The sequence below is a fragment of the Tyto alba genome, unplaced genomic scaffold (genome assembly GCF_018691265.1).
Source record: "Tyto alba isolate M040663 unplaced genomic scaffold, T.alba_DEE_v4.0 Super-Scaffold_2, whole genome shotgun sequence".
Lineage (NCBI taxonomy): Eukaryota > Metazoa > Chordata > Aves > Strigiformes > Tytonidae > Tyto > Tyto alba.
In genome coordinates, this window is record NW_024881282.1 from 66009733 (window position 1) to 66081210 (window position 71478).

Here is a 71478-nt window from a genome sequence, read left to right on the forward strand (position 1 = left end):
ACTAAAACAGTTCGTAAATATGACCAACACTGCCAAGACTTCCCTGTCAGAATAAACCCTCAACAAGCTGATCTGAAAGTATGGAAATCAAGACCAACAAATATATAGTGTTGTATAAATATGTGTTGTAACCTGACAGGAACCTCACCACAAGAGCAAATGATTCATTAATAAATATCTGACAATTCTATACTTTTTAAATGGGCGACCAGTGCTCAACTCTATTATTACAGAGGATTTTCATAAGGCTAAATAATTTACACTGTTTAAATGTGCATTTACAGTGCTGGCTTGTGTAACTTCTTTAAGAAGTTCATACTCAAACACTGACACTCTGGATGAGAAGCATAAGTCATGTAAGAGATGTCTCACCTCTGCTTAGTAAAATCATGGACTGGATCATCCTGGAAACTACGCTAGGGCACGTGGAAAGTAAGGAGCTGACTGGTGACAGCCAACATGGCTTCACTAAGGGCAAATCGTTCTTGTCAAATCCGGTGGCCTTCTACAATGGGGTTGCAGTGCTGCTGGATAAGGTAAGAGCAACTGACATTATCTACCTGAACATGTGCAAAACATTTGACACTCTCCCGCATTACATCCTTGTCTCTCAATTGGAGAGACATGGATCTGATAGATGGACCACTCAGTGGATAAGGAATTGGCTGGATGGTTGCAGTCAAAGAATTGCAATCAACAGCTTGATGTCCAAGTGGAGAGCAGTCACAAGTGGAGTTCCTCAGGGGTCAGTGTTGGGAATGGCGCTGTTTAACATTTGTGTTGGTGACACGGACAGTGGGATTGAGTGTACCCCCAGCAAGTTTGCCAATAGCACCAAGCTGTGTGGTGGGGTCAACACACTGGAGGGAAGGGATGTCATTCAGAGGGACCTTGACAGACTTGAGATGTGGGCCTGTGCAAACCTTATGAAGTTCAACAAGATCAAGTGCAAGGTCCTGTGCATGAGTCGAGGCAATCCCAAGTACAAACACAGGCTGGGCCATGAGTGGATTCAGAGCAGCCCTGAGGAGAAGGACCTGGGTGTATTGGTGGATGTAAAACTGACTATGAGCCAAAAATGTGCACCTGCAGCCCAGAAAGCCAACTGTATTCTGTGTGTGGCCAGCAGGTCGAGGGAGGTGATTCTCCCCCTCCACTCTGTTCTTGTGAGACCCCACCTGCAGTGCTGTGTCCAGCTCTGGGGCCCTCAACATAAGGACATGGACCTGCTCAAGTGGGACCAAAGGACCACAAAGATGGGGCATACCCACAAAGATGTCCCCTGTGAGGACAGGCTGAGGGACTTGGGGGTATTCAGCTTGGGGAAGATAAGGCTCTAGGAAGACCTTATAGCAGCCTTTCAGTACTTAAAGGGGGCCTACAGGAAAGATGGGGAGGGACCCTTTATTTGGGAGTGTAGCGATAAGAAATATGGTAACAGCTTTAAACTGAAAGAGGGTAGATTTAGATTAGATATAAGGAAGAAATTCTTCCCTGTGCGGGTGGTGAGGCACTGGCACAGGTTGCCCAGAGCAGCTGTGGCTGCCCCCTCCCTGGAAGGGTTCAAGGCCAGGTTGGACGGGGCTGGGAGCAACCTGGTCTGGTGGAAGGTGTCCCTGCCCATGGCAGGGGGGTTGGAACAAGGTGATCTTTAAGGTCTAACATAAAGCAAACTATTCTATGGTATGATCCTATGATTCCTGTCTTGTTGCATGGGAAATGGCTGACTTAAATAGGTTAATGAAAACAAGAGAAGATAATAGAAGGGAGAAAATTGTGAAAGAAAGGTATATTGTCCCTGACTCTTTCCAGCTGGTAATATCTCAAAAACTGGATTATCCCTTGGTTTGAGCTAGATCTTTTGCAGGGTATTTGCACACACTAACCAAATCACACAAGTGAGATGGAGCACAGTTGGTGGGTATACCCTCCATATTTTGCCTTATAGAAACAGTCTTAGAACTTCTGAAACAAAACCAGATTGTTTTCTCTCAGATTGCCGTATAACTTATGAACAAATTTTTAACTGAAAACAAACTGAATTTTCTTTTTTAATATTTCTCCACAATTCATGGTTTGAGAACAACTGAAGTGAAGAAAGCTTTGAGAAAAAGGAATGAGAAGAACCTATTCAGTGGAATTTTAGTTTGCTTCCCTCAGTAAATTTGGTCTGTAAATGCATCTGCATATATTTTCTCCTTTTTCTCTTTTTTTTCTTCTCTCCTAAAAATAAAGATTTTTGCCAAACGATAAGAAAAAAAATATACCAATTGCAAAGAGAATTTTCAGAAAGATTCTTTCCTTTAATTTAATTAAAATGAGATGAGATCACAGTGGTTCTTTTACCTTTGAGCAGGAACCTAAAAACACTTTTGATTGATGTCTGTTGGTATACACAAAAGCATGCGGTTTACTCTTGCATTTTTCCATAGGCCTTTTTCCTTAAAAACCCTTGGGGATCTTAAGTCCAGGTTTAGAATTGTGTACACATAAGGATTTTTCAAAATCCAATACAAATTCAAAATTCTGAAACTCAGACTACTGTGAAATCATTAAGAAACTTCAATGAAGAAAAAAATACCTCCATTACCATGTTATCTCCACTTAACTAAAATAATTTTACTAAGAGAAGCTATAATATTGACATACCATGTATTAACATTCAACTCCTACCCATTTCTCCAGACTGACACATGCTTTCTTTTACAACTGCATGCCTATCACATATCCTGTGTATTTCTTATCCTGTCAAAGTTGAAATATAGGACTCATAAAAAATAATTGAAAAGACCAAGATAATGGACACTTAATTATTTTTTCTAATGAATCCTTCTCTTTAAAAAAAAAAAAAACAAAAAACAAACACAAATCATAAAACAAACCTTCTCAACTTCAGAATTCTACATTCCTGATATAAAGGTTTTTGAATAAAAAGAAGTGTGAATGCCAGATTTGTGTAAGATGAAGGTAAATTTAGGACTGTAAGTCAGGCTAAAATGAATGTCTGTTGTAAAAAGGACAATTTACAGAGTGCGATAAGCTAGAAAAACTATATATACATAGGTGACAAAAAAATGCACTGTCCATTTTGCATGAAAATCTGATCTTTGAATGATAGGTCTGGGCACTAACATGGTACTACAGCCACATATTAAAGAACCTCTTCCCTCCAGCTCAGATAATAGATATATTCAAATATAGGCACTTAAAAAAAAATAATAATGAAAAGAATTTAATATTTGGATTTTTTGTTTTTAAATCTCAGTTACTATTAGAATCATTTCATATTAAAAAAATATTTACAATGACCAGAAAATACTTGTCAGCAGCTACTTTGATACCCTCACAAATGTAATTTATAAACCTGTTTTATCACTTTGGCATCAGCAACCTCTCTGGGCTACCTGTTCTAGCGCCTCAGCACCCTCACAGTGAAGAACTTCTTTCTTGCATCTAATCTAAATCTACCCCCTTTCAGTTTTAAGCCATTACCCCTATGATTCCAAAAATCTCCAACACTTCATGGCATTGAAATCAATGGACTAGTGGCTTTTCACATTTGTTTGAACTATTTCCTTACTGTTTATTTAAATCATCCTTCTGGGGTTGTAAAGTACATTTTTTAAAAGCTGTTCAAAAAGAAAGGTGATGGATTTATGGAGGTTACTATCTATACAATTCATGTTTTCCTTCTTGGCATTTAATCCATTGTTTTCTTCAAAAATCCTTTTATCACTCTGGAAGAAACCCAATCTTAGCAACAATTCGTATCTTAAGGGTCAGATCCTGGAAAGCACGTAAGTCAACTGGAATGCTCATGTGCTGCAATTCTACAGTCAGCTCAGTACTGAACTAAAATCCAAAATCTGTGTGTAATGGTAAAATCAATGGAAAGACTCCACTGATGTTAGAATGCACTGGTCAGTCAGGTACTGAGTCTACAGTTCATGGTCTGTTGAGGGAGTCAATCCATTTTTTACAGCTATTTGCTGCCAAATATATGCTTATTTCTGTCTGCAAATGCTACTGCTTTTTCCCAGAGAGTTTTATTTGCCAGAGCAAAAAGCTTTGTCCTGGGTTAAAAACGCGTCCAGAATAGATGTTTCAAGCAGAACATTGCAACTTTCAGGAGGACTTTATTGAATGTACACCATATCATATTTTTCTCTGTAACTATAATCAAACATAAACATAACAAAATAACTTACAGAGAGAATTGACTTCTACTTTAAATAACACAAGCTCCTCAGAAAATAAACAGGTTCCAAACAGTCTGCTTTGTGTATTTCAAATTGTAAGTCTGATTTACAATGTTTTCAAGATATTGGATACAGTAATTATATGCTGGCAGTTCCACTATGACCATCAAGATGAGCTATAAAAAGTAAAGTTATTCTTTTGCACAAATGTTTGCAAAGCAAAGTAGCTATATTTGGAAGGACATATCAATTCTGTTGTTCTGTAGGAATCTAGGGTTTGAGGTGGATTCTGCCATATAAGCTTAAGATGAAGGAAATAAATTTAATAGAGTTTATAGTATTATTTTTCTAATTAAAAGGTGACAAATAATTAGCTAAATTCCCCCAACAGGAATATTACACTACAGAGAGAATGTTCCAAGCAACACAGGCATGCACAGAAAAACAGTCATTGCTCTAAAAATGTCGAATGTACAAAGCTCATCAACAACATTTTATTCTTTAAATAATGAGGTTCCAAAACATGAAATGCAGTTATATTGACTAGTCAAAATCAAATTATTTTATTCTCAGAAGTTTATTTTAATCTGTGTAATACAATTAAAGTATTTATTAAAAATTATATTTCTTTGATACCAAGGAAATTGAATGAATCAATAATTCAGTTAACTTCTTTAACTTCAGTTAACTCTGCCTAAGAGTTATGGTTTTGTACCAGTAGGAATAGATGTACCTATTAAAAATTCATTTGTATTAGCCTGATTGTCACTCCTGTGTAAAAATGATGTCATCGCTGGAATCTGAGCAAAGTAGGTTTTTGCTTGGATATGCTTATGTTTTATTCTGTGAATAAATGCTGCTTCATAAGCCTGAAAGGAAAAAAAATGTAAATCCAATTAAATATGATTAAAATATCTAGCAATCTACATGTTGCTTCATATTTTAGACAGTACAAATTGTAACCCTTTCATAAATTAAGCCAGATAATTTATTTGTATATGATACATAATGAAATATTTTGTAGTTCTATACTGCTACCTTATGGCCCAGTAGTGAAAATTACTAACCACTCCTTATGAAATATTAGTCACCTTTTAAAAACATGAAAACTTCTGACATTTCTTTATCTGTTCAAGATAAAACTTATTCATTTCTTTTCAGGTAAGAAAATTTGTACTTACCTTTGAAAATTTATAAAGGCAAGGCTTAAATATTAACATTTGCAAGGTGATGACTATAGGAAATTTCCTTGATAAGAATCAGAGTGTTTATTTAGAAATAATCACGGCAGCAAGCATCCTGCTGCAGTTCAGTCAGCCTATGCATTCAATGGAGACATTTACATAAGTTTCCAGTGTTTAGTAGTAGTTCAGATGATGTCATAAATTGATATAGTCATCCTTATGAATAACTGCTTTAAAGAAAGTGCTTAAGAGTCCTTTTTTTTTTTTTTGTTTCAGTAAATGAGAAACAATGATTCAACTTACACCATTCTAACTTTGCCTCATTTTCCTTATTTCACAATTTTTTTTTTTTTTTAGATGAAGCTTCAGCCATTACCAGTGAAGAAAGGTGACTTCTCACTGATAGCTGGTCCATTTCTATTTTTGTAGCAAGATCTAAGTGGAGATACCTTATGATTTTTAAGTAGGCTTACATACCTCCCCTGCTGCTCTTCTGGCCTAACTCCCACCTCCAATGAAGCTCTGTACCTTATCAAGTTATTGGCATCTCTTTGACTATGACATCCAGAATTACAACGTTAAATCAGATAAGTTCATAATCAGAATCTTCTCCTGCCATAATGTTAGTGACATAAATTTATGGATGCAGAGAAGCATCACTAGATTCAGACTGCTTGAACAGCCTTGTTGGCTGAAAGTCAGAGTCATCAATAAAGGAATTTCCAGCTTGAAACTGATCTTACCTTTTAAAGGTAATGCTCACATAAACATGTATCTGCTTGAAGACACAAGTTGGGCACACATGCAAAAAATACCATGGATGGCAGAATTCCCTGATTGATATATTTCATCCCCAAAGAAAACCATTCATTAAGAGAGCAACTGATTTGCTCTGTCAGTTTAGCTATCACATACTGTTAAGGTTTCCAAAAAGGACAATGCATAACAGCTGAATTTCATTTGTGATGCACACATATTGTGTTAGAAATTGAATAAAGAACACCCTGAACAAAAGGACACTATACAACATTGACCTCAGATCACTACTTACATAAATCTATAACCAAGAGGTGAAAGGGTTAATAATCCATTACTAATTGCAGGACAAACACAGCTCACAGGATTCTCCTGTGTCTTAGAAAACTAGATATCCTACCATATGTTGTCTAATGGAGTGAGATTTTTACCAGACTACCACGTTTAGATATGAAATTTGGGGGGAGTGGTGTAAAAATACAAACAGTTTCAATGACTTCTTTAAGAAATTGTGAAATTTTTTAACTCAGAACAGCAATTATGTTTTTATTGCAAGCTATACAGTTACATTGTCAAGGGTATTTAAATGACATCTATGTAAGAAAATAAGACAAATTTTATTACAACAAACGGTTAAATTCTAGACAAAGAGCCTTTCTGTTATTTGATGAGAAATTTAGAAGACCAGAAACTAATGAAGCCAGAGCATGTGCAAGAGCACAGACACACAACTGTCATAGTATTTGTGGTTAGTCTTTAGAATGTTTTTCATCCAGGCCAGCTCTTGTCTGATCTCAGCTGAGGGAATAGCATAGGCATGGCACTGTTCTCAGTAGGCAGTGTGGATGAGGCCACTTACCTTCTTGCATTTTAGGAGGAATAATCAGGGCAAGACAGAGTTCAGGTAGATGGATGTGAGTTGTATATGCCAGCTGCCCTCTGGACTAGTGTCTGGTTTATTTAATAGTACAGATGTAATCATTTAAATTGTAGCAACAAGCCAATTTAAACATGGATGAGTGTAAGGACTAAATTTGGCCAAACCTGATTAGTCACAGTATTGTATTAAAACCTAAGATAAATATTGTAAAAGACTAAGCCCATCAAATTTTACCTTCTGAAGGTTACACAGCTTAAGATGCGCTTCTGCCTCATTTTTAGTGAGGAGAATAGTGTTCCACGGAGACCACTCATTCTGCTTATCCCATCTGACCATAACCAAATCATAGAGGTCACTGCAAGCACTGAGAGCTGACCGACAGCCCCATATGTTCTCAATCATGTACTGCAGATCTTGATGCTGAAAAGGAAAACAGGGTTAAGAAGGAAGAGGCAGATTTCATGCTACACCAAAAGCATTGTAACTATAAAAGAATCCAAATAAAGTTTTGAGTAAAAAATTTTTCTATGCATATGTCATATAAACACTTGGTCAAAGAATATCTAGACATATACATCTTCCCTCAGCATGGTGTGGCAATTGTTAACTGCTTTTTTCTTGTATCATCTCTAAAATTTTACATCCTTACTTTGAGTGTCTCTGCCAATGGCAATACATATCTTGTGCTGACATCCTGATTGCTTAACTGCTCTTATAAAGCTTCTTAAATCTCATGCTTTTTTCTCATATAGCATGTTTAAGCCTTTTCAGACCTTTCTGGTTAATAACAGTAATCCATCTCTGTTATTATCGAGACGACTTCTCCAGTTCATTCTGGGATTCAGAATTAATGTTATTTGATAGATGAGTTATTACACTACTAAACTAAAGTTTACATATAATCAGAATAATCTGGCCTGGAAAATAGGGGAAATTAGGATAAGAAAAACTCCTACATGTGAAAGACCCCAAATCACTGCCTGCTTTGCTTTCTTCCCCTCACTCTGTTCTTAACATATGGAGAGTTTATCGTTCTCATTATACTGTTGCTCATTTTACCAAATGAGATTTTAACATCAGGTAGCTATGTTACAATACTAACAAAAAATAACAGAAAGTCCATTTGTAAAGGTCCTCTAGTACAGAAAGGCCTTTAAATGTACTTTTAACCTATGTCTAAGGTTAATTGATGCAATATTAATTTGTTTAATTTCATAATAACCATATGAAATCACTATTAAATCTTGATAAATACAACCTCTTGAATGAAAGAAAAAAAAACTTGGAACAGCAGTTACCCACTGAACTTTGGCAAGTTTTTCTGTCACTCTCCATTAGTTTTCCGTATTAGTCATGGAAAATTATCAGAAGATTTTTACATACAGGAGTCTGTAAAGTACAGACTTTTAAATAGGTTTTCTTCCAAGCTAGACATTTGAAGAAGACTCTTTCCTCTAAAAAAGAAATCTTGACTTAATTAATTAATTAAATAATGGTGTTTACATGTTACTTATTAAATTCCTGACAAAGGATGAGTGAAACTGTACCAACACAGTGTTTTAGTGAAATGTAACTTCATGTATTCTCATTCATCTTGCTTCTAAAATCCAGGAGCCCATTTAAATTCTTCCCAGGGAAAACATAAAATAAAAGCTGGGTTTAGATCCTCCACTGGTAATAAATCTGTGCCTACTGATTCCAAGAACATAGGACTGGTCCTACATCTGGTCTCAAATCTGGTCCTACAGGGCTTCCATTATTAGGTTTCACTAATTGCCTTCTGTTTTCAATACTTCCTCCTTTTCACAAAATTTCAAATAACTTCTGTATCTTCTTCTTAGAAGGCAGAAATTTGCAAGCAGACATATTAGCAAATATTACTATTTTTGTGCTAAGCTACACATCTCAGAAGTTACCAAAACTTGCAAAACTTTTTACTGAAGCATATAATGGTCCATGCAGAACAGATCCATAATTTGACCCTTCCTTTTTCCTGGATTACATTATTTTTTCTGCCTGAAAAACAGACAGAAGCTTGACCTGTGTTACAACCTCTCAGGTTATGGAGAAGAGTTTGATTTAAGACACTTCTGAACTTTCTAATGGTAGGCATGCATTTTGCTGTGAAATTTTACAGTTAATCCATTTCAAATTATGCTTCACCCCCCATTTGTTCTGAGATCACAAGAAACATAGATGCTCTTCAAGTACTGTCATCTGACAGCTTGGGAGCAAGTATCATTATATCATTGAATGCTCAATAGGCGAGCCTGGGAAAGAAGGGTAGGCAGCAAACTGATAAAGGAGTTTAATGTATTTGTAACTTCAAATGAATAAGACATTGCCATTGGGAAGTTGTTCATTGATTCTACAGAGCATGGCATAGTTAAACCCTCTGAAAGAATAAATTGCAGTTTCAGGACTTGACATATTTGCTGAATTAGTTCATTTTGATATGAAAAAGGTCTTTAGCTACAGCAAGTGGAACTTACTGGAGCTACCTTAACTCTCACCAACTGCTTTTTGCCTTTTAAACCTTAGCAGCACTCACATAGGTGGTCAATCCAAACACAGAATCGGTACGAAAGAGATCTGAAGAAAAAACCTTTTATCTTATCACAAAAGTCTTGCATCTATCCACAGACAATGCAATCAGACATAGTGATGGTACTGCACTGGATAACGAATGAAGCTGTCATAGCTGCTTCAAAAGACTTTTAGTTGTGCCCAAGTAATTTCTAGATGCCTCAGAGCTGTTTTCTGGATATAAGTGCAGAAGGAGACAGACAGTTGTTGGGAGGGGAAGGGAAAAAAAAGCAAGTAGCTCAGAAAAAAAATTAATAATTTAAGGAAATGTTAGGAAAAAAACCAAGGAAATTAGTGATTTAAGGTACAAACCTCTGTTGTTTAGATATTTACAACTCTAAAGAAAATAAGTTACTTTGGATGAAAATGACACTGTATGTAGAGATGTTGCAGTGGTACAACCACAAGCAGAAATGCAAGTGAGGACTTTTGGTGTCAGCAGCTAAGAAGCTGCCATGTTTCAGCGCATCAGTGGCCACCAGCCATCACAAGTGATGTGATGTGATGTGAGAGAGGTCCAAAATATTTTGGAGGATGTTTACATATTAAGATAACTAAGTTAGACACAGACAAAAAACTTTTCATATGAAGTGAAAACCAATATGGATGAACAACATCTACAAAATCCAGGTTCTTTGATAATATTTCTTAACACAGGCATAATAATTAAAGAATCCCAAACTGCCTTTTGGCAGCTGCCATTGGCAAAGTGCTAAACCACAGAATGGCTTGTTTTGATAGCAGTGGGATATTGATGGCTGGTTGTGGTTTCAGACATACTGAAAATACAGTTCAAAACCTGTTCTAAGAATGTTGATGCTGTGAAGATTTTTATTACTAGATGTCAGAAAGTTCAAATAAATCTCAGCTGTTCAATATTTTAAATAAATAACACTTAGCAATTACCTCAGATTTAAAACTTTCCTAGTGGAGAGTGGATGTCAAATTCTTTTGTTGACAAAATAAGTAATAACAACTAAAAGAGAGAATTTGCTGAAGATAGAAGGAAGAAGTTCTTTGAACTGACTTGTTCCAGTAATGATTATTAAAAAACATTAGCTACATAGTAATATTACAGAAGGTTACAGATGATGGTAAAAAAATTAGAAAAATAAAATATTTAGTGAATCCCTCTCCTAATAAGTGAAAAATAGTTAAACTTCCAGCTATACAGATATTCTACTGACATAGAACAGGAATATCAAAACCTCAGCTCCTTTATTTTTTTTCTTCTGAGAGCCCGAGACAATTTAGTTGTATTACTAAAACAGTCCAAATAACGGGGCTCAAAATGTTTTACTAGCATTAAGTATTGAACAATATTATACTCACAAAAACATTATTGTTGCTTTACAGATGATGCTAGCATCTTTAAGCAACGGGACAGCATAGTAGAACCAGAATAATAATTTGGATCATCTGATTCTTTGACCTGTCAGCTACACTTCTACCTTCTATTAATGTATAGCTTGTAACCACTTTTGAAAGTACAGCTATACTTCAAGAGCTTAAGTGCTCCCTCTCTATGGTATGGAACATCCCATTTCACGGGAAGAAGTTTTTGTAGCTTTTAGCCTATTTCTCAATCTGCCAACAACATACACAAAATAAAGGAAAAATTAATAGTCAAAACCATTGGTTTACACTATTAGCGATGCTCTTTCAGACAGTACCTGTACCAAGTAAACGATTTTAGCATCATCCTGATAATCAGCTTCAGACCTTCTGAGATTTTCGAGTATAAGTTTGTACGTCAAATATGCTTCTCGTTGTCGAGCCTCATTATCAAGTTTGTAACAGAAGCGACACCTGCCAATGGTGCGGCAATTAGCAGGAACAGGAAACTCAGTAGATGATAAGTAATTTTCACAACTATGACAGAAGTTAACATTTTTATAAAGCTTTAAGGGATCTGGTGGAACCTAAACAATTAAAAAAAAAAAAAAAGTTAATTTATCACAAAGTATCTTTGTATTACTTGTGTATCACCCTAGCTCTGTTGGAATATATTTAACGTATATTCATGCAAGTATTCTAATGTGTAAAAGCTTTTATGTATGCAGATTGGCAGCCATCCTGAAAAGATGACCACACAGAGAAAACAGAAACTAAGTCTTCTGCACTGAATTTTTCATACAGAATCTGCGCTTTATGTCAAAGATAAAACCCTGAGATTATGCACATATTAATATCTTGGCATAAGAACAGAAAATCATCAGAGCCACATGTCCAAAAACAATATAGGGAAAGATAATCAACTAAAATTGCTAATGACCTCCTCATCCTCATACTGCTTAATGAGTTCTGGAAAGAATATAATGTAGTCTGTAATTGGGTAGTCTGAGTAGTTTGATAATCCAGCTACCTATTGTGGTCATCTGCCTTTTTTTGAAAGTACCCTGAGGATTTGGTCACTTTGGCTGTCTCTTGATGAACTTCCATTTTCTTTTATGGTCTACAGAAGGTTACAAGATTCAAATACAAATATAGGTGTAATTCAGCCTTCAGCTCAAGATACAGTTAACCAAAAGCTACAGAATACAAAGTTGTCCCATCTCTAGTCTCTGCTATGACACATCTAGGTAACTCTGTTCATAAGCCTATTGTAAAATAACTGTCAGTAGGTTCTAAATCTGACTAACATTTATTGACAAATTCTCTACTCCTGAGATGCCATCAACCACTGTAAGAGGAATCCTCTGACAGATGCAGAATACATGTTGCTGCCTAAAGCTGCAACATACAATAGTGAATCATATTTTTAATTGTAATCTGTAGTCATAAAAGGAAAACAAAAATATTGAAAGGTGTCTATTACTTTCTCCACTTCCTAGCTAGATCTTCTTCTCAGGAATTAGCAACTGGTTGTACAACAGAAGCTCACAACAGCTCTTGCTTAGGTGCAAGCTCATTATACATCACTTTGACAATGCCAGCATTCTTCCGTTCTGGATGCATGGGAAGATGCCCCTTGTTCAGCGGAAAAAAAAAAATAATTGCCCTCTTTATTGGTTCCCATTTGCTATTACATTTTACTGTTACCATCCTGTAAGATCTACCATTTAAAATTCTCAGATTTTTTTAATTTCATACATAGAGTTCCTGGGCTCTCTTTGTGCTACCAGCCACTTGCCAGGTTCTTATACCCATGTCTATGCCCTATGCTTCCTATATGACTACATAAGATTATTTGTGTAAAGCCTGTGTACTTGCTACATTTTACTTCTTGAGGAAATCCTCCAGCAATCCTACAGCAAAATTTAAAATAAAAAAGCTTTCATTGTTTTCCATTCCTGTTCTACACCACCCTTAGTTCAATGGCCACTATGTCAGTCTGCAAAACAAGAATAATACCTTAAGTATCCTAGCAACTTCAGGGTTGAACTTTGGGATTTTAATATACTGAAGAAATAATGTACAAATTCTTTTCCTCAGTCCTTCTAAGTTGCATTCTTTCACCTCTCTTGACAGAAGATCAACTTCCCTGTCAATTAATTCCACTATTTCCTGTGTTAATTTACACTCATGTTCCTGAAAGAAAACATGAAGAAAAAAGAAAACAAACTCCACAACGATAAGGAAACAAACAAGCAAACAAAATAATTCTAACGCATATATGAAAGCAAATTGTAGGTTCTATGACAATTATCATTCATACCTCTGTATGTTCATGTAGCATGTTCATAGAAGAACCCCTTAATGTCTTAGGAAAACAATCTCCAAGAGAACTACAAAACTGAGAACACTTATAGATTCTGCTTTAAGGGGCCTGTATATATATCAAAGCTGTGAGGAACTGTAAACCTGGAAGTATTAAAAAATGCTAAGCAGAGGAACACAACACATGCAAAATTTTCAGTCTCCTAAAGCCCCAAGAAATATCTCCCTAAGAAGCTTCATTTGGCTATGTGATAGGAGATGTAATGCATGTACATTGTAGATGGTTAAAAAAATAAAAAAAAACACACAAACAAGTCCAAACAGAAAAACCCACCACACAAAAGGCATGGGGGACTTTATGGGTATGCTTGGAAATCAGTCATTTCAGTATACCAAACGCTTAGGAGGAGATTCTCCATAGAGAGATAAGAGGTAAATGACTTCAAAATATTCTCACATAAGCTAGTGTGCTAATTTACAGAAATTCTAGAATTTGTTCACTGCAGCAATATTGACTTGTATTAAGAAAGGCAGGAGTTCATGAACCAGCAGTGATCTCAATGCCATGTTGGCTTTAGATCAAATTCTGGTACTACTAAAGCAAACAGCAAGATGTTTATTTGTTTTAATAAGATTAGGAAGCAGCATCTATTCTAGTTTGACACCAACACTATCATCCTGAAAGCACCTTGAAACTCATTATTCTTTTTGTACATTAATAAATAAATAAATCAATCAAATATGAAAGACTGAAAAAAAATGCAACCAGCTTCTAATTCACTGGGAACACTGGCAGCAGCAGTGAGTGTGGGGAGTGAGGGGCAAAGTCAAAAAAAAAAAAAAAAAAAAAAACAAAAAAACCAAACAAAACCAAAACACAATTAAAATCAGTATTTGCTACCCATAAAACTGGCAACCCAAGACAAGAGAGAGGCAAAGTTCTAAACAGACAAGAACTGAGAAAATGAAATACTGATATCCACTTGAATCTCTGCAGTGGTTTTCATCAAGGTGTTTATTAAGCTAAACTTTGTACTAAAATTGTATTCTGTATTAATATACAAAAAGTCTAAAGCCATTGGTTTAAAATACCAACACAACTTTAAAATAACAACAACAAGGAAAATGTGATGTCAAAGTGAAATATTAATTTAGAGTGTATCTATCTAGAATGTAAATAACACTTTCATGCCAGGTGGTGCACTAGGCTTTCTCTTGCTGCCAGCTGATCTCCCTGGCACCCATCTGCCAGAAGCATTGCTTATGTGTCAACATAATTAAGTGACTGTATCTTTGGGAAATACAGCTTCAAGCTAAACATAAATAGAAAAATACAACATACCTTCACTGTACGTCTGAGTGTTAACAGCACATCTATTCTCTCATCTTTTGGGATGTCATTCATGCTAATGCTGCGGTAGATTTCAAGTAGTTCTCTGGCACAGAGCGTGTACTGTGTATCCATTTCAGTGATTCTTCCATCATATGCTTTCCATCTCTTAGGCTGTGCACACTTCAGAAACAATTTGTATAACTCTGAGCTATTATAATCTGATCACCAGCTGAACAAGTGCATTATGTTACATCAAGTTTCACCAGAGCAAACAGAGATTTAACATTAATGCTTGACTAATAGAAAAGGCTAAGTCTATTGTCGATATTTATATAGTACCTTTTCCACCAGAGCAAGTATTCAATATCACCCTTTGTTTAAAGCTGCAGGTCATGAAAATTTTGACTTACAGTATATTAAAAGTAAACAATATTCTCCTACAGGGATATGCTCTACTTCTTTAAAGCTAATTTACTGACAGTAGTGTTAGAATAAATTTGCTCTGTATTTCATCTTGTAGTCATAAATCCCTCTAAACTATCAGTAAAAATCAATGGGACTGTTGACTGTGTAAAGACTGCAAATTTAAGGCCTCAGAGTCTACTGCAGTATCAAATATCTGCAGGGAACTGTTCTATTTATGCTAGCTATACAGACAGATAGAAGGCATAGACTTTGTTAAAGCTGACTGAGGCAAAATATGAATTTACATCTTATCGGATAATTCACCTAGCTTCTTGTTTGCTAACTTAACCACATACCGTATGCCTACTACTTCAGCTGTCTCTCTTCACATCTTTAACTTCTATAGAGAATGAGAAGTTACATGGTGTCAGCTGCCCCACTCAGTTTGAAAAGTCCAACCATTCTCCTCTTTCAAGAGAACTGGTTTTGGTTGCAAACACAGTTACATAGGGACGTAGGTATCCAAATGCAATAGAAAGATAGTATTCAAAACCCTCTCCCAATCATTACCTAACTCCACTCCCTTTCCTTAATTGGGACAGCTATTTGGAACCTCATTCTGTGTATTAATTGTTCTCTCTCACTGTATTTGGAACTTGAGTGTTCACAAGCACTTGGGAACTTCACTTTGCATTCTCAGTGCAAGATAACTACAGCAACACTTCATGTTGCATTCACATGCCCAGTAGTTTTCTGGATATAACCTCTGCATTGATATAATCATTATTTTGACCAAATATACAGGCTTGCTATGGTGATAAATCATAAAAATACCAAGAATATTAGATAATTAAAACAGATATGAGTGGTCACCACCATAATCAAAATAGAGGTTTCCTCACTTTTAAATAAATAAATTTAGGTAAGCAAAAGAAAGACAAAATAACTGAAGAAAATGATTTAACACTTAAAAACTGGCATTTCATTACCTTATCAGTGGAGGTGGAACTCCAGTTAAAGGAGTTATTGTTAATCAGATGTCACAATTTAGAGCCAAAAGTGATTAAGAAATGCAATAGCAAAACTAAACATTAGTAAAAAATAAAACTTTTAATTCCTTGAGTGAAATCTTTGAGGTTCCACAAAACTAGAAAGAGGAAATTTTGTCATGAAAAAGGAACATTCTACTGTAACTTCATTGCTTTGTTTCACTATCTTTGTACAGTACTAGAAATTCTAAAAAAAAAAAAAAAGCCACAAAACACACACAAAAAAACCCTAAACAAACAAAAACAACAAACCAAAAAGCCCCAAGAAAAGAGCAAAAAAACTCCCACCAACTGAGAAGCTATATCATGCTGTAACTCCTTTGTATGGTAGACTGTACCTACATTTGAACCTCTTAAAATAAATCACTAATACATAAATACAGAAAGATCATTTGCTTATGTAAGAGAGAATCAATGGGTAGAATTTACCCTAGGAAATGGTTATTAAAACTAGGTCCTTCTGATAAATTTGCAACAACATATATATGAGCTAGCAGTCTTGGATTTCCACCCTGCAAATGACCCTTAACATAGACTATATTATGACAAAGTCTAAATTATTCAAAGCAAGATATTGTATCTGTAGCTTCTGTATTTTTTCTTACTACTTCATTATAACTGGGTATTATATAAAAAAAAAAAAAAAGTTACAAAAAAAGAAATTATGCAGCTTTTTACTGAAAAAAAAGAAAAATTCAGAGGTCTCATCAATGTAAGTATTTCCAGTATTTCAGAAAGAATCACAGGCTGATTTCAGGACTAATTTCATGTATTCAAGATCGATGTGAGAAAAATAAAACTTCAAGATTTTTTGCCAGCTTTTTCTTGCCTTTTAGTCTGCTGGCAGTGCTGTGGAATTTACAATCATCCTGTTATCTGTATTACTTCAGAGAGCAAGACTACTATAACTGCACTCTGATGCCAATGCATGAAAGCAGAAAAAAGGACATGAGGAAACACACCACCCCAGACACAGAGAGAAAAAGGTAAGAAAAGTTTAAAAAATCCATATGTTGGTTGCAGAAATAGCACAAAGCATGAAAGGTATGAACTGAGGGATAGCTAATAATTACACAAAATCCTTTAAGAAAATACGATTGCTGTATACAAGCTTAAACAAATACTTTTCTCTTCAAAATACAAATGCTGAAGAAGAATAATCTTAGCACGACAAAGAATCCCCGAGAATGTAGTGCACACACAACCAGTAGCAACCATTGTAAAAACATACATACAGAGGTATGTGCTTAAAATAACAAAGGAGGGAACGAAGGTTTCCATGGAGAAGCAAGTTTCATATCACATTGGCTATCGAAGCAAAGTGAAATGACTGCAGTCTTCAGATGTGAAAGGTGTTATTTCAACTTTAATTGACAAGTGTCCAGATTAACTTTGTCAGCTCAAAGTTCAAGAAATAACTGAATAACCTATAATCTAGCACTCCAACAATAAATTTCATACTACAGTTTAAAGTATTTAAATTGCACTGTTACAGTCACAGCAAAACATCCATTAAATTTTGAGATTTCCAAAAATACTTTTATTTATTTTCTTTTTAAAGAAATGCAGAAATGGTTACTTTCTTTACCTCTGAGTTGGACTGCTATCCATATCACCACTTTAGAACAACACCCAAAACTCTATAGCTGACATGATAAAAAAAAAAAAACATGAAACGTTGCAGTAGTTTAGAAGCTCACTAGATTTTCAAATTAAAAAGAAACCAGTCTCTTTAATTAAAAACATAATTTATACATTTAAAATATGAATATATAAATTAGTAGTAAGTGTTTCAGAAACATGTCCACTGTTTGGAAAGAGAGAGCATCTCTTGTCTCTCGTGTGTCTCCTGAATCTCCAGACATCAACTAAGAATTCTGGTACTGAAGAACGTTTTGCTTCTGATTCCTAGATGTAAAAAACCTGTACAGCTTGTGAGAATATACACTGAAAGTAATCCATATAGGGTAGGACATGGGAAAACAGTCCTTAGGGGAAAAATAAAGACTGAGACTCAGCTAAGAGAGAAATGTATATGCTTTGACTGTTCCAGGTTTCTTTTTCTGACAAGATAACAGAATAGATTACAAATACCAGAAGCAAACATTTAACATAGAAATGATTTGAGGTTTTTATATAATTCCGAAATATTTAGTTTTCTGGTCTTTTGCACTCTTGAAAGCACTAACATCACACCAATAAACTTGGTAATAATTCTACTAACATTTCACGTAAGTAATTTGTTCATAATGAAGAAAGGTAATAGATTTTATCAAATCACTTTTTACAGTCCAGTTCCCATACATCAGTAATAAAAAGAATGAAAAAAAGAAGTCTCTTCCGGCTAAAACTGCCATTTCTATCTATGAGCACTAAATAGTCAACATAAAAAAAAAAAAAGATAGTAAGAAACCCTATTTCTGTTGCAGTATTTCTTTTCATAATTATGTCACATACTATGAAAACAGCCAGAAAATAAAGTATTTCTTTTTTCTGAGGAGATGGATTGCTAGAACATCTACCTAAAATGGGTGGGTTTGGTTTTTTTTTTTTGTTTTTTACATTAAGGTGCCATTGAATCTAATGCTATTCCAAATAATTTTTGTGTGTGAATGAATTCTCATATTTGTTTTATAGATGAAAGCCAGAAGAACACTTGCATTAAATTTCATCCCCGAGATTATTCAAGAAGAAAATCTCAAATTTAAGTTCTAACACAACTGAAACTAGTGAATTAATGACTAGTTCAATATGATATAATGACTATGATATGAATTAATGACTATTCAATATGATATAAGATTCAGTCAAAATTCTTCTGGGTTTCTATCTTGTACATGAAAACAGAATAAAAGTTTTCTTTAAAGACAGACATATGATGATCAGAGGCCTGTGCTCAATGGGAAAGTAAATGGTAAATATAGTTCCTGAAAGATAACAGTTCTGAGGGAAAGAAAATAAAAAAAAATAATCAATTAATCCATTCTGCAGTGTTAAAGTTTAATTTTGCAAATACTTGCTTAAACATTTTCATTTAAGTTTGAATGCAACAGCAAACTTTTCACTATAGAGAACAATGAACAGAACATACTAGAGAGAAAATCACTCGGTCATTAGTTTTGATTAGCAAAACTGAGTATTTTTGAAAGAGAAGCTAATAGGCAGATTTTTTTAAGTTTCAAAAACACATTAGGAAAGAGCATGGTTTCATGCATGAATTCCTACATCACTCTAATGTACACAATAAAAAATATAGAATGGTATGCAACATTCTGATGCTTTATAACCTCATATTAACCACGCTGAATTGTTAGAATTTGAGACTTTAATGATGTTAACAGTGCCATCAGAATCATGTTCTTTATGCAGAATACTTAGATAATACAAAATTCATCCACTCAGTTCTACTTTTTTATATTATGCATACACATCTGAGATTTACCATAGACACAGGTAGTTAATAGTCTTAATGATGCACTGTTAGTCCTTCAATCAGTCACAGAGCTAAGAAATTCTTAGCTTGGAAAAATAAATTTACGGAATTGTATTGACATGAACAACTAGATAATTTGGTTATTTATAACACCAGCATTCACATGATTAACTGTTAAAGCTACTAAAGTTACTTTTGGCATGTAGTTTGCAGATGTCTTCTGTTCCCGTACTTTGGTATTCTTTATATTCAGCCTAAATTACATCACTGACCTTATCCAGAAAGCGCAGTATTGCTTTTTGTTGATTCTCCTCATCTACATTTAGTTTGTGTCTCCCAATGGAAGCAATCAGCTGTGTTTCTTTTTCCAGAAGTCCACATAATGCTGCCTTTCTTTCAGCTCCAGTAAGAGTTCTGTTAATCCATTCAGTCTCCTCTTGCCTCCATACTACAGATACAGATATTTTGGGTATTTTTCACAAGATGTTTTCCAGTATAACTTCTACTTTCATATTTAAGAAATTATATAATTTTCAATATTCATTAAAAGCCAGTTTCTATGTTAGGGAATTAATTGCTATGCATAGTTTCAATACATACAAAATGGCCCAGAAATGAATGTAAATTATACAGATATTCTGTGAGAGTATGTGTGTGTACATCAATTCCAAACTGCCAATTTATACTCCAAACTCAAAGATGGATTAGGATAAAAAGGAGCTTTACATGAAAAAAAGAATTTAGCTCCTGTGGAAACATGTGATGAAATTATTTCTTCACTATTTTGCATCTAAAATAACTGTTTGAAACGCAAACAGCTCCAAAAGGTATGAGCAATAGGAACTTTTTAAACAATTGCTCATCAAAGTCACAAGAAAAGATACCATGGAGATCTTCTCAACAGATTAAGGACAGTATCTTACCGTGGTACCACTAATACTCAGTGCTGACAGTATTACTGCTTCTCTCTGCATAAATGAGTAAAATCTAAAGCAGCCTGAAGTCCTCCAAAACTGAGATAAAACTTGACTGACAGTCACATTTAGCACTCCAGGTCTTAGACTGAATATTTAAGTGGTATCATCTTTTGCCATCTGGGGCAGAAGGATGCACATTAATAACTAGACAGTCATTGCTTTACTCTCCCTTTCCTCTTCTACAACAGAACCCTTCAAGTGGAAATGGCACAGAAACCACAAGATAACAATAACAGCAGCATGTGAATCAGTGCACACTGTATAAGGATCTGGCCTTCTGCCTCTTAGGGTCAAATCACAAAACCACGGGTACCTGCTGCACTTATAAATTAGACTAATTAATGATAGAAACATACAGATATATACATATGTGTCTATCGTGGTTTATTTTGTAGTACACATTTGGTTTACTATAGGTACTAGTACACAGACTATATGCTCTATCAGGATTCTGTTAGTAAAATCAAATTGTGTTTACTGAGTAGTGTTTTCCTTTGCACACACTGTAACAATTCTTGGCTTTTCTGAAGAGTCTGTTCCATTTCAAATACATCTGGAGTTTTGTAGGGAATTTTATAAGATTGAACACTTCAATATTCCTGAATAATATCTCAAAGTGTTGTTATTGTTTCAGAACAGTTATGCAAAAGCAAAACCCAATGTAAAGAAAACAATCCAATAAGTGATGAACACTTACTGAAAAAACCTGTAACATCCTGTATCAGGTAAGGTTAGAGGCAGGAGGAGGGAAAGGAGGAAGGTTTATTTTCTGCCTGTGGATTCCTTATCTATAATACCTTATGTTTTCCATTTAAAAATATTTCAATTCATTTCCTTAAGGCTCTTCAAGCTTTGGAATTAATATGACTGCTGTCTGACAAGTTCTGAGTACCTAAAGATATATTTTCAAATAAAGCCATTTCTGCAAGCAAAAGCACTGTATATAATTAATTTACACAAAACTTTATACGCCTGAAGGGGGCAGCAACATCAAAGGTAGAGCTAATAAATACAATGACCCATTTTGTACTTACAGAAATGAAGAAGCTGTCATTTATCATCAGTACTCACCTCCTGATTCACCATATCCATGCAAGAAATTTAAAAACATTTCTCTTAGATTATCTGTTCTACAGACAGATTTTACTCATTATGATTTTTATTCCATTTTTCATAAAACAAAGAAGTTCATGCTTTTCAAATAAATAAGCAGTCTGTGTATGTAGACACACTGAATATATAGACACATCTCATTTATACCATACAGTCTATAGTCAAGTTTTTGTACCAACAGGAATTGCTTGTACTGGCTGATCCTGTAATAGTATCCTCCTGTTGTGATCAGCAGCAATAACCTTCACAGATCCCTAGAGGACAATAGTCTCAGTCTATTATGGTCACAATGATTTAGCTTGTATAGACTGGTGACACTGTAGGAATGTAAAAGTAGTTTCAGATGTAGGTAGAAAAAAAAAAAAGCTTCCTAGAACCACTAAGCTCTATTAAAATAAAAAGCATGACTGCAAGTCCTCATGTAGAGAAGCAACTAGTCAACACCAGTAAACAAAACCAAATCAAAGGTATTGACACTAGGCTATTATTTTTAACAAAATGTTAAGAAGACATTTCAAATACTGGAGTTTGTTCTGTTCCAGCTTTGGAGTGGCACATGATTTTTCAGGTTGCCTAGATATTAAATTACTGAACATGCAAAGCTGAAAGTTTCATTATTTATGAGTCCAATGACATTAAATTAAGCAAAAGAGACACTTACATAACCATAAATTTTAAATCTGAAAATATTGGGAATATCAGCACTCATTCACAGCTTTAACTCACCTTTGTTGTTTCTACTGCAAATAAAACTCATCATACTTTAAAAAAAAAAAAAAAAAAAAAAGTGGCTTATACATTTGATAGCACATTAGGTAAGAGGCAGTTTTTTAAAGAAAGTATTTCAGGAAATCAGATGCCAGATAGTAGCACTTGCCATAAGTGGAGAGTAAAAAAAATGATTATTTGAGTACCTTGGCTTTTGATTACCAAGTCAGACACCTTTAAAAGGGTTTGGTTCTTGTGAAGTGAAAAGCTAACCATCTATAAAGAAAAACAGGGGCGAGGAAAACAACCCCCAACAAACTACAAATCTCATGAAGCTACCATTCCCCAAATTCTAAAGTTTAAGACCAGTAATAATTTTTACATTTGTGACAAACAGCAATATTTATAAGTCATTTGTGCATTCAAAGTGATTTGTTCAATGTCACACAAAGTATGACAGTATTAAAAGATTAGGGTATAGCTTGGGAATTCTTAAATTGTGATCCTAAGCTCTATGAATAACACACACCGCCAAATTTATGCTCAGTTTATCAAGGAAGAAATATCTGAAATGGCTTAAGGTAGGTCAGGTGGCTTTGTAATGAAGCAGGTAATCCATCAGGCCAGTTCTGCTATAGGGACAGTAGTGTCCAAATTGACAAAGAGTTATATCATGAGCAAGCACTGTAGCCTTGGATAACATAGGAGTTGTTACAAGTCACAATGGAAGCATCCTGATTAAAAGGAGACATTTTAAAAAGGACTCCTGCAATTTCATTATATGCTGGTACAAGTTCACAGCTTCCTATTGCTTTTGTTTTTCCAAAAGGACGTACTCTAGGTTTTTTGTTACATTTGCAGCATTATTCTCCTGTAAATTATGTCAATTATGTGTAGTATTCACCTTATTTTTCCAGGAAAGTTTAGAGGTGCTTGCCTATATTAGACACTGTCCACTACAACAGAAGAAGGAAGTCTTTCAGGATGCCCCACAGGACACCTAACAGAATTTAAAACTTTGGTCAGAGAGTTTTGTGAAACATGGAATAAATTAGAAGATAGAAAAAGCAGAAAGAGAAGAATACTAGGACAAAAGGAATAACCTCAGTCATATGTTGTAATATTCTGGGCAAAAATGTAATCCCTTATAATAAAATGCCTATATTAAATTACATATGATGAATCTTAATAGTAATTTCTTCATGGTGTTGGTTTCAGCATCCTAAATATAAAGCACGAAGATTAGAGTAAGTCTGATCCAAAAAAACAGTTCTTGTTCCTCTAGCTGACCTTAACATTAGAGATGAATAAAACAAACAAATAAAACAAAACAAACAAACCAAAAAACCCCACAGCCAAATAGCATGATTCTACAAGCAGATTATTTCCTAAAAAGGTGTGATGGTTTTGGCTAGGCTAGAGTTAATTTTCTTCATAGTACCTTGCATAGAGCAAGCTTTTGGATTGGTGATGAAAACTGTGTTGAAAACACAGGGATGTTTTAGTTATTGCTAAACAGTGCTTACACAGTGTCAAAGCTTTTCTGCTTCTGGAAATATATGAAAATTAAAGAAATTCCACTGTAAGTGAAAAAAAAAAAATCAAGAAAGTATTATAGAAACACATCAAAACCAGAAGAGATTGTTTTAAACAAACTGTACTCTTTTGCTGATTTAAGAGTATCCCTTTAAGAAAAAACTTACATTCTAAAGCATGGTACAGTAGCTCAAAGTCGTCTTTTGTTTTAGGGTTCAGTCTTCTTTCCTGCTCCCTTCTCAGTTTTTCTTCTTTCTCTTTTTTTCTCTGTAACTCTTCTTGTGCTTCCCATGCCAGTCTTAAATTCTTTTTTTCCCTCAGATTTTGTACCACATTTATAGCAAGCCAACGACGGAAATACGTCTGTAATACTATTACCTATATGTGATACAATATCAAAGAATCGTGAATTTGCAACAATACAGCATTTTTATTTTCTTAACTGGTATTTTGTCTAGCTACTTAAATACGTTTTCTAAGGTTTATCTTGTACTCAAATTAATTGAAATATTACAAAACCAGTCACGTGTCATGTACTGTTAGTCTAAACACTGGTATGCTTACTTATTTAAGTAACTGCAGGAGTTTAACAAGTGAGCACAGTAGAGAAAGTAGGTTGAAATAATCAAGTTAAAGTATAAGCTGCAATTACAAAATCTATTTTTCTTTTTCAAATCTCTCCCTAAAACATCTTTTGTCATGTATTGTTTTTATTCTTTCCCCTTCAGCTTTGTGGGCAGAGGTTCTCATTTTACTATCAATTTATATAGTGTCTAGATTGGGAATTTAGACTTACATTCACAAAATCTCTTTTAAATTTCTAAATAACAAAATCAGCACACATACACACAAAATCAACTGCACTTTATTTGTAAACAACTAATGAAAGTGAAATTACCAATGTTGTTATGACAGAACTTAAAAAAGAAAATCCATTAAACACTAGGAAAATGTCTATACTGAGGTAAGGGTGAACAACACACAAGCCTAAGCTTCTGCCAGCTGAGTTAGCGCTTGTACCAGAAACAGTTTAGCCAGGTCGATACCATGAGCTAATAAGCACTGTTTAGCTTTGAAGGCTATCAAGCACAAAACCACACTAACACGTTATACTGTCTCCAGAGATATCTTAACCTAATATTTCTCCTGAATGTGTCTTCAGCTAGTATTTCAATATGGAACTACTCTGTGCGAATCCATCAACTTGAACCAACACCAAGCTGATGTCTTTCTACTGTGTATTACAGATTACCTGCAGATACATTACAGATTTCAGTGTCAGTAACGATCAGAGTGAAACATATTGGCAGTCCTGAGGAAACAGATATCTATTTGCATTCCACTTCTGCAAGACACTTATTGCTGTCAGCCGATGCTGGCCAAATAAGAAGTTCTTACAGAAGACTTCTACCCAGAAGAATGTCAACCATGTCAATACAATTATCCTGCTTGGATGCATGGGGAACCAACTGTTTCTCCATTTAGTTACATTCAAACTATTTTAAGTAATCAAATTAATAACTAGGCTATTTACAAAGCAGTAAATGATGAGTGTACTTAAGTTAGGCATGTAGTCACCAAATGTGTGGTTTTCAAAAAGCAATTTGGAATGCCTAAGTGGCATCCTCTGCACGATGACCATACAGAATCTGTCATCAGAATAGCCTGCATGAGGGGACTCAATGGACCATTGCATGTGTTTGAACAGCCAGGTTCTACCTTAATGCCAAAGCAGGAGCTTGAACATAATCCAAAACAGAGCAGCATACTAAAGGTAACCTGTCAGGCCTGTTAAAACAAATAAACAAACCACAAAACTCATAAGCTGAATGAAGGTCACCTAAATTCTAACCCTCTATCCATTTGAGGTAATATATTAAGCATGTAGAATCATAAAATCATAGAATGGTTTGTGTTGGAAGGCACCTTTAAAGGTCATCTAAGTCCAACCCCCCTGCAATGATCAGGGACATCTTCAGCTAGACCAGGTTGCTCAAAGCCCTGCCCAACCTGACCTTGAATGTTTCCAGGGATGGGGCATCTACCACCTCTCTGGGCAACACGTGCCAGTGTTTCACCACCCTCATCATAAAAAATTTCTTCCTCGTACCTAGTCTGTAGCTTAGGTCCTTCTAAAGAGATCATGAGAATGCCATATGGACAAGACTATTGTAGTCCCCAATGCTCTATAAGGAAGCTTAACTGTCACTGTAAGACAGAAATCAGTAAAATCACACTTTTTCACATTTAAGAAACCACAAGGTCTCAAAAATCATTAAAAACACTAATATTGTAAATGAGCAGACACATGTTTACCCCATATCTGAAAGATTACAAAATATGAAAATTAAGCAGATATTTTGCAGTTCACTGTTAAATTCATTCTTCGAATACTCCGAATGCTCATTAAACACTCAGATAACCTTCATAATACTTCGCTTTACAGATAATTTCAATCAGATGAGAACTTACTGCTTCAAGTCTACGTTTATGGTATTCTTCTGCTGTAAAATATTTTCCAGGATTTATTAGTTTGTCAGTCATGTTTGAGACATACAGGCCAGTTTTAGTCATTTGTGTTGATGTTGTATTTTTTGTTTGCTGTGGCTTATTTTTTTCAAAAACAGTCTGGGGAAAAAAATGCATATCAGGTTATAATAAAATATACAGGTATTTTTTTCCTTATTACAATAAGTGGAAAAATTAGCTATTTATAACAAAAATCACAACACTAATGATATCCATCCACTAAATACTTTCAATTGCACATTTGTTCTGATCTATTTCCTCATTCCTTTTGGAAACAATTGTGTCAGCATTCTATGCTGTTTGGCAAAAGCAACATTCTAAAAAGATACTACAAAGCCATTACCTGTGTTTCCCTACAAAATAATTGAATTCCTTTGTCACGTCGTTTTTTGGGTATTGTTTGTGATCCTGCGTTATGAAATTCAATTCCTGTTATCCTGTTCTTAAATCCACCCAGAAATGGCTTATGATAGTTAGGTCTTTCAATTTTAACAACTACATCTTGGAATGAATCAGAATCTGTTAAAATGGAAATTCCAAGATAGAAATATTGTTTCTTTTAGTAACAGATAGAGATTAGAGAACCATGATATATATTGGTACACATTTAAAATCAGCATTTACTTGTTTGTACTCTGACGGTTACAACATCAGGCATGCGGTAATCCTGTTGAACTGCTCTCCCAGGAAAATGTTCCTGATCAAGACATAACTTCTCAGACTGGATAGTTTCATCAAAGTCATCCCTAGTCCTCCTAAGAGCTTCATCATCCACAATCATGCTTCCTAAAAATAAAACAAAAATTAATCCCTAACATGCTTCTCAAAACAACCAAATAAATAAAATAACTTGCTTGCCATGAGATAAATTTATTGAAACACTGCAACACAGAATAATCATAGGATTTTTGAGCTGGAGAGACAGTCTACTTGAAAGCTGAAACAGTATTACCATACACTTTTTAAAGAGATATACAATGTAATACTGTTACCATATAAAAAGTCATTCATACTATTATTTTTAAAAGCTACAGTAAGTAAATGTTTTATTTGCAAATGCATAAATTTAATTTAAATTTACCCATTTATACATTGAACTCTTATAGGAAAATCTTACTTAAACCTGCTCCAATTTAGAGCTGATCTAAGCATATGACAGCTGCATCACTGTCGCCTTTCATACAATACTTGACGTGGTGTTTATTCAAAGATTATATTCTGAACCAGATCTACTCAACTCGAAGCTCCAGAAATTACTGCTTTTTGATTTAGAGATAAGAGTCTATCTGTCTTCGGTGCTGTGCCCTTCTCTGGGAAGCAATTGCCAGCTACTGAGAATGAGAACGTGTGAAGGCAGCCCAGCCAAGAGGAAGGTGGTCAGCAGGTCCATACTCTGAAGGGTCACTCACTGTGCTCACCTGATACCATCCACTCTGAAGACCTAAGAAAAGGGCGCACTGAACTGGGAAGAGGAAGTAACACAGGACACCCAGAACAGAGAGGAATAAGTGCAGGAAATGATGGAGTGTTTTGGGGACTGTAGGAGAAAGGCATGGATAAGAGAAGGGTGGCAGGTAAGTTACAGGGGAATCTAAGAGGCATAAAATAGTAAAGTGATTGCTGTGGTCTAGCCTAAACTGTTAGTAGCCCATGTACTCGTATGAATTATGTACTGCTGGTTTCCACATGCACATAGATAACATATATATACTCACACACATTTCTGGAAATGAAGATCACTATAAAATGCCATAGTAGTTTATGAATTGCTACTGCAACTTGAGATAACAAATACATTCCTCACCTTTTCAAGCGTATTTTAGATGAGAGTTTTAAGTCACTTCAAGACCAAAAACCAGCAAACATAACAGAATGAGGGTGTGGGGGGTGCAAGAAGCCATAATTAAGTTAAAAAAAAAAAAAAAAAAAAAAAAAACAAACCACGAAAAAATCTCTTTAAAGCCTTAATGTCCAACATTTTAATAACTTCTTTACCTGTTACTGTCCCACTTCCTATATTCTCTGATAGTACTGAGTTTTGAGATGTTTGTTCTTCCCTTTCTGAATTTCTTAACTGAAGTAAAGTAGAATAATTCTCATTGATAACAGGAGATGTGCTCTCAGGTGATGCACTGAATGGGGCATCTGGCTCGAACACATTCTGCTCGCTATTTCTGATCACTTCTTGATTCAGGAAATCTTCCATTTCCTAATGTATCAGTGGCACATTTTTAATCTTTCTGCAAGAATAATCATAGTATCTATTTAAAATCGCATACTAGCACATTTCTACTACCACACATCGGGATGGCTTAATATCCTGGAAAGCTTTTTCTGTATCTGTTCCCAAACAGCCTATTTAGAATATCATGAGGTCTTTGCTTCCACCAAACACAAAACACTTAACATCTTCTCACTCATGCTTAACAAACATAATACTCCACAGCACTGCCAGCAGGCAGTCAGAATAATTATTTCTTTTATATATATATACACATATGTAAACACAAGACTGCACAGAGCAGTATTACCCAGAGACAGCACACCTTTAAGTCTTTCCGTGCTGCCACTGAAAGGGCATGGGCTGGAAGAATCCTAATCCCAGGTTCATGACAAGACAAAACAAACCAACCAACCAACCAAAAAAAAAAAAAAAAAAAAAAAAAAAAAAAAAAAAAACAAACACAAAACCAAAACAAAACCAGCAGCAAACGGAAAGCAGCTCCCGTCAGGAGCCAGACAAAGGGGTGACGGCCTACCGAGCGCCCAGGGCAGCAGCAGCCCCTGCTACGGGGCGCACCGGGGGCCGGAGGGCCCCCCCGCCCCCGTCGCCCCCCCACCTCCGCGGCCCCGCGGCCGTTACTTGCCCCACGGCCCCCGCCGGGCCTCCCGCCCCCTTCTCCGCAGCGGCGGCGCGTCGCTGTCGCCATAGCAACCGGGGGCGGGCGGGAGCATGCGCACTGGGGCCCGGCCCTTGAGAGCCCAGGGAAGTGCCTGAGGGACTGCAGGGACGAGGAAGGCCAAGGAGAGGAGAAAAGGGAAGCGAGGTGAACGGACGAAGGCCGAGGCACCCTCCTGGCTCCTTTCTACCCCTCCGCGGTTAGCGGAAGCACCACCGCACCCCTGCACGTAGCACCTGCAGCAACTTGTGCTTGCTGCTACCATGGCTGCCTCGCCCGGCCTCCCTCAGGTCGGTAACTGTGCCTGGGCCCCAGCACGGCCCTGCTCCTCGTGATCCACAGCAAGGTGAAGATCAACTTAGTGGCTTATAGTGGCTTTAATGTAAGAAAACACCATTTTTCCTTTCAGCTTATACTGTTGATAAAGCAGAAATTGTGCTAATACCCCAGCTTGCATCTCTGATATTCTGAAAAGCGGGGGTGTGTGGATGTTGAGAACCCTCACCTTGAAGACCCTCGCTTCCCAGCTGTGTCAGCACTTCGCTGCGCGCTGCGTTCAGCTGAACACTGGTGCTCGCCCTGGGAAGGTCAGCAGTTCTGGCGTGAGGACCGAGGCTCTTTAGTGGAAATGAAGACACACCAGAATTAAAACCACAGGAAAGTGAATTTCCTGGTGTTTTGATACGCAGTTTCTAAGACAACGCTTGCAGCAAGTGTTTCAGCACGCTATAGGAGAACTGAGACTACGCTTACTTTGCACAACCATTTTAGAGGTGAAATACACAGTTCTGTGCCACAACTCTTAAGAGAATCCTGAAAAAAAGTTGTATTTCAGCAGGCATTGAAGTTATATCCATACTCGATAACAGTATGCCATGATCACTGTTACCAAGTTTCACAGGCATTGTCAGGCATTTGAAAACAGGCCTGCTTCCCATCAAAAGGGCAGAAATTTCCCATTACTACCATTAACACTTTTTTCTAAAGCCTGGATTGAACTTGAACTCGGGGTAGAATAGGACCAGCAGTAACTCTATAGAAAGATACGGTGTCATTTTGTGTCACTTTGTCACTATTACATAGTCAACTTCATTAAACATTCAAACACATTTTCAGTTTGCAAGATGATTTTTCATTTTTTTCTCATGGAACAGCATGTATGCTGTAAACAAAAAAAAAGCAGCTTTCATTCATCCTCCCTTTGAACATAATCGGAAATTATGTCAGAGATTAAAATGGTGTCCTGTTCAGAACACAACTACTCAAAATAGGTTAAGCAGCACAGATAGCACATTAGGAATAACAAAAACCTCAGAACTGCTGCTACCTGGCAATCAGAACGTTGTTTTTCTGGTTTAACAGGCTCTGTCTCTATTAGGTCCCATCCTTGCAAATAGGGTGATTTTCACTCCCATAATGATCTCAATCAGATACTCAAAGCGTTTTAAAGATCGAAAGTTTGTTAACTCTAAGGCTTTCAGTGATTTACCTTGCCATATTACAGCAGATAATGATAAAATCCTTTGCATCATCATGTATTTCCATCAGTAATGGAAAAAAATCAAAGAAAGTCATTACAGTCTCCAAATTACGCCTTGCTAGCACATTAATCTTAAATTCTCTGCAACACAGTACACCTAATATAGATACTTTCTTGCCCATAAAATATGTGCACTGTTTGGCTTGCTACAGTGTGGATTTAAATACCAGATACACACTTAGAGAGTTAACAGCAAGGTACAAGGTAAAAATTACTGCTTCCCTAAGTGGCAAGGACAACACGAACTACACAACTCTACAAAAAAAAAAAAAAAAAAAAGCCATACATCATTATAACTCAAAACTGAAATCCATTTTCTTTCCTCCCTTTGTTCTCAGTAACTGCTATTTAAAGTTATGCTACACCATAATTCTAATTAATTTAATGATTTTATGTAGTACAATGATTAATTTATGCCAAGATGAAACCAAACTTAACTAATGTTAAAATAATGAAAATAAATCATAGCATTCTGAGAATTTGATAAAAAGCTCAAAAATATGAAAAATCCTTATTAATGATTCCCAGAATTAGCTTCAGTAGAATCTTTTTAAGACTCAAGTTAATTGATTCCTAAATTAAAGCATTTGTGAAGGCTAATCCAGTATTTTGCATAGATTTAGAAAATTATCTTATTCTGAGTCATATGAAAGAAACACTTGTAGATCAGAAAAATCACTAAGAATATGAATTGGGAAATATAGCTCTGAAAAAAAAAAAATCCCCTCAAGGTAGTAAACAACTCATATTAGGGTCTGTACTGAAGACATATTTGTGCATTTGCGAAAGGGAGAAGATGCGAGTACAATTTTGATCAGTGAAACTGCTTTAAAAGACCAAATATCAAATTTCAGTAGCTATTGGCCATGGAGAGACTTCTCCCCTGACACACAACTCATAAGCTTAGAGGAGAACTGTTCTAAGTCATGTGTGACAAATACAGCTTTAGAAGTGAAGATAACTGAACAAAGAGACGACGGTTCAGCTGGTGTCTCAGTTCTGAATGAGTAGAAAGAATTCCAAGTTATCACCATAATCCAGCAACATTTTCCCCCCCCTCAAGTAGTGCACACCAGTATCATTCATACTAGACTTTGAGATTTTAATTTGCTTCCTCTCACATCAGCTCAATACTTACTAAGGTCATTCATCTTCATTTCTCACCTGACATTGTTCACCCTCATTCAAGTTTGTAATCCTTTAATATTTATTATGTGAAGATTGTGTTTGTTAACTTTAGCAAAGTCCTCTTCTGGAATGCCATCTAGTGGTTTTATCTCAGAAGAGACCAGCTTCTACTTTTTTCAAGACTAAAAAAGCCTTCAAAACCAAACGATGCAGCAAAATATTTTCCACTTTTCCAATTTTCAAAATAAAATTTCTGTAACTATAGTAATAACAGTTGAAAAAAACAGTGCTAAATATTGCAGTGACAATAGTTACTACAGTCAAGGCCCTAGGTATACATAATGTTTTTCTCTTCTACTGTCCTACTCCCCAATACCTTGACTGTATGTAATATTATATAAAGATATAATTAATCATTAATAAAGATGTCACAGGTAAACTTATAGGCCTAATGACTATGAAATAAACAGCTATCACAAAGTATGTTATGTAATGTAAAGTACTGCAGTGGTAGTCTACCATAAACATTGAAGCTATATTCTTATCTCTAAACTTGCAAGAACTTTATTAATGGTACTGAAAAAATGTGAGTAAAGGCAAACTCACACAGTATCTTCAGATATAATTTGGGTATTTTAATTGGGGCTTATGAGCTTATATCTGTAAACAGAAATTTTCTGATAAGGCAGGCACTGTTTCCATTTAAATGTTTGAAAGAACCTAGACAGATCCGTCAAGAAAGATCCACTATTTTTTTCATATTACTAAGTAATATTCAAGGTCTAAATCAATAATATACAAATAAATCAATAAAGTATACATGTTTATATACAAAGCCTTTCTAAGACCCCAGTAGTAAAGTCTGTGCCATGTGTATGATGCTGAGCCTGGTAACCTACCCACTAACCAAGAAATCTGTTCCTGCTGTCACCTTAAGGGGTGGTCTTCCTTCTTCCCCTCACCCCCTCCATTCTTGGGTCTTCCCAGTGCTTCCCTCGAGTCAGAATTAGTGTTTTTAGTGTTTATGTTGGCAGCGAAGTCAGCCAGTTCAAGACACTGATTCAGCTGAAATCTAAAAAAAACTATTATTTTTGGTAAGCCTAGTTTTCATTACCTCAGACCCCCAATCTCACCATCTACATGGTCATAAAGACACTGGCAGTGGGAGAGAAGGGCTCCATCATACTTTTCTACAACTTTGATTTTGATTTCAAATGGCCTAGAATACCTGTATTTGTTAACATACAAATAACTCAGAATGAGGCACAAACACCCTGTTAATAATAAATTATGAAAGGAAATAAAGGTTGTACAACAGCTGAGAAGAATTTTCTTAAAACCATTTTTACAAGAAATTGGAAGCAGTCTTTAGATTGCTAAATATAGGTGGACACTGGAACAAAACATGTTTTTATGAAGTTATTATCTTTAAATTAAGGACAACTGTCAGTAATAATAGATTAATAATTAACTTTTTTTTTTGGACTTCCAAGAGGTTACACCAGTTTGAAAATTATATTGGCCATCTCCACTGGTCAGAAGGAGGTTCTTCAACTAGAGGCTCCCATGGTTTCCACTGTATCATTTTTCTTGCCAAGGAAAGCTCATTTTCAGCCTGTTAATAAAAAGCATACATAAATTCTTAAATCCTCTATTGCAGTTCATTATCTAGGTGATGTCACTACCTATCCCAGTCACAGACCACCACCAATTTAATCTATAAATACCAAAAGAAATGGTGTAGTTTGGGGGTTACGGTTTTTGTTTTTAAAAACCCATATTGAATCAACCTCAACAACAGTTTGTTCACCTAGTTATTCTCAATGACAACTTCATTATATTTTCCACTTTATTTGTATTATCTCCCAATATTAGTCCATCATCTTCTGCCCTTTCCACTGATTTAGATTCTGTAGGAAGCAATGTAGTTATGCACAGTATATATGTAAGCATAATACAGTAAACATGTATTAATTGTATTAGGTTTTAATATGCTCATCCCAATCACTAAATGACAATTAATTTTCAAATTTTTCTTTTCCTGTTTGTTTTGCAGCAAAGGAAGATATGGAAAACTGCCAATTTTCTGAAGAGAAGCTCAGCCAAAGCAACACTGAAAAACATTGCTCCCTTTTGTACCTAGACTTAAATTTCCTCGCTTTACCTGCACAATAACTTCTTCTATGTGACCACAATTCAGTTTGTCCTGTAGTTTTTGCACATCCGTCTCCTGTGTATTCAAACACATATAAACAAATGCTTAGTTTTACTGAGAAGTAGAAAGCCCAGATAAAGCATGAAAATGGTATTTAATCAGATCACACTCTAGTCTTCCACAGAACTACCATCAAATTAGCTGGCTTCTGTCATTTTACATGATCAAAGAAATCTCACAGACTTTTCTTAGTGGAAAACAAACATCAAACTCTCAATGATAAATACAAAAAAAGAGTACTATTTAATGACATCCAAAGAAGCTTTAGAAGCTAAGGGCTTTAGTATATATCTTGAAAGAGAATTTTGATCTTAGCTTTTTATAAAATGATATGCAACCTTCCAATTATCACCTTAAATACACAATACCAGTACAGCATAGTTTAATGTACCAAAAAGCATTTTAAAATGTCAAAGGCAAGGACCATGCTACGACACTCCATTGGTAAGAGCACGTGCATTTTTTGTGCAAGTGTGTGGAAACTACCAACTCCATGAATCTTAAAAAACCCTATGCTTTTTTCTAATTTTCACAGAAAACATCAGTACAAAATTCATATTATTTTTAATATACCATCAAAATATTTCAGTCAATAACAAAAATAAACCTCAGGGCTTCAATTATTTCTGAATTGATACCTGAAAGTTACATATACTCCTGAAAAACAGCCATTTTGAAAATCATTCTCCTCCCTAAAAATCTTTTCATGTGTAACATTTATGAAACAGCACTGTACTTACTGTTTGCACGAAATTAAACCGCTGATTTATAATCTGCTCAGTGTATTTCCTGTATGCTGCATCTTTGGGAATGTTTTGCAGGATACCAAGGATTTTTGTGTACAGTATTCGCAGGCGCTGAAGTGACCACAAGACACAGTTAAAATACACAGCTAGAATTACTTCACTTCTTGTCCTACTTAACCTACTAGCTAACTACCTATACACAAAATACAGAAGGTTATGGTATTCAATCCAGAAACGTAGGATTAACAAAATAACTAAGTCTGAACCACAGAACTCTGTCTTGGGTAACACTGGGATTTATCAGGACTGGGAAGTTACCACTGACAGATTCCTTTAAAGAAAAAAAAAAAGGGGGGGGGGGGAACTTGCAAACTGAAGCACATTTGATGCAAAATGGAAACAATAAAACTGTCTTTCCAATACTAGCTATACTTTTGAAAAATTAGGTAAATTGATGTCTAAACCATCAGTTTCTGAAAAGTTACCTGGAAAAGGTATAAAGAAGCATATAAACTACCGAAGCATAATGAGATTTTTTTTTTTTTTTTGGCATCGGCACTTCTCCTTATGCTGGAGCAAACTTCTGAGTGACAGGTTTAATTTAAACTAAAACTTGAAACTTTTATTGCTAGAGGATTTAAGTGCAGTGATAAAGGACACACTGGGTTGAAAAAATTGAAGCTTTTGGGCCATGTATTGGCTGAGTAGCTGCATCTAACTGAAAAGGAATGGATGCCCTACAGGAACAATAAGAAATAAAAGCAGATTAGTGCAGTCAAAAAAAATACAAACTAAAAACAGGAAATGAAAAGGAGACTGGCACAGAATCTGTATTTCAACTGAAGCATTGATTTCTTTACTTTTGGCTTGAAGTCACTGAAAAAACTAAGTTCACCCAGAAGATGTCCAGCAAGGCTACAGACTGAGCTAGAATCGTTTGTACAGAACAATAATGATTTTTTCAACGGTTCTTTCTGACAGTGTTCTTAACTTTTGGCAGCAAAACCATTTGTGAAATATAGTCATTGCGTAGTGGGAAATTTCAAAGCACAAAGAAATTTAAAAATTACTGAAGTCCTTTCAAAGCTCATACCTCCTGAATAAGCAAGCTGTGGCAAACATATTTTCTTCATTAAGCCTAAGGAGGTTAAAAGAAAGTACCGAACTGCTACAAGGACCACCTAATGTGTTTCCTGAGAACCACTTAAGTATTTCAATCTTAACAGTTCTTGACATCACAGGGCCTTGATGTGGCTTTGTACCACATGGTTTGCCTCTATCATGTAAGACTAGCCTATCCCCTTAGCACAGGTATAAGTTATTTCAGTACTTGCTGGAAACACAGCACAGCAAGGTAGCAAAAATCTGCATGCCTGTGAAGTAGAAATTACATTTATGAAGAACTGGATTTAAAGAGTTCTTTGCTTTTGCATTGGAGACAGGAGAAATCAAATACTGGTTCAGAAAAGCACTTACACAGGGGAGGTTTTTGAAATCAGCACATGCAACAAAAAGTACATGTGCAAAATAACTCCTAATGATATTAATTAAACCTTTAAGAATTTTATTCCTTTACCGCTTTGTAACATTTTTACGCTTTCATTAAGTTGGCACTGCTTTAAGGTACACCATGTAGCCGTGTAACAAAAAGCTTTGATCTCGCTGACAATAAATACAGAACAAGACATGTGACATACCTCATGAGGGTTTTCAGCTACAGCCAATCCTACAAGTCCAGTGGTCTGCACGGAGAGCATAAACATACTGAACGTACCTAAGCATCGATTTCGACGCTATCTGATTATTTCGCTTTGGCTTAACATACACCTGACGGGGACCGTTCTGTGACATGAGCCTCCGCCTCCCCCCACGCACCCGTGATCCCGCAACTTTGCAGCGTTTTAACCCGCGCACACGAAGGGGAGAAACAGCGCAACCAGAGAGAGCAGCTCACGGTACCCAGCGGCTGCTGGAAAGCCTCCCTTGCCGGGCCGAGCCCCGGCCTGCCCGCCTCCCCGCACCACGGGCCCGCCCCCCCCGCTAACGGCCCATGGGGGGGGTGGACCGGGCCCGACGCTCCCCTCAGCCCTTTCCCCCCAGCAGGGCGACTCACTGACTCTCACCCCGCCGCTCGGGCACCCGCTCTCCTCTCCACAGAAACCCGGCGCAGCGGGGCGAGGAGGCGGCAGGCTGACCGGCACCTCACCTTCCTCAGCGTCCCCGCCATGACCGCGCCGCTCCGCCACCGGGCGCATGCGCGGGCGTAGCGCCGGGAGCCCACCGGCTGGAGGACACGGTAGAGGACGCCGCGTCGCGCATGCGCGGCGACCACATCGGCTCCCGATCTCGGGCGAGTAGGGCGGAGCAGGCGAGATGATTAAAAAACGCGCATGCACCAAAGGCGGGGGGGGGGGAAGCGCCGCACGTCAGCGCATGCGCCGTCTGAGGGCGGTAGGGTGGTGCGCATGCGCGTTAGGGGGCAGGGGGGTGTGGCGCCTTGTCTTCGACTCGGCTGGGCTTCCCGGTCCGGGGAAAGCCTGTCTGCGCGGGGAACAGGCGGCTGGGCGCCTGTCTGCGCGGGGAACAGGCGGCTGGGCCCCTGTCTGCGCGGGGAACAGGCGGCTGGGCCCCTGTCTGCGCGGGGAACAGGCGGCTGGGCCCCTGTCTGCGCGGGGAACAGGCGGCTGGGCCCTCGCTGTGGCCCCGGCGGGAGGTGGGGGTGCCGCCGGGCTGCCCATCTGGCCTTGTCCGCGCGGCCCGTCCCTGCGTGGGGAGAGGCTGCTGGGCCTGTGGTGGCCCTGGCCCCGAGGCCGTCACGGGCTGCCCACTGCGCAGGGTTCATTCAAGAGTTGTGTCCGATCGAAAGGCAGCCCAGGGTTTGGAAACCAGCGCCTTTAAGTGGTCTGGGTATACTGTAGCGGTATGCTTCAGTTCATGCTTCACTTGCACTTACCTAGATTTGACTATTCCCCTTTAAATATAAATGTGGTTCCTATCAGTGAGGTTGTCTACATGAAGTTGCTAAAGGTAGCTTCTGATCAGTTTCCTGAACGTAACGGTTTGTACGTGGGGAGTGCTCTGTTGAAAGATGCTGCTAGAAGTGCATCACGCAGAAGTCCGAAGTTCTGTATATTGCATTTAGATCCTCACCATGTTTCTGGTAAACATTCAATACACATTTGCTTCATGGGTTTTGTATGGCTGGTGACATACAGTGCTTGAAAATCAACTGATTTTTGCCAAGTGATAACTGCCAGTAACGAGTTCTCATAAGTACTCAAGGTTCATAGATTCTGATTTACTTACCAAAATGTTTCACAGAGTCCGAACTTGGTCCAAGCTTCAGAGTTGATTTCAAAGTTCCCTTTCATGAGTCAAACTCTGTCAAGCCTTAAAGCTTCAGAAGCATGTTTGATTGCTGCAGAGAGCAGTCTTATGTGATACGTGTGTGGAAATAAAACTGTTTATGTCTGTGCCAAGTGAGATTTTTGGTGTAGTAGGTATGATTGGAATATCTGTCAGCTTCTGTCATTCGTTCATAAAACACATGTTTAAGGTTTGCAGAAGTTTGTGGTACATGAATTTGTTTTTCTGCAACATACATAAAAATATAATAAACAGCTTCCTATTGATAAGTGATGCAATATGTAACAGTAAGCATTTTTATGCTTAGGAATTGGGTCTAATTTAGAGATAATGCAAAAGCTTATCAACAATTAGAAGATTATATATTTTTAGCAAAGTTCTTACATTAAATGGTCATAAGTGCATGTATTTACCAGTTAAGTCTTCCTGAGGTCGATAATTTTCTACCTCAGAGAATAGTCATAAATATTTTGGAATTTGTTGAATAATCATAAACATATATATATATACCTTCTATGAATTTTAGCTGTGAAATTGGTTTGACTAAGAAATTGTGATAAATGTAGCTAATTAACTGCAGAATCAACATTAAGGATCACTGTAATAGGATATGGCAAATAGATAATTTCTGAGTTAATGTGATCAATTAATAAAGCAAAACTGTAAAATACTGATGGGAAATAGAAAACTAAGGGACTTGAGATAGAGTGGGAGAAAAGAACAAAGTTTAATACATTTTGTTGGAGATAAACATGATGTTCATTTGAAGATCCAGTTGTCCATCTATTAAGTCTTACTTTTATAGCCTAGCTACTAAGTTAAAGGGCGAGTTTTGCATAGTGAGTAAGATTGATAATAATTGTGTTGTAACTTTATAGTATTTATTCTGGACAAATTTATCTTTATAATTGCTTTGGCCTGCTCTTGAGCTCCTCTTTTCCATAACTGGCAAGCAAACCCAACAAACTGAGTTTCAGACTCTTGTAGAGTTTTCCTGAAAGCCAGTCTTTTAATGGAACACACGCTACCACCATTCAGTAACTAAAGCAAAGTTATTAATACAGTTTATATCAGAATTCAGAGTTTGTGCTTCTCTACTTCCAAGTCTTCTTTGAGATTGGATCAGTGAGACCTGGGGTTTCTTTCTAAGGCACTGAGAATCTCTTTCCTACCAAAATGACATTGTTTAAAAATTTCTGCCTTTTTTTATTGAATCATCCCTACATTTTTCCCTTCTCTGCGATAGTCCAGCCAGGTGCTCTATCTCCTGATTACACCAACCACAGCACTAGTTGTTCCGTGCCTGGCAATCTTTAGCCAAATTAGCTCAGTTAGCATCATTGAGACAGTAGCTTTAATCGTCTGTTTAGACAACCCAAACATGTAGGTGTCCTTGACACATCCTAGTACAAAGAGTAAAACATAGTAAGCCATGTTGATGAGACAGTTCGTGAAATCGATGCATAAGTGACACAGTAGGAAGTTCCCCAGATTGCTAAACTCTGTTTCAATACATAATTTAATTTAAAATATAACAACTCCATGACCTAACAAGTACTATCAGAGTACATTAAATAATTACCCGGTTTTGAAAACAAAAAAAACAAACCACCTGCATAGCATTTCACAGTTTATTATCTGTTTAGCACTGGAGACTGTTTGGAGAATTATCCTGTGTGTCAATATACAGTGCGTAGGCACCCTAAGAAGGCCTTGCTATAGCTGTGACTTCTCCTCCCTTTTTTGTCTCACCAATGAATTTATCTCACAGGGAAGTCTTGCTAATTGCCATATGATTTGGTATCTGGACAAGAGTCTTATTTATCCAGGCTTTACATGCATGGAACATAATTGACACATGGATTTATACCTAGTAACTATGTAAGAGCAGAATCAGACGCTGTTTACATAGCAATGAAAAATGTTATTAAAAATACCTGAAAAGCAAAACAATACTGTGCTTGTAATGTCGATATGTACTACTTCTGATAGTGTCCTGGTTATGTAAAGGAAATGAAAGAACTCAAGGTAAGCAATTAAAACATTTGTGTTCTTTATTATAAATACATATTTTAGATTTTTTTTATCATATAAATATGTATTTCTGTTCTTATCATCTTTTAGCCAACAATAGAGAAAGGTCTCAGCACTTTCTGTCAGCTGTTCTACTGATTTTTTTTGGAGGCTCGCCTCACTTACTTAGGTTGCACTGGCAAAAGAAGTTGCAGTGAATATTATTTATCTTCATTAAATGGTTTTCTTGGTCTTGTGTCCAAAGATGTAGTGCCCGAGTTAAGCTTACAGTTTTGTGGTTCTGTAAATGCAAGTGAATCATGGAGCACCAAAGAGTTCACAGTGTACAATTTCATTTCATCAGAACAATTAAAGATAAGTTGGAAGTTTGTTGTTTCAGTTCCCTTATTTTCTGTTCATTTTGGTAAAGATAGTAACTAATTGGTTAAAACTAAAACAGGACAGAGGTATTGCATCAGTGATACGTATCCAGCTTCTTCCTCATCCCTTGCCTGTGATTTAACTTGCTGAGTACTGCTGTTCTTGGTGTTACTCTTGGGTTACTCTGCTTTTGCATCACTGCTGTCTGGTTCTGTGCTTCCTGCTTCCTTGTCCAATTTAAAGTTATTAAATCTAATCAAGTAAGTACTATAAATGGCTGTCATCGCATCTGTAAAGCTTTGCATCATAGCAGCCTCGGATGGAGAGATTAGTGTTTGGTGATGTAATATGGCGGGATCTATAACTAGTTAAGGCTAAACCTTCTCAGATTTGTTTTAATTTATGTAAATATGTTAGCAGATTTTGTTAATATATCCCTTGAGACTACGTTGGCAAATAATTTATTTTCTTAATGAGAGTTGTTGAACCAATGAGGGCACAGATAATCTTATTATACCGTCCAGGCCTCGTGTTACATTTGACAAGATTTTAGAGAAGTCATGTGTAATACTTTCCTGTGGGTCGAGTCTGCTTATGTTACAGTTGTACAAGGTCAGACCTTAATTTATCTGGCAACTGCGTATTTAATTTTAGAAGTATCACAGGACACATCAGCTTGCAGGGCACCATTCCTGGCTGTTCAAAATTCAGGCCCCAGAGTAACAGTGGCAAGATAATGGGTTGAAAAGGTGAGAATATATGGTATGCTCGCCAATTAGACTAACAGAGAAATAGTTTAAAACTGTAATATTTAATAGACTGGGTCCAAATTTAGACTGCTATTAATTATTTTACTGCTATGAATAACATCTTTGCATGCCTAAGGGCCTTCTATTTATAGAGAGCAAAGCTAGGATTGTCTAGCTTATTTTAAGGATAAGAAATTAGAATAACATTAGCACTCACGTAACTTTAACTTTATACCTATGTGTTTAAAAGAGATGAATGCTTGATGCACTTCTTTCCAAGGGAAGACACAACTTCCATGATTAACAAGTAGTTCAGAATTTTTTCAATGACAAAACAGTAACTTAGTTTAAGAGAACAAACTTTTTAAAGGGAAACAGCAAGAAGTAATATAGAGTTTTTCAGGCATAAATGGAAAAAATACAAAAAAATATCAGACTACTGAAAATGTTGTTTCAGGAAAATGTTCTTGGTAATACAAAAAGTAAAACTTGTTTAGAGTAAGCATTTGCAATTGTTTCTAGTGATCTAGTGCCTGGGTCTGGTAACTGCGAAACTTCCATAAGTGAATGGAAGATTTTGCGGCTGAGCCGTTTAGCCTTTTCATTGCCACATCAGGTGATGTGTCAGGGATGTCTCTGCTGCTGCTCAGTGTACCAGCCATGCAGTTACATTCCACTGTGATCCTAGTGGAACATCCACGCTCCAGTCAGACCTTGTCACCTCAGTCCAGCGTATTACCAGCAGTGATATAGCAAATCAGGCTCTCCAGGCACGTATAGACCCCTAGCAATGTGTCCAGCACTTGTGCTGTGGTGAGCTGTTTGCTGTATACCTACTCTGCCATGTCGCAGTCACTTGCTACCTTACTAATTTTCTCATTTTATAGTATAGTCTTAATTTTTGTGGGATAAGATAATTTGAAAATAGTACACACAACAATTCTGAAACATTGCTCATCTGAGACCTTTCTGGTTACGTCTGTGTTCAGGCAGAGTTCTGTGTTGCCTCTGGCATAGTCAGTCTGGGGAATATGGCAAAGCAGGGGATAGCTGACCAAATGGGTATGATGTACGACCAGAAAAAAGAAAACAAGTTTCTGTGATGACCTGTAAACTTATTTCTTCCTCTCAATCTTTTGGAGATAAAGGGAGGTAGAAAGGCAATGGATTCTTTCTGAAAAGAACGGGAGTTTCTTACTAAATGTCTATCCTGCGAGATGCACTGTGCTCTTAACTCTTCTTGGAATCAGTGATATTGGAGGGTATTTACCACCTTCCAGGACTAAACCATGTGTGAACATCTTCATAAAGATGCTGTAATATACCAAAACAGCCTTTTTTCAGAGAGTTTGCAATGTGAGGGTCTAATCTAAGGTTTATATAACTCTTCAGGAGTCTTACTTCAGTAGGGCCTGCAGGGCATGAAGGTCCATCCATGTGAATCTGATGTGGTGAGCATGATTCATTAAAAAGATGCTTCAGAAATTTCAGCAATGGCATGAAGTCTTCCAGTGGGTTTTCAAAGCAAAAGGTGTGTAGAAGGGGAAGGTAGCTTCTCTCTGCCTTTAAACTGTTGTGGAGGAAACAAGATTATGAATGTTACATTTTTCCTTAATAGATTCCTTATTCCCAAATTTCCTTAATTAATTATTAATAACAAATTATCTTACATAAATTAACTGTTTAGTCTCATTCAGAGCATCTCCCAGCTACCAGTGAAATGTTTAATTTATTCAAAAATGTACTTTACTTTTAGCTGATGGCGGGAAGAGGCTGTAGATATGTTTATTGAGACACTTCTAAAACTGCTAGCCCAAGAGAGATGTTATATTTGCTGTCTAAAAGATTTGTCACGTCTTCAGAACAGTGGATATTTGTGGATCAAATGGTGGAATATTTAAGGTGCCATCAGAATGGGAGAAGTGCTTATGAAAATGTGAAGATAAATGCTCGAAAGAAACTCAACTCAGAATTCTCCTGCCTGTCAGTGAAGTGCATTGACAACAAGAGATGAGGAAAAGAGGCTCGGTTTCATGGCCTTATTGATGATGAGAATTTTATATTCTGGCTAATAAGAAATTTGTGGCAGCATTTAGAAAAAAAGATGGTCAACTGCTTTGTTTTGTATAGCTTTTTGAAGTTGCTGTTTTATATTACATCTTGGGAGTTTGACATGAGGTATCTTCCTTTCTGCATAAAGCAAACTATATTAAAAAAAAAAAATCCTGATTTCTCATTAATTTCTTTTACCTGCAACCAAGTTGATAGGCTTTCATAAGCTTGTTTTAATCATAAGAGTTTCAAAACATCATTATCATTGTTTTTTAGAATTACGGAGAAGTTCATATTGTCCATCCTGTCCAACAGGATGTCAGTCAGTCAGCATCCTCAGGAACTTCAGAAATCTTTTTTGCATGAGAAGTTCTACCTAAACTTCAGTATGCCAGAACACAACTTTAAGAACTTCTAAGCATCAATATGATGTGCAGCAGTTTTAACATTAACTAGCATGTGAAAGATTTTTGTACATATGTCTGCATCGTGCTGACCAGTTCGTCAGTCAGATTATGTGTGAAATCTTCTTTTGGACTGTTATGCTGAAGATTTAATTAGAGACACGAAAGGAAGGAACAGAGAACCCTTCAGAAAAGCATCGTCTTTTATGAACAACCTAAAGGTCTATTCTTCTAAGCCACAGAAAAAAATGTGTCTATGAATATTTTTTTATATTATTTCTTGAAGCTTTTTTGCAGTCAGGTGGCAGTTCAAGACCAAAGTTGTATAATTTTTCCTTCAAAGAATATGGGTCTGAAGTGGAGATTTTTTCCAATTTCCTTCAGATTGTCCATCCTTGCAGTTAAAAACCTGGGCCACAGTTCTGGTACATATTGAAAGTGGTGGGAAACTGCTTTATATGGGAATCTGAATCCAAGAGACCTTTAGCTGCTGAGTCAGCTTGAGTCTAAGCCCTTACTAATTTAATTTTGGTTTGCAAGCTTTATCATAATATACTAAGTAGTAAAGTATTTGTGGATGAGATTGTAGTATTGACTATGGTACCTTGACTGACAATATTTACAGGAGCAATGCATAAATTAATCTAAAAAGAAATCTGGTTAGCATTTTCCCTTGAATATCATTTTCAGAAAATGGCCTCTGGATATTTTCTACAATGTTCCTCTCTATTTGCAAAATGACTAGGACACCCCACAATGATAGTTCTGTGAAAAACATACAACAGCTGCCTAGTATAATTGATTTATATTTGTGCAACACTTTGATGATGATAAGTGTTCTGTGTGGTAGATACAGTACATTACTGTGTAAACTGTGGGAGTAGCAGTTGGAAACTTTTTTAAAAAATAATTCAATGTCTGGTGTCCCGACTCTGCTTCAAGGACATACATGTTAAACCACTAAGATAGAATCAAACAGAGAAACTTTGGCAAAACCCAAATCCCACTTGTAAAGACCTAGGTAGGTAGAGCTAGGCATATATTAAGTTTTTGTTCCTTTATGATATCTTTTATGATATATAAATAATACATTTAACACTGCAGGAACCTACAGGAGCATGTTGTAAAGAGCAATGTTCCTGAACTTCCAATTACAGTTATAATTTACTAGCAAGCCATTCAGTTGATGTGGTATCAGTAGCAAAAAGCATAGTGAACATAAGCCACAGTTAAAGTTGGTGATATGAGCAGACTGAACTTAAGTTGGCGACTATAGCTAAAAGGTTTGACATCTTCCGTTACTGATCCACTGAGCCTTCCAACTACTCTCACACCTTAAAAATAATAGCTAGCATAGCTTGACCACCTCCTAGGCTTGTGTACCAAACTCATGTGAATGTTTATTAAACTTCATGACTGCAGAAGTAGTGCAGAGACTCCAAAGTCCTTAGTCTGCTTTGATAGCCCATGCCTTGGCAGTGTGAAAATAAAACAAGATTTGCAAATGTTTGTGGGTTTGTTTGTTTTAATATACCAATGACCACTACACTGATAATTAATGACACAAGACCACTCTAATGTTTTGTTGTACAACTACCTGTCTGTGAAGTCCAAAAATCTTGTATACTATTACAGTAACATAAAGTAGTTTTTGCATTTGGTATCATCTCTCTCAAATCGCTTATTTTTTCATTTGAGTACATGTCCCATCCAGCTCCAGGAGAGAAGTGAATACGGATTACAGCTGAAAACTTTTCATTGATTCATAGAATGGTTTGTGCTGGAAGGCACCTTTAAAGGTCATCTAAGTCCAACCCCCCTGCAATGATCAGGGACATCTTCAACTAGCTCAGGTTGCTCAGAGCCCAATCCAACCTGACCTTGAATGTTTCCAGAGATGGGGCATCTACCACCTCTCTGGGCAACCTGTTCCAGTGTTTCACCACCTTCATCATAAAAAATGTTTTATTTGTATCTAGTCTGAATCTACCCTCTTTTAGTTTAAAACCATCTCCCCTTGTCCTGTTGCAATAGGCCCTACTAAAATGTCTGTCCCCATCTTTTTATAATCCCCCTTTAAGTACTGAAAGATAGTAAAGTTCTTCTGAATTCAGAAGTGGATGATGTATCACCTCCTAAACTGTAGTGATATGCTGTGGTCTTTTGCACGCTGAAATCCTGTGTCCAAACAGCACTGGTCGGTGAGTCCATCTTGCATCTGCTGCCAGTGCCACCCTGAGTGAAGGAAGTGGGAAAAATGCTCTTTCCCCATGCAAAATACGAAGTTAGTTCAGAGCTTCTATGAAATAATTTGATGTTTGTGCAAATCCTGCCTAAGTACAATGTGTGATAATCCTTAGAACTCGTCATGTGTTTCATTCAGAACTGCAGACCCTCTCTGTAAATAATTCTCAAACAATTTGAGTGTTTTTCTTTTTTGTGTCTATAATTTTTAAATGTATATGTGTTTATGTTCATCAATTCCTTGTGAATCCCTATGTTTAATAGGAATCATTCCTGAGGGGATAACTTTGTTTACTGTTCATTATTCATGCTTGTATGGAAATCATATATTCACTGACTAGATGACCACATCTAAAGAGGAAAAGTTTCTTTTTATGGTTTACAAATTGTCCAGTATTTGTCTGTAGATGACAAATGTAATGTGTGAACAATAAAAAGAGCTTTTCCTAAATGGCATGTCTAGTAGTAAGTGTTTCCAGGGTTGTTTTCTTTTCTATCACTTATCACAGGAATTTTGTAGTTTTTAAATAAGAATGAACTCACCAAAACATTATTAAATTAAAATAAATTTATGGAAACACCTGGTTTCACTATTAAAAATACTTTAAGGAAGATATGATCCATAGCAATATATTTTTGTGTGTATTTCAGAGTAGCTTATCATTATAGCTCACTGTGAAAAAACGATGGATGAAAGAGAAGATTTGGTTGAAGATCTGCTCACTGAGTATGCCATACAGCTTAGCGTTCAAGAATCAAATGGAGCTGAACCACCTGTGTCTTCCAGCTGTAATGAAAGGTATTGTCAATTCAATGTGTTAGATTATGCCATATTTTAACAGTGGTTTGAGATACTGATATTTTAGTGCCTTATATCATGCTTAAAAGTTTGCCTATTGTGCCTCAGTGAAGCACTGTCTGAAGCAATGATTGAAATGAGTAAATAAAATAGAAATGTTGAATTTGTTTTTCTCAAACATTTCTAAAACCTCAAACTTTAAAGATAATAAATTTGGATTTGTTAGTAATCTGTTTGCTCTGTAAATGTAACAGTGTCCCAGTCTTTCCCTGTGTACTTGGATACATACATGTAGAAGAAAAATCCAAACCACAACAACAACAAAAACCCCACAAGGGTGTTGTTCCCATGATTAGGAAATGTAAGGCTCAGCCAAGTTACATGGGGTAATGAGAACTTAGGGAGATGAGATTCACTTGGCTAAACTAATACTTCCCTTAGCTTTGCAGGCCATTTACCTAATGAAAAGTGTATGTATCAAAGCAAGCTAAATGTTGTCTGAATAGAAGTTGTTCAGCAATAATCCCATAAATAGATTTTGTAGATTGCCCTGTCTAAAATGGAAAGATGTAGAACTGTAAGTCTTGGGGGACTGTTAACCTTTCCTCATTTCCCGTGGGATCTCATGAAGGTTTGGGTCCTCATGGGGCAGGCTCCTTTTGTAGGACTGGAATCTCCCTTTTCACTGGAGGCTCTCAGCAGAACCCCTGGCTACTCTTGTTATTTGACTCCTTTTTTTATTATTATTAAATCTGATCTATTTCTTAATATTTTTTTTAATCCCCAAAAATGTCCCAAGGAACTTAAATGATATTGTTAAAAATGTTACAACTCTTTTTCAGGGCAAATGGTACCACTGATAATCAAACTCTCCTTCGTTGGTGAATATTGCAGTTCTGATGCCATCACATTCTCATTTGCTGTCTAAGGTTTCTGAATATGAAGAGCTCTTTTCTGTAATGTGGGACAAATACAGCATTTTAGTTCATGTCAGATTTTTTTACCAAATTAGGAATTTTATCAGGTCAGCCTGCAGCAGGAATTGTGCCTAACTCAAGAACTTTGTATGTGCTGAAGGTCCACAGAACAGGTAAAATTTAAGAAGTCACAAGGTTAACCAAGATTGTAGTTGGTGTATTCAAAGGAAAGTTTGCTCAGATGAGAACCTAATGGACAACATTGAATAAATAATATAATGCATCTGCTTTCTGTTTATATTTTCTATTTTCTGCTCTTTTTTGGATAGTTTTGTACCACCTAGTGAGGAAAATAGGAAAATTGTAACATCCATAAAGCAAGGTAAAAACCCTAAAATAAAATAGTCCTTTTGCAAAACTGAGCTTTCCATATATTATTTTTTCCAACTGCATCTCATTTATCTGTTGGATTTTTTAAGGTCAAGTATTTGGGCTTCAAGAACTTGTGAAACAGAAATATGCTTTGGATGAAGCTGATGAAAGAGGGTGGTTTCCACTGCATGAGGCTGCAGCTCAGCCAATTCAGCAAATACTTGAAATTGTTTTAGATGGTGAGTAAAGTAAAAATATCCCACAAGATAAGGGGAGCAGCAAAGAAACATGGAGCAATAAACTGTCATACACAACAACAAGCTAGAACTGTTTACTAAAAAAGTAGGATCAAATCCTCCATGGAGCATCTTCCTTATGTTGTTTAAATATTCAGGCAAATTTTCTTTTGCAGAAAGTTGCATCAATTTACAGCAGCAAAGAACTTGGACTGTTTTTAATGGTTTGTTGGGAAACCTACAGATACAGCAAAAAATACTGTTCAATATTCAGTGTGTTTCTCAGTACTAGTTAGGTTGTTAAACATAATTCCAAGTAATTTTCATAAAGACTTAGTGTTTAAGGATTTCTGGTAGATGTGTTTGTGTTAACAGCCTTGTGCTTTAATTTTATTTTATTTTTTCTCACTTTCTTACCTCCAGCATCTTATAAAACAATGTGGGAATACAAAACATGTGATGGAGAAACACCATTAACTTTGGCAGCAAAAACTGGCTTTGTGGAGAATGTACGAACGTTGCTGGAAAAGGGCGTTTGGCCCAATACGACAAATAACAAAGGAGAAACTCCACTTCTTATTGGTAATTACCTCCTCTCCCTGGGTTTGAGTAGAGTGACTGGCAGCTCTTCCCCTCCACTAAGTACTCACCCGAGTACTCCCATTGGCTTGTGTGGTTTAGGTGCTGGTCATCTTTTTAGATGAAACTAAGTGTCCAGCACTCAGCGTTCAGTTCAGCACTCACTATGCTTTAGGTGATCACTGAGCTAATCTTAAAGATGCTCTCATGCTTTAGTTGGTTGCTGAGCTGCTCCTAAGAAAATGGGACCTATTTTTTTGTTCAAGGTACCTTCTCTGTCTCTTCAAGTGCTGTAAGACCTTTACCAACCTAGTCATATTTGACCATCTTAAGGTACAAGCACAGTTCAAGAATAAACTATTGCTTTAACTTGAACGTACTTTTTCTGGAGGTCTGAAGATTATTGAAGATCTTTAGTTTTATCAGATGATCTTTTCAGGAGTAGGCAGGTATTTTCAATTTCACAATCTCCCATCTTATTTCCCTCCCCTCTTGCACTGAAAATAAGCTTCAACTGCATTTGTAAGTAATACCCCAATCTAAAGAAAGATAATTCCTTTGGAAGATTTTATGCTATTGGTAGACTTAAATGAGCTTTACTATACATGAGTAATTTGTCTATATTAGCTTTAATTTCTGCTGAATGTAAAGACTTCTGAGCCCTGAGACATTTCTAGAGGGTTCCTCTGCAATGTCTTGCTTTGGGTTGTTTCAGCTCTTTTCAATAATTGTAAGTCTGTGAAACCTTTAAGCTATTTTCAGCCTTTCCTTTTAATGAACCCTGCAAAGAGTTAACTAGACCATATAAAAAGGTTCTTTCCTCCTTATCATGAGTTTATCTTCCTAAATATTTCTCTGTACAAACTGAAAATGAGGTTTGTCAGCTCTGTATTTTTTATGTGATGCTTTTTATGTTTTTGTGTCACTTAGTGCTGAAAATGGATGTAGATATTGTTGTGCATCATACATTTCAATCTTAGTCTCAGTGAAATAGAGGATCAGGTGCTTAACACTTAATAGATGATGGTCATGGTTTAGTTACTTCTTTCTATTTTAAAGCTCTGTATTAAAGGGCTCTTCAGTACAAAGGTAAATACTGACAAAGTATCTGTCTAGTGGGATGATTTCTGCTTCCAGGTACATTTGGTAATTCTCTTCTTCAAAGAAGTGGATAATGATGAGGGCTGTTGCCTCTTAAAAACCTTCTTACATGTATAATGGGACATTAACAAAAGTTAAATTTGTTAACCCTGTGACACTGATCTCCTCAGCTGCCCCACCAGTCAGTGGAGAGATCTGCTATTCCAAAGGGTAGTTCAGAAGTAGAATTAGACTCTTACTCAGGATCACTATTTTATATGTAAATAATTTGCAGGTGTAGTTATCCATGAAAATTTCAAACCTGGAACCTCAAAAGGGCAGAGTGTGGCCTTTAAATATGACAGATGTCAACTGTACTTTGGCTGACAACAGCCACTGAGTATATGCTAGGATTAGAGTTACCAGGTGACAAAGTCACAAGTGGAATTTTCTGGGGACACTGTAACTTTTGCACCAACTTTAGAAAGGCTGTGTTTGAATACTATGTTATTTTTATTGTTGCTTTTCCTTGCGATACATCTGCTTCTGCTTTCTCAGAATCGAAGAGGTCCTGCTTTTGCTCTCTGTGCTCCAATTTTTCATATTTTCCAGCTTGTGTTGGTTTACCTTGATTTCTCAAGCAGTTGACATTAGCATTTATTAACCAGTAAACTGGATTCTGAGATTTCTAGAACTGGGAATATTTTTTATTTCCTCATATCAGTATATAGGGAAGAGTTTTTCTAAACGTATTAGATGTCTTTAACTTTCAAGACAACATACCTGAAAATGTAGTTGTATTATTTTCTTCCTTTTTAAAATATCTTTAAGCTGTAAGAAGGGGCTCTTTCGAAATGGTATCCACTCTGATTAAACACAACTGTAGTATCCACCAGCCATGTGTAAAACGTTGGTCAGCAATGCATGAAGCTGCAAAACAGGGACGCAAAGACATTGTTGCTCTGCTTCTGAAGAATGGTGGAAATGTGAACCTTAAGGATGGATATGGAGTAACACCATTAGGTGTTGCTGCTGAATACGGTCACTGTGATGTGCTGGAGCATCTTATTCATAAAGGTATGTGGTCAGGTAAAAGGGAAATTCACCTCTGCCCTGGCGTACATCTTGTCTGGTTGCTGAGGTGTTTTAGGGTGATCCTGGAAAAGGAAAGAAAGAGTAGCAACGAAGGGGAGGATTTGTTTTCTTGGAAGGAAAGGAAGCACATATGATTATTCCTGCTAGACTGGAGTGATGCTTAACACATTTCCATAATGTGTGTGAGAGGAATGGCAGAGTTGATACCAATCCATTTCAGTCAAGAAGGGACTTACAGCTATACGTTCCCTTCTTGCCCATCTTTATTTCTCTTTACTCCTCTTCCTTTCCTTCCTTCCTCCCTTCCTCCCTTCTTTCCTTCCACGTACAGAATTATACTGGTAGTAATTAATGAAATTAAATATTTTTGAAATATGCCAGAATTTTGAAAATCCTCAGTTATAACACACGCAGTCCAAGCAGACCCCACTTAGGTGAGCATTTGAACTTGTATCTGTACAACTCTCGTTTTGCCTTTGAGTTATAAATTTGCCACAAGAATTATTTCTTGTTTTAGTAAAGTTTTAACTCAAATACATCTGAAAATGAAAAGAAAAGTACTCTGGGCTTGTTTTTATGGTGATCTGAAAATCACTTTGGATATAATTATAAGCTCTGTATCCTCCTTCAAGGTGGAGATGCCCAGGCCTTAGCAGATGATGGTGCATCAGTACTCTTTGAAGCAGCCGGAGGAGGTAATCCAGACTGCATAGCTCTTCTTTTGGAATATGGAGGAAGTGGCAATGTGCCTAATAAGGCAGGACTGCTTCCCATACACAAAGCAGCTTACAAGGGGCATTACCTGTGAGTATGAGCTTGGACTTCACATTTCCTTTAATATACAGTGTGGCACAAGGTCACCTTGAAGAAGACTGTGGTAAACTTCCAAAAGTGTAGATTGTTTATATTTTAAAAGTGCCTTATGTTACATTAGTTGGAATTAACTTTTAAATGTTTTGTAGCATAAACAAAGCAAAATGTAAAACGTGCTCCTTAGAACAAAGTGAAAACCACTGAAACAACTTAAACACAAGATCCTATTTGACAGTGCTCGAAACTGGTGTTTCTGTGTTTGGAGCTTCTTGTGTAAAGTGTAGCTAGTAATTTAGCATATAATTGGATGAGGGTCATTTTCTTCATGCAGGCAGGCAATGCCTAACTAGTTTTATTCACTGTTTTTTAGGGCCCTGAAGTATCTCATTCCAGTCACATCTCAAACTGCAATCCAGAAAAGTGGGTTAAGCCCAGTTCACTCAGCAGCAGATGGCCAGAACTCGCAGTGTCTAGAGCTCCTCATTGAAAATGGATTTGATGTCAATACTGTCTTGGCTGAACACATTTCAGATAGTTATGATGATGAAAGGAAAACCGCACTTTATTTTGCTGTTTCTAACAATGACATTCTTTGCACTGAAATTCTGCTCAAAGCAGGGGCAAATCCAAACAAGGATCCTCTAAACTGTCTTCTTGTGGCAGTGAGAGCTGGCAACCATGAAATTGCAAGGCTGCTCCTGTCTTACGGAGCAAACGTCAATTGCTACTTTATGTTGGTTAATGATACACGTTTCCCCAGCGCCATTCAGTATGCTTTGAATGATGAGGTGATGCTGAGGCTGTTGCTCAATCATGGATATAATGTGGAGATGTGTTTTGACTGTATGCATCAAGATATCTTTGGAAATTCTTTTGTGTGGTCAACTCCAGAGGAAGAGATTCTCCCCGGCTGGAGTTCTTCTGTAATAAAGGATAATCCAGTAAATACATGGCCTTTCTTCCTTCTCTTAATTTTCCTTTTTTCATTTGCCAGCTTTAAACATTCCAGATGATTGTGCAGAATTAAGATTAACATACTAGCAAAATTCTTTTTTAAAACACCCTAAAAATAAAACAGCCATTTTTCACTTTCTACTCTGAGATAGAGAAATTTATGTACATGGAGGGGTTTTAGTTTGGGGTTCATATATTAGAGATTTAGGAAGGACATTTTAAGAAATCATGAGGCAGGATTCTGGAACTTCTCTTTCTATCCGAATCAGTGGAGTAGATGTGTTTCCAAAGAGATATTGCTGTTGAACAAAACCGTGCCACAAGTTATAGCAATGTTATAATAATTATTGGCTTTCAGGCCTGTCCAGACAAACTAAGGGATCACAAAAGTTAAGCGTGGAAGAAAATGGCTTTTAAAGTAATCTACCCAGGCATCAAATTATGACTGTTAAATGTCATTGCTAATACTTTGGTTAAATTATTTTGTGTAATTGCTTTAAAATGTGTTATTTTGACATTCCTCTGCACAGATTGTGAAATTATGACTTGATGTGTTTTCCCTTTCAGTTCTGTGACTTTATTGCTGTTCCTTGGTTGAAACATTTAGCAGGAAAAGTGGTTCGTGTTTTCATAGATTACATGGATTATGTTCCTCTATGCACAAAAATTAAGTTTGTCTTAGAAACACAGAAAGAATGGACAGAGATACGTCAGATACTGGGTAAATATCTAACTTCCAGTTAACAGTGTTATGTTTTGTTATAAGAGACTTTATTTGCTTATGTCAGGTCACATTCATCCAAAGTGTTGTAGCAGTCCCAATGGGTACTAGCGAAGAACCAGGTTGTGCCTGTCATCCAGTCCTCAGATTGAGACAGATCTTTACCTATTGCCACTGGTTGTAAATTAGTTAATAGGACTGGCATATGGCAAACATGCACCTGGTGAGAATTAATCTTATAAGGAATGTCACTGTTGTGTGGGAAACCCTTTTAGTTAAGCAAGACCACTGAGGTACTTCTCAAAGTCCTAACACCAGTCATTGCACAGCAGTGGGGCACAACTTTTTTTGTTGAGAATTGCTCACACTTCCATCCTTCTTTTTGCTCTCTTGAGCTCTCAAGTCTATTAATTGTCCAAGGATTATCATAGGAGTGTGTTTTAGATTCCATTATGTTCAAGGTGGTGACGATGAATGTGCCATTACAATCTGTGTACTATAGTTTCCTAACTCTGATTTATATGATAGATGTCTAGAGTTGCCATTACTAATACTGTAATTGAGTAATATTTCTTATGTATGCTTTACTTTTTAAGTTCTACACGTTATCCTGGACCTTCCACCATTGGTGGCACCAGAGTTACCCACCTTAGGTGAAACCACCAGGTTTCACCCCCTTAACTTAAAAAAAATCTGTTGGACAGTGTATTAAATGTCCTCTTTGCATTAATTATTTGACTTTTTGTTTTGTTTAATTTTAAATAGAATTTGATTTAACATCAGCTGTTAAAACCAAAATACTTGGGTTTAAAACTGGTACCCTGTGTTTAATTTTGCTTCAGTATTTTACATTGGCATGCAGAGGAACTCCTTTTTGTTAGTGTCACAGGAACATCCAAATTTGATAGTCTTGGCTACTGATATTTCAAGTATGGTGCAAATTTTTGTTACGTTCAGGAAGGCTAAATTAAACTGAGCTCTTTGACAGATGTAAACTCTGATAAGTTGTATTTGTTTGGAAGACTCATCAAGCCCAAGCATGAGTCTGGTCCTGGTGCCTTATTGATAGTACAGAAGTGGAAGGTGCTGTGGCTGGCCTCAACATGCGATTTTTAAGATGTGCACCTAGGGAAAGGAGAGATTGTTCATCAGTTACCTTTGATTATGCTAAACAAATTCCTGGTTTAGGTGTTCAGATAGGTACTTTGGAGACAGAGTACAGTGTGCATATTTCCAAAAGTGAGACAATAATGTTAAACAGATATCTGACAGGAGAAGTTTTACCAATACCAGCATTGTGTATCATCACAATTCTGAAGTGAAAAGAATGGTATTTTATTCAGAAGAGGCAGAATAATAACATCCCAAGGTTATAGATTTTTGTATTAATTTTATTAGATCATGTTTTGAGACTGTTAACTGACTTACAGTAATTGTTGATGGCATTGATTTTTCCACCATTTCTCTCTCACTATTATTTTTAGGTAATCCTCGCTCATTGAAACATCTGTGTCGTCTGAAAATACGTAAACTTTTGGGGTTAAGGAGACTCCAGCAATTGTCATCCATGAAGAAGTTTCCACTTCCACCAGTTCTCAAGAACTATATCCTATATAAAGAATATGATCTGTATGGAAGAGAATTTTTAAATTCAGAAAATTTTTAAAAAATTACTGCATACAGTCTGTAATTTGACTCATTTCCTCACTATTTTTTACTAGCTAAAATGCTGCTTGGTGTTTCATATACATTCACAATATTCTGATATTTGTCGTCGATAGTTATTTTATGGGAACAAATTTTTCTTCAAAACTAGTGCATTAAAGCTCATGTTTTAACACAACATTGTACTATCCAAATATAGACTAAAATCAGAATAAGCATGCTATAATAATTATGTAGAACAGTGCACTCTAAGTGGGAATTCAGTTGAATAAAGGATAAAAGAAGAATTTTCGTGATGGACTTCCCAATTACGATGATAAATACAATTGCTGCCCTCAGCTTGTGGCATTAGTCTATCTGTAAAAGAAAATAAATGTCTAATTTAGCTTGGCAATGAAAATTAAACCACTAACTGCATGTCTCCATCATGTAATTGGTCTGAAATGTAGCACATTTTGAACTTTGAAGATCAGAGTCCTATTATAAAATTCTCCAAACACTTAAAAGACTCTTTTTAGCTATTTTTGGAGAGTGTTTGCTCCCAGATATGACTGCTGTGTGTACCAGTACCGCATGTTACAAGGCTTGGCAAAATTTGAGGGACTTTAAGTAGGCTATTTTAAAGAAAGAGTAGATTTTGATAGACAAACCAACCAGGAAATATGAGCAGCATAGGCCCTTGGTTGCGAAATGCTGCAGTGCTGTAGATTTAATGATGGTTCCTACAGAATTTTGACAGATCACTTCTCGGCCAGACTAAACAACACCCCCAGTCATGCTGTGATGCACTTGGCAGTATGCTTCTGCGTGTCTAAAGAAAAATGCAGCCAATTAAATATTCTTTAAATTATTCTATTAAAAGTAGATTGCACTTAGTCCCTTTGCTGTTCTACCACCCCTTCCATCTTGGAGGAAGAAAAAAAAAAAAAAAAAAAAGAATCCAAACCCCTCTAAACACTGAAAAGATTTCAGTTGGTGAATGTCAGGATTACTCAGGGCATTGTTAGAGTTTAGCTAAACATGTAATTTAAGAGATACACTGGTTTTGACACATATCCACATGCTCTCACAAATCAAAGGTAAGCTCAACCACTCTTCTGCCCTGTTCCCTACACTGGCTGTCCCTGTTCTTCTGAACTTTTCCTTATCTGATGGATGTCATTGCCATATATAACTTATTAACACCTCAGTCAGAGATGTAAATTCCACTTCCAAAGGCAGCTATATCAGTCCATTGTGAGTCTTTCCTTCCTCACAACAGATTTACAGGAGCAAATGGAAGGAGTGAAAATTACTGGTCTGGGACGTGTAGAGGGTTGAACAAAAGGCTGAACTGCTGCTGTTGCCCTCAGTAGGGCTACTGTTCGTCTGGCTTTCCAAGAAGACATGTCTTCTGTTTTTTTGCCAGAAATTTTGACCAGGGTGAAGAAGAGTTTGGTCACCTATGCAAAATGTCTAGGTATCTGGCATCTGGGCCAGGCCCCTGAGAGGAGGATGCCCGGGTGGCTGGTGACTCCAGGCATGGCCTAAGCACAGAGTGCCCAGTGAACCCAACACAGCTGTCCCTAGTCAAGGCTCCCCTGGCCAACACAACCTGGATGTACCAGGCTAAATGCATCTATGCTGCATAACTTACAAACTGATATTTCTATGCAGAATTCCTAAACAGAAATACGGGCTAAATAAGTCTGAAATAGCGGTACTTTTAATGAATACAGTGACTACAACACAAGAATCTGGGTAGTCACATATCTGATACAGTATACTGCAACCAGCAAAGGAAACATGATCAAATAGGGCTTTAGACAGGAGATTTTAAACCCTTTCTGTGGCTAGAGCCAAATTCCATTAGTAATTTTAGTTCATGTGCCAAGGTTTATATTTAGGACTTTATACACGCTTCAGGCAATAGTTACATTGCCTGTGGCATCAAAGCATTCAGAGCTAGGACAGAGCATTGCCCCAAGTGCTTAAAATACCATGAACTAGTCATTAGAATATCATTAGGTAAGCCAAAAAGACAGGATATTGTTGTGTTTATCTTTTAAACAATACATCTGGGCCCTTTTTGTTGTTTGGTTGCCTGTTAGAGAAGGTGGCCTCATCCTGTTCTAAAGCTTTTCTGTCCTTCAACATTAAGTTATTTATTGAAGACTTTCCCCCCTGGATGCTAAAGGAAGTACAACATGATGAGAAAGGATTTTTAATGCTTTCAAGGCATCTGTGAACTGAATGGAGACAGGAGGGGCAAGACTTTGTTTTAAATGGTATATAAGATGAGATAGGCATGGAAAGGGAGCCTTTTACCCCATGTCATGCTTATGGCACAGCCAGGAATTGGGCACAAGTCTTTCGACTCCCACATTTTGCAGCCAGACCACTGAATACTACTTTTATGGAGTTGAGTACTTGGTGGTGGGAGCAGGAAATATAACTGGTCCATGACTGGTGGTTGTGTGAAAAGGGGCAAAGGCAGCAGCTCCAGCTAGAAGAAGAAATTAGTAGGAAAAAAATACTTTTTCTCTTGCTTGGACTGTGATTGAACCCTTGCAACACTGGGATTTGATTTTCTCTGCTATTTGGGTGTGACTCGTGGGGTGTTCCACTGCAACCCAATTCCATGGCATGCCCATCCCATGGGCAACATTGACTAGAAGTAATTAAATGCCCTGGCATTGATTCAGGCATGCTCTGGGGTAGGGACTTCTGTTGGTTTGGGGACAATGTTTGAAAGCAGGAGCATCATTTGGTCTCTGTTTCTCATAAAACCTGACACAAGCAGCTGCACCAGACTGATGAGCTCTCCAAGGAGCCAGACATTCAGCAGCGGTTACGTCAGCCCTTGCAGCACCAGCAAGATGGACTTGTAGCTGTAAGTGTTTTCATAGCTCCGTGAAGAACCAAACCATAGCCATGAGGTCTGAATATGACCAGCTATTCCCTGTAGGGACTATAATGTCATGTGCCTTCCATAAAACTTCCGTGCACTGGCTACCATCTAATCTTGGGAGCTGGCACAGCAGACCCTTGTTCTGGGTATCAGCGGGGGGGCAGTTGTACTGTTTTGCTGCAGCAGCCGGTGTTCTGGCTCAGGCTCTTTGTGCCTGAGCTGCCCTTTCTCAGGCTATTGCTGCTAGTACAGGAATCATGCATGGAAAAACACAGCCACAAAGCCACAGGCTCTTTGATGTCGGGGTAGGGCAGAGGAATTTTTTATGGCCCCTACTTGGGGCAGAAAAAAGCTTCTAAAATATTGAGCTTTTAGCGATGGTTTGCATGAAGAAAAGTGGCATAAATTTATGAGGGTTTAGCTCTGTAGAATAGGTGTCTCCTCTTTTGCTTTTCCATCATTTTCTTTAATATGCACCTAATCAACAGCCTCTTGCCCTCACCTCTGTCTCTTCTGTGGAGCCAGCTTTGCTTCCCCGGTGTACTCAGCCTGCTGAATCAGTCCTTTTAAAACCTCCCTCCACTCTTTTTTTTTTTTTTTTTTTTTTTTTTCCTACAAGACTTAGGAATGATAAATCTCTGCTCAGGAAAATGGTAACAAGAAAAGTAATTCCAAACATCAAAGTGATTTTCAGCCTTAATGGCCCTATTCTTGCTTGTTCTCTTCCCGACCTTTCCAATGGAAACTGTCTGTTTAGGCTGCAGTAATTAAAACTGCCACCTTCCCACCCAGGGTGTCTATCCTTCAGAGGCCTTTTCTGCACCCTACAGTTAATGATCTTGATTCAAATGTCCGTCTCCAAATGCATGGAGCAGTCTTCAAAGAAATCCATCCCAATTCTTTACCAGGACAAATGCTGGATAAATCAGAAAGAAGTACATGGGTAAGTGCACTAAATTACTGTATAAATATTTAAAGATATATATTGCAGTGGGAGATATTTTCCCTCTGAAATGGTCCCTTAAGTGTCACTCACACCAGCAAGAGAGGTACTTAGATCAGGAAAAATATTTCCTGAAGAACCTGTGTTTCATGGTTCTCCTGAAAAGCTGTAAAAACATATTAGTAAATTGTTAGTAGTCATAAGACTGATAGAACAGTGTAGCTCTGGTGACATGTACAAGGTATTTACATTTCATTTTTGAAATTCACATTTTCAATAGAAATGTCTACATTTGATCAGGCAAAACCATTGCCTTTTTTTTGGTATATTATGCACATGATAGATATGGTGCCCAGAACATTCATCATCGTTAATATGGACAATTTGAAAAATAAACATAAATAAAGACAGTAAAGAATTTAGTTAGTTAGTACTGCTACTTGTATTTAATTCTCTATGAATTACATCACATGTTTATATTGTTGGGATCTCGTTTTAAAAAAAATCTTCATGAACAGACACTTTAAAAAAAGTAACAAAACCCAAGGAAATGCTAAATACTGAAGTAAGTACCTGTGTTGCTCTCTGTCTATGAAGGAATAAAGCAATTTTTTTATCTGAATGGCAAACTGTTGATTTGGCTAAGCTACATGGGAGAACCTTCTGGGACTAAGGCATTCAACAAAGGATTAAGTCCAGGCATTTTATAATCACTTATAATTTAATAATTACCTGACATGGACAGGTAAATATGGTGTATATATACATATACCACCACGAATAATGTCATGCTTACATTGGTAGATATTACCTGTTTTGTCATGCTTTTTTGGGAAAGAATAGGCTAAGTGAACATGCCTAAACAGCATCCCATTCAAATCGCACTTCCAAAATCCACATTTTTTGTGCATGCAGCAATTTCTGTGCTAATTTCTTTGCAATACAGTGGCCTCTACTTCCTGGCCAAACCTGTTGATCAATAGCACGATGTAAGTCCAAACAGCTGCTGTGGTCACCCTATGTCTGTACATCAGTAGCGAGTGAAATGGTTTCTATATATAGTTTGTAAATCTGTTGGCAATGCTTGTAAAGCACATTGAGATTCTTCCTGAGGGATAAGAGCAGCTATATGAAAGCAAGTGGATGCAGATCATCACTGTGTACAAAGTAGTTTATCTTTTTGGTGTGGCAGAAACTGGCATCGAGGAAATGGCCTCGTCTGCAGAGATGTGGAGAAACACTTGCTTTGAGCAAAACCTGGCAGGAATAGTTTGTGCTGTCAAAGATAAGCAGGTTCATCTCACACTGTTATTACAGGACATTGTACTTACACAAGATGATTAAAAAATATTGGCTGTGTAGGAAGCGAAGAAAACTGGGAATGGGAATGATGTTTATTCAGTAAACTTTATTTGTCCCCCTCGCCTTCCCTATTTTAGTGCGATTCAGGTGGGCAAAAGGGGCAATGAACCCCGAGTCTGCTGCACCCTTGGCACCCAGCTGCATGCCTCTCTGTATAATCAAGTAGACCTTCAGGATCCACACATGAAGGACACTGGGTGCTTATGCAATGTGGGCAGTGAGTTTTCCTTCTTTTAATCAAAGGTTAAGGAATTTGGTAGTCCAGAAACATTCTTACTGGCACCCAGATGAATTTTTCACCTGGTGCTTCCCTGCAGCCAGGTTGACCTCTTGACTCCCCTTCCAAGACACACTTACACGCTCTTCCCATCAGCAGCACTATCAGAGCCTGTTCACTTCTTCACTCACTATGACTCTTCTGTCTTCCTGATAAGCAAGGCAACCCAAACACACACACCCCACCATAATACATTAGAATAGTGGTTGCCCCATGGCTTGTAGTGTTGTATACAGACTTTAAACTTCTGGTTATGTCCCCAGCAGCTGTTGGGAATGCTGTTTTCAAAACTAATCTGGGCAGTAAGGCAGCCCACATGCACATGTTTTTGAGTGAAAGCTGATCACTGTTTGTGATGGGTATGAGTTGTTAAGCTACAATATGGACCTGGAATCTGCCCTCCCTGTGGCCTGGGGTGTGCTACAGGGCATCAGTGGGAAAAACACGTCTTTGAGCTATGATGCTGAGTCCGATTCCCAAGCAAAGCCCTGGTTTTGGATCAGGGTCATCTTTAAACTTACCCCACTTTTTATTTCCCCAGCATGGATGATGGGAAATTTGGTTTTTTTTCCACGTGACTCCCTATTTACAGCATCACCAGGAGAGATGGACTGAAAACAGAATCATCTGGCATAGAGAAAAATTGAAAACAATTGGCACAGAGAAAAATTTGTCAGCTGAAAAATTGTTCCTTCAAATGCCTTTGCTGCATGCTTTATCCCATTTGCTCTGCTGATACCACTGTTAAATGTAGGTGATGACACATCCTTTTCAGGAACAGTACGTTGTCCACAATTTTCACAAGTTACGCTAATCTCCCGGGGAAAAGAGCTACAGCTTGACCCATCAGTCTGCCTCGCAGTCCTGTTTAGATGCCAGGTTGCTGACCCTTTGTCTCTCCAGGCCGATTTGGACTCTGCATTCAACCTGGGCCCGTACAAGCAGCATACAGAAACTGAGACACAGACACTATATATATCTCTCTCAATTGATAGAGGCGGGAGGGGGAAGGCAGGCAGCGAGGAGCACGGGGGCAGGACGGGGGACGTGCAAGGAGGGGAGGGAAGGAGAGGTCAGCACACGGGCTGCGGAGGAGAGAGAGGTCAGCGAGGGGCTGTGCGGGGAGGGCAGGCGAGGGGGGCCTGCGGGGCTGGGGAAGGCAGCAAGGAGGCAGGAAAGGGGGAGGTGGGAGAGCTCAGGGGCTGGCGCCTTGGGGTCTGCAGGAGGGGACGGAAGGAGAGAAGCTGCTGGTGGAGGAATGGGGGGGTGCAAAAGTGGTGGGGGGAGGCGGGAGTGAGCACAGCAGGCAGAAGGGCAGCGGGAGAGGTGGGGAAAGCCCAGACGTGCTGTGGTGCACTGTTTTTAATGGGCTCTATGGCAATTGGACTTGATCCTGCAGCGTGGGACTGCAGCTCAGTACGAGCCAACGCATCTGTCTGACAGGCTGTCCTCAGGAGCCGTGACTGAAATAGCCACTGTCCCCGGGGCTGGCTGTGTCCCGTGCCTGAGGACAAGGTTGTGCAGCCCTCTCGCCTTGCCTGTAGCTTTTCCTGCATTCACTCGAGTGGAAGTAAAATTTAAACGGTGGGCTTTGTCCTGCTGAGGGGTGAGTACCACCCCTCAGGTGTTGCTCGCATCCTTTCAGCCACTGGGCCAATGTGCCCGAAGTGTGGAAAAGTATGAGAAGCAGAACAAGGTTTCCTAGGTTGCTGCTTGAAATAGTTAATTGCTTGGAAAGGAAAACAAACAAACGAACAAACATTTAGAAGTGTTTCTTCTTTTAAAACCAAGAAAATATATCACCTGGGGTAGAAAAGATTGAAAGTCTTGTCTGCAATCTAGCTGCAGCTGAGTGGACTCCCTCCCACTCGAAGCTGGGAACCTGGGTGCCAAGTATCTGCAGTGGCAGAGTGAATCCTGCTCCTACTAAACGGTCACTCCCAGTTCTTTTCTTCTCTCCTCTTAGCCCAGGTCCTGAAGGAAACAAACCTTTTAATAATTCTGTTGATCGAGTGATGAATTTTTATGTACGTGAAATGGTTTGTTCCCTGCATACAGGATTTCAGCAGGGTGTTGTGGAGGTGAGTTTGGGTTTTCTGTTGGGTGGTGGATGAATAGGCTTTGGAGTATTCATCCTAAACAGCCATCAATGCAGCCAGTATAAACCTGCCCTTGTGTACTACATATGGCTCATGCTCTGCTCTCCAGCCTTCTGTGATGAAAGGAAATTCACCAAGGCACCTCACTAGCACGAGGTCTCTTCCTAAACTGTTTATAAGGGTGTGATTGAGCATGTAGCCTGGGGCCTATAACAGGATGCTCAAACTTCTATTTTTTTCTTGTTTTTTGCAGAAAGACAAACATGTATAATGCCTGAGAAATGGGACTGTGGAACAAGAACAAAACATTTCGGGCAGGAATACCAATAACAGGAAAATACAATCACTCCTGTCTTTGCAGCAGAGTTCCTCTCAGAAGTTGGACAAGTCAATTCAATCATGATTAAATCATTTGACTGTTAACCTGTGATCTAAACTGCCAAACTGGTGGGCAGCTTCAGCAGTGGCTAGTGCCCACAAGAACTGAGTGCTGACCAGTTAAAGTGCTGCATAATACCGAATACACCCAAACAGTGAATCCTAAACTCCAAATTAGTGGGTACTTTCAGTCTTAAGGTCTCTGTAGCTCTGTTCTTCCTCTTCACAAAGGCAGTACACCTTCACATCTCCTGAAGGGGCCACTGGACAAATAAAGACATTGGTAGTCTTGACATGCTGAAGATCGGGGGCAAAACAAAATGCTGAAAGGCTGTTTATTAAATGCGCCTGATCTCTCCTGCACACTGAACAAGAGTAAATGTCCTGGGGACTCATGTGTCAAAGATCAAAGTATATGATTACAGAATTATGGAATTGAAGACCATGTTTCAGTGTTCATCAACAGGCAAGGACAAATATTATCCCTGCATTTTCTGCTCTGTGAATACTTAGCTTTACAGTTTTAGCATCCTTTTTACGTGTTTAAATTGCCATGTGCTACAGCCTTCATACTTTTATTAAGGTTGTTCTAGAGAGCGTTGATGGGTCTTCACCCTTAGCCATCTAAGTATAAAGAATGGGTCCTAAATTACCATGAGTGGCATGTACAGGATTAAAAAAGGATCCCAAATGTCTCATAACTGCCAATTTCGCCCCCTGCTTCAGGGGAGACATTTACAATAATATACCTTCTACATCTTTAGTAACATCTTTAAATTCTTTCATCTCATGGCTGGACTAGACATCACTGATACTTTATACATATAAAAACATCACCACTGGCCCACTGTTTTATCATGCCTCAGCAAGGAGTAGCATTGAAGGTAATGTTTCTGCCAAGAACTGGACTAAATCTTCCTTTGGAATATTATTTTAAAAGTAAGTAATTCATGTTACTTTTTGAAGTTCCTTTGAGTTTGGAAAATTTTAATTATACATAGAAAACTTTAAATACTTAATGTTTGTACTTTGTATTATGGACTCTCAGCCCAGGAAAATTCAGAGACTTACAAATCTTGTTGTACATGAGGAAAAAAGGAAAAGCAGAAAGCTCAGAATTTTCTGGGAAACAGTATATTTGAATAGACAATTTTTAACAGTGTGTTTTTGCTTTTAATATTGTACATATCAATGTTGTACATGTCAACATCGTACTAGTAAAATATAGCACATTTCTAAAAGCATTCCACTTTCAATCAGCATTTTCCAACAGAAAAGTCTGTCCAGTGCAAATTTTCTAACCAACTCCATCTAAAAATGTTTCCAACAAAATGTTATCTGCAAAAATGTACCGAAGAAAGTCAATTTTATTGTGCTACTTCTCTGGCTGACTCAAATGATAACAAAGTGAACCATTGCCCTAGACATACTGAAGAAATAAAATTGCTTGGAGCTCTGTTATATACATTTAATTAATGACAACATCAGCATTCACAATTCAAAGTTAAAAGAAAAAAATGAATTTATTATTTTTTTCTGTTGTTCACATTTTACAGAATTTGGCCTAAGCATCATTTCTACAAGTGCAGCTGAAAGAGTGAAGAGAACCTCTGCTGACCCACTGACTTGTCTCGGCACAGGTGACCCATCACAGGATCTTATACCTCGAAGGTAACACTTTTAACTCCATAAGACAAACAGTTTTGCATCTTCCTCCTTTTTATTTTACACAAATATTTGGTCAATGTAAATGACCTGCAAATATTTATTTTATTTTAAGATTTCAATATTCTTTAGTCTGCTTTATTAATGTATTTTGTGTGTTAGGGGAGACTAAGCTGATAAGCTTTCATCCCACTTCTTGAGCAAGAAGATGAATTTTATATAGAAAAACGATCAAAGGAAAAATATAATTTCTTTATCTAGTCTGTCTATGAAAATCATGCTCAATCTCCTCTCTCCCTTGCCAGTAAAGCAATATGCATAATAATAAAACTAAATGAGCAACTTGACTAAACATCATACATCAGCTCAGGTGTCCAATCCATATTAACCAAAAAGAGATGATGTTGGACGAGAAAAATGCTTCAAATTATTTTCACTTACATTTCCATTAAATACTGACTTAACTATCTAAAAATAAACCCACCACGTGTTTGTTTTTAATAAGGTTGATATATATTGTTATAGATATGTTCCTACTTCTCTGTACCAAAACCAACCTTTTCTGTCTTTCTCTCTCTCGCTCTCTCACAACACAGGTTTGCAGATATTGCTGACTTGCATGTTTCAGAAAACGTTGCTAGTTCACCATCATTCACTGTTAATAGAGAAAAGAACAGAACAGTGTGAAGTTTAACCTTTCATTCTGTAGTTTCTTACATTGGAGGATACCTGTCTATAAAAATAATATCAGAATAATATATCATTTAATAGCAGACATGATCATGTAGATAGAAGTTTAAAATTAAGAACTGAAGGGCACTCTCCTGCTGTGCATCAGTCAGCTACAGCAATCAATATTCATTAACTAAAATAGCCACTAAAGACCTTAATTTCCTAGGGGCTGTCAAAAGACAGAGCCCCGCTGTCCTACCAGTGCTGGTTCCCCTTAAAACTCGGGGGACTCTGCTCACTCCCCCAGCAAATCGCAATTCTCTGCATGAAAAAAAAAATCTCACAGGAGCTCCAAATGGACATGTCAAGCTGATTCTTCCTCTGATCATCTTCGGAGAAAAAAAAAAAAAGGGGGGGGAATTAACAAATAATCCAGTTGTGTGATTTGTTACAGGCGAGGCGTGACACTGTGGGAGCAGTGCTCCCCACAGGTTCCAGCATGCTGACCTCCTCCCCTGGGGCTGCCTCCCCACCGATCCCAACCTCCTGCAAACACCTTTGGCAGGGTAGCAGTGCGGTTCCGCTCGAAAACCGTGAAAACGAGAGGAAGTCCGCTGAACAACGGTGAGGGTGTTTTATTTCCAGCCCCCGTGGCAGCTCAGGATTAAGTGGATTTTCATTGTTCTTTCTCTACTGCAGTTTGGACATGAAGCCAGTGTAAATGCACCCGGGGTTTTATTTGCTGCTGCCCCCCCCCCGTCTGTGAGGCTGGTATTCTCCCACTAGCTGCCTGCTCTAAATATGGCCATCGCCAGTGTGTCAATAATCCCCCTCTTTAAGGGACCTGCAAACACTAGTGTTGGGACATTCTTGCTGTTCAGATGTCTAGCTGACGTCTGATGCTTAAAACAGAGCATGCTTTCATCCCTTCATGCATTGTCGCAAGCCCCCGATGATTACTCTTAAAAGGGTGCCTCCGCTACACAGGGAAACAGTTGCTGACCAAACGAGACACAGCTTGCTTGCTTCAGCTTTCTTGAATGCCTAGTCACTTCAGGTTTGTACCAGCCTGACCAAGCGGGACCATGTCTACCTTTGGCTACAGAAGAGAGCTCAGTAAATATGAGGACATCGATGAAGATGAGCTCCTCGCTTCTCTCACTGAAGAGGAGCTTAAGGAGCTGGAGCGGGAGCTGGAGGACATAGAACCCGACCGAAACCTTCCAGTGGGACAACGGCAGAAGAGCCTGACAGAGAAAACACCGACGGGGACTTTCAGCCGGGAAGCACTGATGGCCTACTGGGAGAGGGAGACCAAGAAACTCTTAGAAAAAGAGAGATTGGGCGCATGTGACAAGGTAAGATGCTGAGGCATTTGCTGTCATCTATAGATATTTGGGCTTGTTCTCCACTGGCATAATCTTGCTCACAGTTTTCATTTTCTTTCAGTCTCTTGTACCATTTTTAAGAACACTGTTAGCCATATTTTTGTGTTTGCTAAGTGCTGCATGTTAGCTCAGGAAGGTTTTGCTCTCTCTGGAAGCACCATAAAAGCTTAGTTGAGAACAGAAGATAATCCTGTAAAAACTACTGTTATTGATTAAAATATTAACATTTTAAAGGGCATGTTAGAAATTATTGCCAGGTAACGATGTGGACTTTAGGGTAACTTCTGGTTTTGATCAAAAGTTTAAAAAATTTACTTTTCCTTTCCTTTACAAAAAAATAATCGGTATTGACTGCTGAGAATCACATCAGGAAGATAATTTGGAATATGTGTTATGTCAGAAGTTAAGTAAGAGGCTGCCAGGCTTTGTGCTCACTGAAGGAAGCTACACTGCAGTCAGCAGCTTATGGTGCTCTGTTCCTGCTGAGGATCCCTGGCACGGCTCGAGAGGCTTCTGGCAACGGTTGTGAGAGGGTAGCAGTAAGTTATTTAAAAAGTGGCCTGGGGTAGAGTGATCAGCCAAACCGTTTAGCTGTACTCCCCGAAAAACAACCAGTAGTGCTTGTTAGGCAATCTGTCCCCCAGAATAAAAATTCTAATAATAAAAGCTGGTCCCTGAACTGGAAATGAACGGTACAACTGGGCAGGACTGAAGGCCTCAGTCCTAGCAGGTGATGAGCACTCTCAGTCTAAGCTAATTTCCATGTCAGCATCCCCCAGGCCCTTCCTTGTTTAATCTGTGAGACTGAGCTCTATCAAAAAACAACTTCTGTTTTCTCATTGGCTCCATGTAATTTCAAGGCATAGTGAGGACATGGGGATGTGAGTAGCTTTTTGATTTTTAAGCACTGCTTCATACCAAGCTTTGGCTCTCCTTAAAAGGACAAGTTTTCCCAAGATTAGGCAGAAAATAATGCAAAAATGTAAAGGCAGCAAAACCGGACTCAGAACTTCTAACAACCTTGATTCAGGAGCTCGGTTCATTTGCAAGGCAAGAATTTCAGTTTGTGCCTTAGATAAAATACTCTCCTTAAGAAAAATCACCTGGAATAAATTAGCATGCAATAATAACATCCAGGATTTCTTTACACTTAAATATTCTCTCCTGTTCGTGAACGGTGGTGTAATGTCTTTGCAGGCAAACACACAGACCACTAGCTGTCATCAGACCATTAGTATCAGCTTGCAGATGTTGACTTCACTCCCTGTTTGTCAAGTCCTATGGAGGCAGTGGCAAGATTAATGTTTATTTCCAGCTGAGCCTAGGACTCAAAACCTGGACAGTACCAAATAACCCTCTGAACAGGTCTAGTTTGATGTCTTGTATAATGGCAAGATTTTTCTTTTTCTTTTTCCATGTCTATACAGCCTTAACAACAGGTACTGGCTAAAACACAAAGTGCTTGCAAAAGCCTCTGCAGTTTTTGATCTAAGAAGAAACTTCCTAAATGCATCCATGAATATGAAAATGTTGACATGCTGATATAGAGGGCACAAAGGCTCTCTCCACCGAATTCTGTAAGAAAGCTCCTTCTGAGTTTCTTGAAAGCAATTTCCTTTTTGCCCTCAACTGTCTGAAAGTGGGACACTATCTCTAAGATAGTAGATAGTTATTTGTGCTCCTTCTATAGTTAGTGGTGAGAGATCAGCCCCTCCAGAAGGCAAACATCCTGCTGATAGCCTTTTAAGGTTTTACCCTCCAAAGATATTTACCTCTCTGCATTGACTGTCTTAGTCCTAACATTTTATCGTTACTACTACAAGGTAAGGTGAAGCCCTGCAGGCTGCCTTTATGGATCTGCAGAGAAAAGAGTGCTCAATTTCAAAATTAGCATGCAGATTTTTATGACACCAAATGATGCATGTGACAGGAAACTAAATTCCCCTTTTGACTGTAGAAATTCCACTCAAAAAAAAAAAAAAAACAAAAAACAAGTATTTTTTTTTATTAATCTTGTGTCATTAAGCATATTAGCAGTCCATTTAGAGGCACCAACTTCTGCTCATCTGCAGCTGCATTGAAGGCTGTAGTATATATTCTTGGATATGCATGAAGTCAGGTTCCTGGATACCTGGTGTTTTCAGCTTTTAAAAGTCTGCATATATGTATAGAAGCTACAGATGTAAATTTTTATTTCCATAATAAACCTGGCTTAAACACAGCCCTGTTTCTGTATGTAGCACATCATCTCTCAGTGTAAGTGCCTTCTTGCACGTGATCTGCAGGAGAAGCAACGGGGCCAACCCTGCAAACCCTCTGTGTGCAGGGCAACGGGTCCAGATCCTGCAAGCCCTCCAGTCACTGAATGCTCAGGAACGACAGACTGGAACAGCTTGATGTCCTGTTTCATTGGAATCACACTTCTGCAAACATTACAATTGCCATCTGTTTTGCATGTGTCTCAACACAGAAATCTGCTTAAGATTGTGAAACAGTACTGTGCAATCTGTCATTACTACTATCTTAACCTTTCCCTGCATTTTTAGAGCCAGATAAATAAGCAAACCTAAAACTGCACAGGTTTTCTAAAAATAGGCTGTCGTGTTAGTAACACTTTCATCTTCCAAAAGCACAAAACAGAATCACTGTGTCTCCGCAGAGTGTACTTACTTTATAAAATACCCCCTAGTATTTTATAAGACTAAAATATGAATGTTGCTAAAGTAGTGCATACAGAACAATTATATTTTATCCAAAAATTTATAAACATTTGCAAATGTAAATAAAAGGACGTATGTTATGGCTTGTCCAGCAGACAAAGAGGGAACATGAGAGATCTGGGGCAAGAGGCTTAAGGTTGGTCATAGTGTGGGGGTTCAGTCACGGCCTACATGTTTCTGGAGCCATCCAGATGGTGAGTGAGACTTCCTTGGGGTGCAGACCTTTTGTGGTTCCTGCACAGAGAACTGTTCTCTGCCACCGTAACTGCTGAGGGCATCAGGCTTTGAGAGCTTTGAGAAGCAGATCCAATTTTGCCATTTTGGTGACCACCAAACCTACTAAAATAACCTTAGGGTGTAGAAAAACAGTCAGCTTACTCTGTAGGCAATGAGCTATAATGAGTTACACTATGGCAGCTGACCTGTGGCAGCTGTTGATGAGCAAAGACTTAAAGATTTAGCTCTTGGCAAACGTTTGGGTATTACTGACATGTGAATACATGTTACCTGTGGGAATGTGTCTGAACCTTTTCTTCACAAATAGTGTCTAAGTGTGTATAGCCCATACAGTGAGTGCATCCAGAGCCTTTTTGACATGACTTCTGTAATTCTGTATTATTTTGCATGTTGCATGTGCAAACACTATTGGTATTCTAAATCATGGCAGTCTTTAGCCTTTTTAGATGTACCAACATATGCAAGGGAGTCTGAGCATAGACACAGTTGTCTAATCCTTATGAAATCAAGAAACTTGTTGCTCACAGTTCATGTCCATTCTGAAACTGTGGTCTTATGTTTCTGCTGGCAAGAACCCAAATAGCATCCCCCTGTGGCTCTGCCAACATAGAAAGCATGAACTATGTCTATGTCGCAATATCTTGTATCAAATTTTCTCTTGGCAGAAATCATTCATGTCAGTAAAACTTCCAATTTATGATAAGCATTTATCTTCTAAAGAATATGAAAGAAATGCTGTTAGAAAGGTGTTAGGTGCTGAAACATTTTCTGGTTTCCTAACTGTCTCTGTTTCTGGGGATTTATTTTTAACTTTCAATATTAACTTACATACTTTCAAGATAATTGTTTTTGTGCAAAAAGGCAGTAGCTACATTACTGCAATCATGTTTAACACCCACACCTACATTCCTGTTCAGGACTCTGAGCAAGCAGAAGACAATTCAGAAGACATTCAAGAAGAATATTTCACAGAAAGCAATAGTGAAGTCTCTGAGGAGGCGTATACTGAAGAGGATGATGAAGAAGTAGAAGAAAATGAGGAGGAAGATGAAGATGACAGTGATGATGAGGATGAGGAAAAGCAAAATGCTGCAGCTGGTGAAAGACCTGAGGATGCTGGGAGTTCTGACCACATCACACACAAAAATTTTAATAGTGCAAAGGACAATGAAAATTTACTCAATGGCCATGATGGAAAAGACACTGATAATCTGAGTGTAAAAGGCAGTGCCATGCACGCCTGTGGAAATCCAACAGTTATTGAGGATGCATTGGAAAAAGTTAGGAGCAATGACCCTGACACCACAGAGGTCAATCTGAACAACATTGAAAATATCACTTCACAGATGCTTATACACTTTTCTCAAGCCCTGAGGGACAACACAGTGGTTAAGTCATTCAGTCTGGCTAATACACATGCTGATGACAACGTTGCAATAGCTATTGCTGGTATGTTAAAGGTAAATCAGCATATAACTAGTCTGAATATTGAGTCAAATTTTATCACAGGCAAAGGAGTGCTGGCCATCA

General features: G+C 37.7%; 4 protein-coding genes across 10 annotated transcripts in view; 2 read left to right on the top strand and 2 right to left on the bottom strand.

Annotated features, from left to right (window-relative positions):
- Positions 1–4155: 4155 nt before the first annotated feature.
- On the bottom strand, positions 4156–31761 carry IQUB (IQ motif and ubiquitin domain containing). 5 transcript variants are annotated; one of them, XM_042792533.1, is made up of 13 exons: positions 30002–31761; positions 29216–29865; positions 28344–28588; positions 26973–27134; positions 26692–26867; positions 26292–26447; positions 23987–24197; positions 19758–19933; positions 14608–14778; positions 12960–13136; positions 11279–11527; positions 7254–7439; positions 4156–5068 (listed from the first exon to the last, which is right to left on the bottom strand). In XM_042792533.1, the coding sequence occupies exons 3-13, from the start codon at positions 28552–28554 to the stop codon at positions 4901–4903; spliced, it is 2043 nt and encodes a 680-aa protein (XP_042648467.1). In that variant the 5' UTR covers positions 28555–28588; positions 29216–29865; positions 30002–31761; the 3' UTR covers positions 4156–4900. The 5 variants fall into 5 exon arrangements, with proteins under 5 accessions (XP_042648467.1, XP_042648466.1, XP_042648465.1 ...); XM_042792532.1 differs by having other exon boundaries at positions 29754–31761; XM_042792531.1 differs by having other exon boundaries at positions 29216–31761.
- A 108-nt stretch (positions 31762–31869) lies between these two features.
- NDUFA5 (NADH:ubiquinone oxidoreductase subunit A5) lies at positions 31870–37218 on the bottom strand. 2 transcript variants are annotated; one of them, XM_042792536.1, is made up of 5 exons: positions 37001–37218; positions 36575–36619; positions 34872–34988; positions 34081–34146; positions 31870–33531 (listed from the first exon to the last, which is right to left on the bottom strand). In XM_042792536.1, the coding sequence occupies exons 1-5, from the start codon at positions 37130–37132 to the stop codon at positions 33430–33432; spliced, it is 462 nt and encodes a 153-aa protein (XP_042648470.1). In that variant the 5' UTR covers positions 37133–37218; the 3' UTR covers positions 31870–33429. The 2 variants fall into 2 exon arrangements, with proteins under 2 accessions (XP_042648470.1, XP_042648471.1); XM_042792537.1 differs by having other exon boundaries at positions 37084–37201.
- Positions 37219–37753: 535 nt separating this feature from the next.
- ASB15 (ankyrin repeat and SOCS box containing 15) lies at positions 37754–55655 on the top strand. 2 transcript variants are annotated; one of them, XM_009963440.3, is made up of 10 exons: positions 37754–38037; positions 46738–46885; positions 48132–48184; positions 48282–48413; positions 48834–48992; positions 50901–51146; positions 51797–51968; positions 52348–52918; positions 53499–53652; positions 55137–55655. In XM_009963440.3, the coding sequence occupies exons 2-10, from the start codon at positions 46773–46775 to the stop codon at positions 55316–55318; spliced, it is 1782 nt and encodes a 593-aa protein (XP_009961742.3). In that variant the 5' UTR covers positions 37754–38037; positions 46738–46772; the 3' UTR covers positions 55319–55655. The 2 variants fall into 2 exon arrangements, with proteins under 2 accessions (XP_009961742.3, XP_032867340.2); XM_033011449.2 differs by lacking the exon at positions 50901–51146.
- A 10916-nt stretch (positions 55656–66571) lies between these two features.
- Positions 66572–71478, top strand: part of LMOD2 (leiomodin 2) — a 6414-nt gene continuing 1507 nt past the window's right edge. The window contains exons 1-2 of the mRNA XM_033011458.2: positions 66572–66961; positions 70866–71478. The exon at positions 70866–71478 is cut by the window's right edge and continues 728 nt beyond it. Of these exons, the coding sequence (XP_032867349.1) occupies positions 66689–66961; positions 70866–71478 (886 nt within the window). The 5' untranslated portion in view covers positions 66572–66688. The remainder of the gene's footprint in view (positions 66962–70865) is intronic.

What these genes read in the sequence shown, in the direction of transcription:
- IQUB (XM_042792533.1), bottom strand. Translation starts at nt 28,554, where the DNA reads ATGGAAGATTTCCTGAATCAAGAAGTGATCAGAAATAGCGAGCAGAAT. An exon ending in ATAAACGTAGACTTGAAGCA is followed by an intron (nt 24,198 to 26,291) that starts GTAAGTTCTCAT and finishes TATCACATATAG; the next exon opens with GTAATAGTATTACAGACGTA. An exon ending in AAATCGTTTACTTGGTACAG is followed by an intron (nt 7,440 to 11,278) that starts GTACTGTCTGAA and finishes TTTCCTTTTCAG; the next exon opens with CATCAAGATCTGCAGTACAT.
- NDUFA5 (XM_042792536.1), bottom strand. Translation starts at nt 37,132, where the DNA reads ATGCGCCCGGTGGCGGAGCGGCGCGGTCATGGCGGGGACGCTGAGGAA. An exon ending in GGTTTAATTTCGTGCAAACA is followed by an intron (nt 34,147 to 34,871) that starts GTAAGTACAGTG and finishes TTGAATACACAG; the next exon opens with GAGACGGATGTGCAAAAACT. An exon ending in TAGAAGAAGTTATTGTGCAG is followed by an intron (nt 33,532 to 34,080) that starts GTAAAGCGAGGA and finishes TTTTATTAACAG; the next exon opens with GCTGAAAATGAGCTTTCCTT.
- ASB15 (XM_009963440.3), top strand. Translation starts at nt 46,773, where the DNA reads ATGGATGAAAGAGAAGATTTGGTTGAAGATCTGCTCACTGAGTATGCC. An exon ending in GCTTACAAGGGGCATTACCT is followed by an intron (nt 51,969 to 52,347) that starts GTGAGTATGAGC and finishes ACTGTTTTTTAG; the next exon opens with GGCCCTGAAGTATCTCATTC. An exon ending in AGAGATACGTCAGATACTGG is followed by an intron (nt 53,653 to 55,136) that starts GTAAATATCTAA and finishes TATTATTTTTAG; the next exon opens with GTAATCCTCGCTCATTGAAA.